The sequence below is a fragment of the Oncorhynchus gorbuscha genome, linkage group LG02 (genome assembly GCF_021184085.1).
Source record: "Oncorhynchus gorbuscha isolate QuinsamMale2020 ecotype Even-year linkage group LG02, OgorEven_v1.0, whole genome shotgun sequence".
Taxonomy (NCBI): domain Eukaryota; kingdom Metazoa; phylum Chordata; class Actinopteri; order Salmoniformes; family Salmonidae; genus Oncorhynchus; species Oncorhynchus gorbuscha.
Window position 1 is genome coordinate 88,996,679 of NC_060174.1, and position 72,089 is coordinate 89,068,767.

The 72,089-nt window shown below is 44.0% G+C and overlaps 2 protein-coding genes and 1 pseudogene across 4 annotated transcripts; 2 read left to right on the forward strand and 1 right to left on the reverse strand.

Annotated features, from left to right (window-relative positions):
• The first annotated feature begins 24,961 nt into the window (after positions 1-24,961).
• On the forward strand, positions 24,962-31,512 carry si:ch73-261i21.5 (zona pellucida-like domain-containing protein 1). 2 transcript variants are annotated; one of them, XM_046325883.1, is made up of 11 exons: positions 24,962-25,246; positions 25,602-25,766; positions 26,580-26,806; positions 26,961-27,145; positions 27,547-27,619; positions 27,922-28,019; positions 28,388-28,468; positions 28,727-28,898; positions 29,355-29,460; positions 29,685-29,711; positions 30,724-31,512. In XM_046325883.1, exons 2-11 carry the CDS (start codon positions 25,673-25,675, stop codon positions 30,891-30,893), a joined length of 1,233 nt encoding a protein of 410 aa, XP_046181839.1. In that variant the 5' UTR covers positions 24,962-25,246; positions 25,602-25,672; the 3' UTR covers positions 30,894-31,512. The 2 variants fall into 2 exon arrangements, with proteins under 2 accessions (XP_046181839.1, XP_046181848.1); XM_046325892.1 differs by having other exon boundaries at positions 25,194-25,246; positions 25,670-25,766.
• LOC124012348 (hypoxia up-regulated protein 1-like) lies at positions 31,504-52,050 on the reverse strand. Of its 2 annotated transcripts, none has more exons than XM_046325863.1 (24): positions 51,920-52,050; positions 48,899-48,968; positions 48,362-48,455; positions 47,829-47,907; positions 46,924-47,078; positions 46,538-46,614; positions 46,245-46,426; positions 45,909-46,024; positions 45,507-45,693; positions 45,277-45,411; positions 43,526-43,608; positions 38,176-38,308; positions 37,277-37,464; positions 36,676-36,814; positions 36,402-36,459; positions 36,231-36,307; positions 35,954-36,115; positions 35,402-35,700; positions 35,051-35,138; positions 34,687-34,943; positions 34,098-34,182; positions 33,619-33,874; positions 33,295-33,405; positions 31,504-33,080 (listed from the first exon to the last, which is right to left on the reverse strand). In XM_046325863.1, exons 1-24 carry the CDS (start codon positions 51,992-51,994, stop codon positions 33,031-33,033), a joined length of 3,156 nt encoding a protein of 1,051 aa, XP_046181819.1. In that variant the 5' UTR covers positions 51,995-52,050; the 3' UTR covers positions 31,504-33,030. The 2 variants fall into 2 exon arrangements, with proteins under 2 accessions (XP_046181819.1, XP_046181829.1); XM_046325873.1 differs by having other exon boundaries at positions 51,698-52,025.
• Positions 52,051-60,593: 8,543 nt separating this feature from the next.
• Positions 60,594-70,771, forward strand: LOC123990787 (annotated as a pseudogene).
• The last annotated feature ends 1,318 nt before the right edge of the window (positions 70,772-72,089 follow it).

Below are 72,089 nucleotides of genomic sequence, written 5' to 3' on the forward strand. Positions count from 1 at the left end.
GCAAAGACTGGGTTCGTGCAGATAACTAACAATTTAGGTTGGAATGAGACTAAGGTGAGGTAAAGAATAATTCATTAATTAGACTAATTGATCAGATATTAAAATATCTGAAGAGTTATAATAGGAAAATTACAACTTGGTAATCTGAAGATTTTTCTTGGTGCCCCGACTTCCTAGTTAATTATTTACATGGTTAGTTTAATCATGTAATAATAATTAGAGAATTGATTTGATAAAATACGTCTTCGATTTAATGATGCCAAAGACACGACATGGTTTACCCCGCTGCCTAGGCAGCAGATAGCCTGAGAGAAAATTATGCACACACCTGCAGCCAATAGGAGTGCAGGTATCCCTATAAGGAGATGCTTCCCCTCAATCAGCCTCCCTAGAAATGATCTTCAGCGAGACTGGGGGTCGGCATGTCCTAATGGGGCTCCGCTCCACTCATAGAACTGGAGTTACAACTCCGGTAACTATTGTTCCATATCGTGGAGCTCTGCTCCTAGTGGTTTAAGGCGGAGCACAACGCTCCAAAGTGTGCTCCCTGCCGAGCCTAACACTTCCCACTTAATGAACAGGTCGGGCCCAGCAATGGCTACGACCAAAACCCGCAGTACTGTAACACACTGTGAAAACAGACTGTGTCACAATGTACTGCGTCCTTGGTCTAATCCACCCTACTCAGTCTAAAGGCATAGTCAATGACTAGTGGGCAGATAAACATATTGAGTCATACTAATCTGTACCAGTGGATAGATGAGCTCAAAACTGTCAATACTAAAGATTAGTCTAATAGTACATTAACACTAGTTATAGAAACTATATCCTTCCACCCAAACACAGTCATAGATCTGTGAGCAGGATACAACACATGACTACTGTACCACACCCCCAGCCAGGAGTCATGTAGTTATTCTAATAGGAGAGAGTGACCCTGATGACCCTGTCCATTTGGTCCAGTGTTTTCCGCCTTAATTCTAGCCTTCACATCAGCAAAGCTGAGTACAGGCTGAACCAACTTAGAAGACTCTCTTCTCAGGGCAACCCGCCACACTTAATCGATAGGCAAAGCCAATGATTTGTGGGAAGATAACAGAATATGGGCTAGATATTCCCTACTGTACTGACAAAGTCAGAGGTGATATCGCACGTGATCGGACCTGAAGGGAAGCCAGCCCAATAGTCCCACATCTTATCTTAAGTTCTCCCTTCAGCCATGCTGCGTACAGAACAAGCTAGAGAGTTTGACGACATCCAACAGGTAGAATTGGAATAAAGGAGACGGTGACGACCACGATGCTGCTGCCTGAATATCCTCTACCCCAGTTCCTCTGAAAAGGACCGTAGACGCCGCTACTCCACGAGTGGAGAGGGCTTTTACGCCTTGAGGTATTGGTTGCCCTGCTACCTCATAAGCTGTCTCAATGCCTTCGCAAAGCCAATGAGACAGCCGCTGTTTCAAAGGTGATCTACCCAGTGTACTAGCACTGTGACACAAACAGCTGAGGTGATGACCTAATCATCGCTGCACGTAACACGCCAAGGCACACCACGGGCACAAGCGATGAAGTCTCTCCTCTCTTTGCTCCGCATGGGGAGGGGGGAAGAAAGCCCATAACGCAGCGGTCTGAGACCTGTATGAGTTCTTAATAACCGTTGGTATAAATGCCGAGTTAGGAAGTACTACCGCTCTGCTCACTGATGGCAAGGCAGTCGGGTCTCGCCGAAAGGGCACACAAATCACTGACGTGCTTGGCTGTAGTCAAGGCGAGCAACAGTGCCGTCTTCAGAGACAACACCTTGAGGGGGATTTGATTCAATGCCTCGAACGGCGTCTTCCAGAGCGTCTCGAGTACCAAAGTTAAAACCCACTGACTCCCCCGTGGCAATTTATGTAGGCTACTGAAGTTCGATTGTCCAACCAGACCAGCACGTTGTGGCCCCGTAGGGTAGACGTGAAGTGGGTCAGAAACAGTTCTACTGTCTCCAGTTCCAGAAGGTTGATGTGGTGTCCCGAGGGAGGCCACACACTGACTGCCCGAGCCTGACGTCCTTCCCCTTCCAGTCAGACAAGCGCCTGTATACACTGGAATGTAGGATAACACTCTGCCTAATGGGACCTCTTGCATCAAAACGCACGGGTCTCTCCAATAGTTCAGGTCCGCTCTGTGCGAGAGGGGAACTACCGACAACCAACGAAGGTGCCTCACTGGGTACAGTCTTAGTTGGGCAAACCATCGCTGTGTTCTGCGCATGTGCAGACAGTCATGACAGAATGCGCTGTTACCATGTGATTTGGATAAAACCTTTCGACGGGCTAACAGGTCAGCCCGTCGAGGATCTGTAATTCAAGCCTTCATAGTCAGTTTCTAGCTGTAACCCCAGGTAGACAATCCGATGACTGGGCCAGGGATCACTGTTTTCCCAATTCACAGCGAACCCCAGACGTGTGAGATTAATCATTGTGGCCAGAACCAATAGGTCGTCTAGGTAGGCTTGTAGCCTTATCCCTTGACGCAACGGTTCCAATGCCGCCTCGACGCATTTGGAAAAGGTGTGGGATGTCAGGGCGTACCTGAATGGCATACTCGTAAACCACCGCTTGAAAGGCGAAATGCAGAAACTTCCTGTGACGCGGATGTATCGGAACATGAAAGTATGCGTCCTTTAGGTCTATGCTTATACAAAAGTCCTTGTTGTGGATACATTCCAGCAGACGTTTTGTGAGCGTTCGGAAGGGCCGTTTGGCTACTCTCTCGATCCAATATTGGCCTCGTTCCCCCCGTCTTTTTTGGCACTAGGAAGTAGGGTGAATATAGCACGCTGTTCCTTTACTTCTGGGGAATTACTATGACCGCCTCCTTCGCTAAAAGTTCCGTAATCTCTTTCACGAGTGGCGACTTTCTCTGGCATCTTCATCACCGTCTCCACCACATCCCTCCACCGTTTTCGGGTTCGGTGGAATTGGATGGCATAACCCTTCTATAGTGCCCGACTTAGCCAGGAGGAGAGGGTGCAGCTTTGCTGCCTCTCTAAATAATGCTCTGAGAGCGGGAGAACACAAAGCTGTGGTACAGACAGTAGGAAGGACCTCTATTCCTCTATGGCCCAAGCCGCCGCTGTCCCCCAACACTGAAGTGGTGGGACAGCCCAGGGTGGGCCCAATTCGAAAGGGGGAGGGAATATTGATGCTTTCTGTGAGAAGCAGGGGCGCTGACACTTCAGTTATATGTGTAACCTTGTGGTTCCAGCTCTCTATGAACGCACCACGGGTCTGAGCTACACAGAGGCGTCTGCCAAAGACAGTGTGCCATCTCCCAACGGCGATTGCATCATCGGCCCAACATGGTGCTGTGTATGCAGGCTGCTCTTTAAACCCTGAGCTACTTCACTCCTAAGAGTGTGTAGGGTTTTTATGAGGTATAGAATGACTGCTCATTAAGAGCGTCCATCTTGCTTTCCTCATGTCATTCCCACTCACAACGTCCTTCTGTGTGTGCTCAGCTACGCACTCATAGTGGGCTGTGCTACATGCAGAGTGGTGAGAGGAAGAGAGAGGTAGAAAAGGAACCTGATCGGACTCAGTTTTGTTATGGAAAATAGGTTCTCTTGTGACAGTCAGATGGAACACATTCTTTATTAACAAAGGACACATTTGCTCCTCCATCCCTTTGCAAGGGCTGGGGATGAACATTGGGTGCTGTCACAAGAAGTGCTGCGCTCTTTTCCGTTCTCTCCCGCTCGTCCCGTCATGGTCGTCATCTCTTCTGACTGCCTCTCGGCAGCCAGGGCAATGAAATGAAAACCTCTCTCGTCAGTTGAGCCACTTCTCTGGTGTTGCAGGAGGGGCGGGGCCCGCTCTTGGTACACCAGGTGCTGCTGCTCGACGGGCTCTCCGTCTGGCTGTAGACCTGGGTCTACTGGAGACGGTGAAGCGAGGGGGTTCCTTTTGAAGCTGCTCTAGACTCTTGCCAATGGCAGGTGTTTAGACAGCTGGTTCTTCTCCTCAAGCTTCCCGAAACTCACCGTCGCATTTTGACGGCGGTTCCGAAGAGACTGCGTTCAATAGGGCGGCTTTGTCGGTTTCCTTCATAGCTGTCAGACAGCCAGAGGTGTTGCTCCACGACCACCGAAGTGGCTGTGGACCTCCCCGCACATATAGCCGACGCCTGTATGAGATGGAGGATGGCGCCGGAAATCTTTGACCCTTCCTCTATCTCCTCTCCCGACAGCTCAGTTCTACCCTTGGTGAGACGGGATAGAGAGGCTGCCAGTAGGGCAATATTGTTAGCTGCCGTTACAGCTTGTACACCTAGTGGGAAGGACTTCTCCAACAGCTGTGCTGTGAGCCAGTCCTTGGTCATAGGTAGTGTGGGTTTCTTGGACAATGGCCAGGAGCTCAAACCTGGGGTGAGGTACTCAGCTAGTGTGTCCTCGAGCCTAGAGATCTCCTGAGGCTGTTTCCGTCCACTCTGGTGAATGGGGTGTACGCCTTTGCCTGCGTTCTGATGCACCCTCCACATATTTAGCGAGCGAGGGCATAGTCGGTGCCAAAGGCAAAGCCACCCATCTTGCTCTGGATTAGGGGCCGCCCACCATCATTTCCACTTCTGGTTCAGAGGGAATGGGGGACAGTGTAATCTCCAGGGACCTGTAAAGTCAGTGCAGAGAGGCCGTTGCATAGGAGGGGGCTGCTGAGAATTCAGAGCCTGTCTCTTCCTTGCACAAGGATGTGAAATTCCCCTCACTCTCACTAGGGAGGGGGGTCATTTCAGCCTTGGTTTTTCCAGAGAAAAACCCTGACACTTCCCAAAATCCTCGTCATCTCCAGAGGTGCAGTCGTCGTCTGACGCCTCAGAACCTGAGGCTAACATAGACAATGACATCCTCTGGATGGGTATCCTCCCTGAAAATGCTCACCGATGCTTCCTCTCCTTTATAGAAAGGTGGGTGCAGCTAGGGCATTCCTGATGACCCAAGCTTACGGAACATAAGTTGTGTGGGTCTGAAGCCGCCATAGAGGAGCAGCGACACTGAGCTTTAAAAAGAGCCTTTGGGGGTGGGAAAGGTGTGCTCGTGAAGGACGACGTCGAGAACAGGATATCGATGGCGGGTTCGTCCTGAGATTTCTTCTCTGCTTCTTCATTCCAGTCCTGTCGCTGAAGATAATGGGAGGCTGATTGAGGGAAAACGTCCCTTTGTATATGGACACCTGTACTCCTATTGGCTGCAGGTGTGTGCATAATTTTCTCTCAGGCTATTCACTGCCTAGGCAGCAGGGTAAACCACTAGGAGCAGTTCTCCCCTATGGGGTGGAGCTCCACGATATAGAACAGTGGAATGGTATCAAATAAATCCTACACATGGTTTGATGCCATTCCATTTGCTCCATTCCAGCCATTATTATTATCTGTCCTCCCCTGAACAGCCTCCACTGATACCAACATATGGCAATAGATGCCAAGACTCAAATGTCTATTTTATGTACAGGTGATCTGTTCAAAGTAAAGATGACACTATTTGAATCTTGTTGCAACACTGTCTCCTATATGTGGTGTCTCTTCGTCGAATGCTTTTTTGACTGTGGTCCATGACTGGGCCCCAATTCTCCACCCATCTCCCAAAGTGTGCACTTGCACACTCCCATTAACAATGGTGAAAACTCCAGACAATGATTTCACCTATCCAAGGCTTTTAAATCCATAAGAGGGAGTGTGCACAATGCACATGCACACTTTGGGAGAAGTGTGGAGAATTGGGATGCAGGCTAATAGTCCCAAAAATCTTCCTCTCATCTCTTTTCCTTCAGTTCATGAACACTAATCTGGAGGAAGTATAACACTGAAAGCAGTTTGGTGAAAAATCTATTCTGTACTTTCATTTATCAGTGGTAATGAGGAAAAAGAGTAGAGGAAAGGAATATTAGGATACAACCATATTATACGCCACCCAAAGAAGGCAGTTACTCATGTCCATACGAATACAAGCAGATCATCTGAATGTACGACATTTTATGAGCTCAAATACCCATGAAATCTAAAACGATACAGGATACTACAGTAAACAATGCAAGACCACATTTAATCATGTATTATGTGCTTATTGAGGGTGTTGCCCGCTGCTGGTTAAAATGAAACCAAAGGTAAATTCATAGAGGTTGTGGACATGGAATATTATACAATGTTGTTTTGTGGACTGTTTTTACAGTATATTTGACCCCAAAGTGTAATCTGTTTTTGCTAAATAAGTTAACAAAACTCTTGGTTCCAACTGTAGAATACAAAAAACATCTTACCCCAGGACACTATCCTAGGATAAGAAAAAGGAGCACTGATGTCCGACATACGGAGGTTCATTAGGGACAAACACAGGTTTATATTTCGGAGTGTCATACACCTTTTTAAGTAGAATATCATATCTTGGCAAGTAGGCTACATATATATTTCGAGTCTAATAACCTGGAAGGTGATACTGTATGGTTACTCTGATGAACCTTGAGCCAGTAACCGAAAGGTTGCTAGATTGAATCCCAGAGTTGACAAGGTAAAAGTTTGTCGTTCTGCCCCTGAACGAGGCAGTTAACTCACTGTTCCTAGGCCGTCATTGTAAATAAGAATTTGTTCTTAACTGACTTGCCTAGTTAAAAAAGCTAAATGTAAATAAAATATAAAGCTCTATAATGTAAATTATATAAAGTTTGAGGTGAGGGAGAAAGTGTGGTGGAACAAGTGTTGTTAGCATTGTTAAGTATCTTGCTAGCTGGACCGGATTTTCCATTAGCTAGCCAGAGAAATGCTGAGCAACATTAGCCAACTTAACTGATCAAATAATTGAGTTTATGATGTGAAAATTAGCTGGCTAATAAATTCAGACTGCTTATGTTAACTCCTCTGATGTTGTGATGTTAGCTAGCTAACGTTAGTAACCTAACCAATTCGCTATAGTATTAACTGGTAACGTTATACAACTCCTTGCCATTCCTCAAGATATAACGCGTTACTGTTAGTTGCTTACTGGACTCTGGCAATCTGTGTGAAATGTTAACTAGCTAACCAACTATCTGTGAACTGTTTTCCCTCTATAGTATGTGGTTTATTTTCAGAATGAGAGAATTAGGTGAAAATAAGGCGTTGCTTGTTAAACAAGTGGATTCAGGGATCAAGTGTAGCTGGAGCTGGACCTGGCTTACACTGGATGCCATTATAGAGGTGAAAGGAACACCACGCACTTTCCCTCTAATACAAAGTGGTATGCCAAGTGTACTCTCTGCCTGAAAGAGAGAAATTATGCCAACAAAGGGTATCTTGCTCTGCTGGCACATTGTAGAAGAGATGTCCACAGGCAGAAAGTGTACAATGTAGTAATGTGCAGTGTAGCCCAAATATATTGCTTTTGTTGTGTTGAATTTGACAGTAACACGTGTGTGAGTGAGGGGGAATTATTAAAGTTTTTACTGGGTGAACATTATTTTTGCACACGTAGCCTTGTGCACTTGATCGGTGGCCACTATAATAGAATTCCCCCATGTGCAATATTTAGATGTGTGTGTGTGGTCACAAGTGTTCTATTATAAAGGCTGTCATGGCTAACTGCAATATTAGTGGTGTTTTTCTCAAGATGAGTGTCATTTGCAGTAAAGTCTAGACAACAAATAACATTGTATTGCTTTCTTAATTTTTTTTTAGCTATGAGTTTATCAGGGATTTTTTTGCATGTTTCAGTGTCACCTTTTTGGACCCTTACCAGTTTCCATCCCTGAAACAATCAGATAACGGCACAGTATAACAGTGGTGTGCAGAACGGCATCTCGGAATGCACAGCTCGTCTGTCCTTGTCACGGAAGGGCTATTGAAGCAGACGAGTATATCAGGTTCCACTCTTATCTAAAAAAAGAAGAAGCGGCTCCACTGGGCAAGCAATCACCAACACTGGACAAGTGAGGAGTGGAAAAACATTGCCTGGTCTAACGAATCCCGGTTCCTGTTGCGTCATGCTGATGACAGAGTCAGGGTTTGGTGTAAGCCCCATCCTGCCAGGTGTCAACGGTACAGGCTGGTTGTAATGGTGTGAAGAATGTTTTCCTGGCAAATGCTAGGTCTCCTAACAATTTGAGCAACGTGTCCATGCCCCGAATAATTCAAGGTGTTCTGGAGGCAAAGGTGAGTCTGGTCGAGTACTAGATGGGTGTACCTAATAAACTGGCCACATAGTATATCAATGAATTGCACACACAGATGTAGCCTAAAGACAAGATTCAATTGACAGTAGTCTGATGGGTGACCACATTGTCAATAGTAAATTAAGAAATATGATGAACAGCGCAGCGTGTGTAATAGACATACTTTTTCAAATCATCCTACAGAGGTTCATGCAGGTCATACGTCTAGATTTACAATTAAGAAAAATATCAACTCAACATGTGAAGTGTTGGTCCCATGTTTCATTTGCTAAAATAGAAGATCCCAGAAATGTTCCGGACGCACCAAAAGCTTATTTATCTCAAATTTTGTGCACAAATTTGTTTACATCCCTGCCAAGATAATCCATCCACCTGACAGGTGTGGCATATCAATATGCGGATTAAGCAGCATGAACCATACACAGGTGCACCTTGTGATGGGAACAATAAAAGGCCACTCTAAAATGTGCAGTTTTGTCACACAACACAATGCCATAGATGTCTCAAGTTTTGAGAGTGTGTGCAATTGGCATGCTGACTGCAGGAATGTCTACCATGGCAGCTTAGACTGTTAGAATGTTGAAGTCAAAATGACAAACGGGATGGCGCGAGACCAGGCTTTTCTAGTGGGATAGTCCACCACAATTTAAAAAATGACTGAAATGCTTCCTTACTTTGAGAGTAGTAATCCATAGTTTGTTAATTTAGCTACTGCCACCAATTTATAACATCCTTATTCACTAAAAGGATGGGAGGAAATAGGCATTCGTTGTTACATTGTATGGCCAAGTTCTGTTAAGAATGACCGTAATGTTTGATTTTTACAGCCCGTTGTTTACCAGGTAGTTCCTTAGAAATTACCTATAAATGGCACCATAAAAAGGTAATTACCTAATAACTGCATAGTAGTTACACTTTTCTGAGTATCCATTGAATATAATTTCTTAGTTGTAAATAGCAGCAAAGTAGCTAAAAATGGACTACATAGAAACCATTTTATATGAATGGAGAACCTTGTCTATGTGGACTTTTTCACGTTAATTGACACCGGCACTTGATAGAGGGATCCAATAATAATGCGATAGCCTCAATTCCAGGCTTATACAGCTCTTATGTAGCTCTCAGAGACACATGTTTAGAAAAACTCTCTGTAAGATCATCTGCAGGACATTGTTAGCTCCATTCAGTCTCCTGTATTTAACAAGGAACCGGTCCAGCTCAATTGTTCAGGCGACGCTGACATTACCACTTTTGTTTTGTCTCGTTGGGTGTGTCCCTCATTCTAAAAGGCAGTGATTGTGTCAGAGACCTCATTTCAAGCAAACAGTTACAGCCTAAAGCTAAAAGAGAGAAGAAGAAAGAGAGGTGATTTGGTCTATATATCAAACAACAGACACATAGGTTTTCACATACATTGCCTTCAGAAAGTATACACACCCTCTAACTTTTTCCACATTTTATTGTGTTACAAGGTGGGATGGGATAGGATTAAAAACTTTTTGTTATTTTTATCAACGATCTACACAAAATACATTTGTAAAAAATTACATAATTATTCGACCCCCTGAATTAATACATATTAGAATCACCTTTGGCAGCGATTATATCTTTTGGGGTAAGTCTCTAAGAGCTTTGCACACCTGGAATGTACAATATTTGTACATTCTTCTTTTTAAAATTCTTCACGGTCTGTCAAGGGGATTGTTGATCATTACTAGACAGCTATTTTCATGTCTTGCCATAGATTTTCAAGCCAATTTTAAGTCAAAACTGTAACTAGGCCACTCAGGAACATTCAATGTCGTCTTGGTAAGCAACTCTAGTGTAGATTTGGCCTTGTGTTTTAGGTTATTGTCTGCTGAAAAGTGAATTTGTCTCCCATTGTCTGTTGAAAAGCATACTGAACCAGGTTTTCCTCCTATATTTTGTCTGTGCTTAGCTCTCTTCCGTTTCTTTTTATCAACAAAAGAACCTCCCTAGTTCTTGCCGATGAAAGGCATACCCATAACTTGATGCAGTCACCACCATGCTTGAAAATATGAAGAGTAGTACTCAGGGATGTGTTGGATTTGCCCCAAACATAATGCTTTGTATTCAGGACATAAAGTAAATTTCCAGGAACTCCTTATTGGTTCCAGGTAGAACTATTTTGGAATACATGTAGAACCCTCTGTGGAACCAAAAAAGGTTCTACCTGGAACCAAAAGGAGTTCTTCAAAGGGTTCTCCTATGTGGACAGCCGAAGAACCCTTTTTGGTTCTAGATTGCACATTTAAAAAAAAAAAAGAGTGTACCAATAGGTGCTTTTCTTTGCGAAGCATTTGAAAATCAACCTGGTCTTTGTGGTGGAATCTGTTTGAAATTCACTGCTCAACTGAGGGACCTTAAAGGTAATTGTATGTGTGGGGTACAGAGATGAGGTGGTCATTCTAAAATCATGTCAAACATTATTATTGCACTCAGTGAGTCCATGCAACTTATTATGTCCCTTCTTAAGCGTATTTTTACTCCTGAACTTATTTAGGCTTGTCATAACAAATTTTAATCTCTTTTAAATTCAGACTGTAACACAACAAAACTGAGAAAAAGTCAGTGTGAATAGTTTCTGAAGGCACTGCAGGCTCCCATAAAAAGTGCCATCCATACTGTGAACCAAATCAAATCACATATTTAGCAGATGGTATTGAGTAGTGAAATGCTGGTCTTCCTAGCTCCAACAGTGGAGTAATATTTAACAATACACACATCTAAAAGTAAAAATGTCATTTAGAAATATTAGTATGAGCAATGTTAGAGTCCAGAGCATAAATATATCTATATATGTGATGGGATGCATAGACAGTATGTATATAGAATATATATTCTATCTGAAGAATACATAGGATTCCTTTTTCCACATTTTGTTACATAACAGCCTTATTCTAAAATGGATCAAATTATTTTATTTCCTCATCAATCTACACATACTACCCCATAATGACAAAATGAAAACAGGTTTAGACATTTTTGCAAATGTAAACTCAGCAACAACAAAAAACGTCCCTTTTTCAGCACCCTGTCTTTCAAAGATAATTCGTAAAAATCCAAATAACTTCACAGATCTTCATTGTAAATGGTTTTAACACTGTTTCCCATGCTTGTTCAATGAACCATAAACAATTAATGAACATGCACCTGTGGAACGGTCGTTAAGACACTAACACCTTACAGACTGAAGGCAATTAAGTTCACAGTTATGAAAACTCAGGACACTAAAGAGGCCTTTCTACTGACTCTGAAAAACACCAAAAGAAAGGTGCACAGGGTCCCTGCTCCTCTGCGTGAACATGCCCTAGGGCATGCTGCAAGGAGGTATGAGCACTGCAGATGTGGCCAGGGCAATAAATTGCAATGTCCGTACTGTGGGATGCCTAAGACAGAGCTACAGAGAAACAGATGGACAGCTGATCGTCCTCGCAGTGGCAGACCACGTAACAGCATTTGCACAGGATTGGTACATCCGAATATCACACCTGCTGGACAGGTACAGGATGGCAACAACAACTGCCAGAGTTACAGGAACGCACAATCCCTCCATCAGTGCTCAGATTGTCCGCAATAGGCAGAGAGAGGCTGGACTGAAGGCTTGTAGGCCTGTTGTGAGGCAGGTCCTCACCAGACATCGCCGGCAGCACAAACCCACCGTCGCTGGAACAGACAGGACTGGCAAAAAGTGCTCTTCACCGACGAGTCGCGGTTTTGTCTCACCAGTGCTGATGGTCGGATTCTCTGGTCTGATGAAACCAAAATTGTACTTGTTGGCCTGAATGCCAAGCGTCATGTCTGGAGGAAACCTGGCACCATCCCTAATGTGAAGCATGGTGGTGTCTGCATCATGCTGTGGGGATATTTTTCAGCGACAGGAAGACTAGCCAGGATTGAGGGAAAGATGAACGGATCAAAGTACAGCAAGATCCTTGACGAAAACCTGCTCCAGAGCGCTCAAGACCTCAGACTGGGGTGAAGGTTCACCTTCCAACAGTACTACGACCTTAAGCACACAGTCAAGACAACGCAGGAGTGGCTTCGGGAAAAGTCTCTGAATGTCTTTGAGTGGCTCAGCCAGAGTCCGGACTTACCCGATCTAACATCTCTAGAGAGACCTGAAAATGGCTGTGTAGCCACGCTCCCCATCCAATCTGACAGAGCTTGAGAGGATCTGCAGAGAATAATGGGAGAAACTTCCCAAATACGTGTGTGCCAAGCTTGTTGCTGTAATCGCTGCCAAAGGTGCTTCAACAAAGTACTAAGTAAAGGATCTGAATAGTTATGTAAATGTGATATTTCATTTAAAAAAAAACATTTTTTGATACATTTGCAATAATTTCTTTAAACTTGTTTATGCTTTGTCATTATGGGGTATTATTTAATCAATTTTAGAATAAGGCTGTAAAGTAACAATGTGGGAAAATTAAGGGGTCTGAATACTTTCCGAAGACACTATATATGTACAGCATAGGATGAGCCTAGACTAGAATACAGTATATACATATAAAATGGGTAAAACAGCATGTAAACATTATTAAAGTGACCAGAATTTTTTTTTTTAGTGACGAGTGTTCCATGTCTGTGTACATAGGGCAGCAGCCTCTAAGGTGCAAGGTTGAGTAACCGGGTGGTAGCCGGCTAGTGACTGACTAAGTTCAGAGCAGGGTGCTGGGTCGAGGCTGGCTGGTGATGGCCATTTTAATAGTCTCGGTCCCAGCTTTGATGCACCTGTACTGAACTCGCCTTCTGGATGATAGCGGTGTGAACAACTAGAGGTCGGGTGGCTGAGGTCCTTGATGATCTTCTTGGCCTTCCTGTGACATCGGATGCTGTAGATGTCCTGGAGGGCAGGCAGTTGGTCCCTGGTGATGCATTGGGCAGACCGCACCACCCTCTGGAGAGCCCTGCGGTTGCGGGCGATGCAGTTGCTGTACAAGGCAGTGATACAGCCCGACCAGATGCTCTCAATGGTGCACCTGTAAAAGTTTGTGAGGGTCTTAAAGGTCAAGCAGAATGTCTTCAGCCTTCTGAGGTTGAACCATTTCAGATTGTCAGTGATGTGTATACCAAGGAACTTTAAGCTTTTCAAATTCTCCACTGCGGCCCTGTCGATGTGGATGGGGGTGTGTTCCCTCTGTCGCCTGAAGTACATGATCAGGTCCATCGTTTTGTTGACGTTAAGGAAGAGGTTATTTTCCTGGCACCACTCCACCCCCATTCACCGCCTCCAACCAGGTGGCAGGTTTTCATCAACATATAGTGGAACTGTCAATAAGGTTAGGCAACTCATGTAGAGTAGGACTCCTGGACATTTCTACCACTGTGGATCTCCAGAGGGAGGAATTTGTTGTCTTATGGCCGCTGTCTTAATGATTTCATCACAAGTTGGCTCACAATAGGGACATTTAGCAAAACACAGGCCTCTTTAGATGAAGTGTTGCCACTTTCACTGCAGAATTGTTAACTTTTCTGTGGCGCTGGTCATATGCTTCGGGAGGGTGGTCACGTGTGCTAGCAGAGCAGAAGTGCTGGGTCCGAGCCTTGGACAAATCAGTAACAAGCAGCCGTCCGTTACACACAGACCAGAAGCATGCAACTCAAAGACTGAACAACTTGTGAATTCATGACAATTTTCACAAGGCAAAGATGATACTATGAATTCTTTATCAAATCAAATCAAATCAAATTTATTTATATAGCCCTTTGTACATCAGCTGATATCTCAAAGTGCTGTACAGAAACCCAGCCTAAAACCCCAAACAGCAAACAATGCAGGTGTAAAAGCACGGTGGCTAGGAAAAACTCCCTAGAAAGGCCAAAACCTAGGAAGAAACCTAGAGAGGAACCGGGCTATGTGGGGTGGCCAGTCCTCTTCTGGCTGTGCCGGGTAGAGATTATAACAGAACATGACCAAGATGTTCAAATGTTCATAAATGACCAGCATGGTCAAATAATAATAAGGCAGAACAGTTGAAACTGGAGCAGCAGCACAGTCAGGTGGACTGGGGACAGCAAGGAGCCATCATGTCAGGTAGTCCTGGGGCACGGTCCTAGGGCTCAGGTCAGTTGAAACTTTATGATGCATTTTTATTTTTTATTTTACCAGGCAAGTCAGTTAAGAACAAATTCTTATTTTCAATGACGGCCTAGGAACAGTGGGTTAACTGCCTGTCCAGGGGCAGAACGACATATTTGTACCTTGTCAGCTCGGGGGTTTGAACTTGCAACCTTCCGGTTACTAGTCCAACGCTCTAACCACTACCCTGCCGCCCCAATAATGCCTTATGGGCTTTACATAATCTACTATAATGCATTACATAGGTGTAACTATATTCATAAAACAAGCCACAGCCTTGTGTCATGCAGGTGAAAGAGGACCCAAAAGCGACTTGGCGAAAACAGAGTCTTTAATCCAGTAAAGTAAATACAATCAAAAAAAACACAACTTTCACTCGAAATGACGAGGACAAACTGGAGACTCGATCTTGAACAGCAGGTGAACAGCAGGTTGCCTCGGGAAGGCACTTGAACCAGACAGACTCAGACACCTGCTCACCACGCAGCATCTGAGGAAAACACGACACGACAGGGCGATACACAAACACAGCACGGTGAATACTAAACAAGGAACCGACAGGACAGGAACGGAACACAAAGGAAGAAATAGGGACTCTAATCAGGGAAAAGGATCGGGAACAGGTGTGGGAAGGCTAAATGATGATTAGGGGAATAGGAACAGCTGGGAGCAGGAACGGAACGATAGAGAGAAGAGAGAGCGAGAGAGTGAGAGAGGGAGGGGAGAGAGAGGGATAGAAAGAGGGAAAGAACCTAATAAGACCAGCAGAGGGAAACGAATAGAATGGGGAGCACAGGGACAAGACATGATAATAAATGACAAAACATGACAGTACCCCCCCACTCACCGAGCGCCTCCTGGCGCACTCGAGGAGGAATCCTGGCGGCAACGGAGGAAATCATCAATGAGTGAACGGTCCAGCACGTCCCGAGACGGAACCCAACTCCTCTCCTCAGGACCGTAACCCTCCCAATCCACTAAGTATTGGTGACCCCGTCCCCGAGAACGCATGTCCATGATCTTATGTACCTTGTAAATAGGTGCGCTCTCGACAAGGACGGGAGGGGGAGGGAAGACGAACGGGGTGCGAAGAAAGGGCTTAACACAGGAGACATGGAAGACAGGATGGACGCGACGAAGATGTCGCGGAAGAAGCAGTCGCACAGCGACAGGATTGACGACCTGGGAGACACGGAACGGACCAATGAACCGCGGAGTCAACTTACGAGAAGCTGTCGTAAGAGGAAGGTTGCGAGTGGAAAGCCACACTCTCTGGCCGCAACAATACCTTGGACTCTTAATCCTGCGTTTATTGGCGGCTCTCACAGTCTGTGCCCTGTAACGGCAAAGTGCAGACCTCACCCTCCTCCAGGTGCGCTCACAACGTTGGACAAACGCTTGAGCGGAGGGAACGCTGGACTCGGCAAGCTGGGATGAGAACAGAGGAGGCTGGTAACCCAGACTACTCTGAAACGGAGATAACCCGGTAGCAGACGAAGGAAGCGAATTGTGAGCGTATTCTGCCCAGGGGAGCTGTTCTGCCCAAGACGCAGGGTTTCTGAAAGAAAGGCTGCGTAGTATGCGACCAATCGTCTGATTGGCCCTCTCTGCTTGACCGTTAGACTGGGGATGAAACCCGGAAGAGAGACTGACGGACGCACCAATCAAACGACAGAACTCCCTCCAAAACTGTGACGTGAATTGCGGGCCTCTGTCTGAAACGGCATCTAACGGGAGGCCATGAATTCTGAATACATTCTCGATAATGATTTGTGCCGTCTCCTTAGCGGAAGGAAGTTTAGCGAGGGGAATGAAATGTGCCGCCTTAGAGAACCTATCGACAACCGTAAGAATCACAGTCTTCCCCGCAGACAAAGGCAGACCGGTAATGAAGTCTAAGGCGATGTGAGACCATGGTCGAGAAGGAATGGGGAGCGGTCTGAGACGACCGGCAGGAGGAGAGTTACCCGACTTAGTCTGCGCGCAGTCCGAACAAGCAGCCACGAAACGGCGCGTGTCACGCTCCTGAGTCGGCCACCAAAAGCGCTGGCGAATAGACGCAAGAGTGCCTCGAACACCGGGATGACCAGCTAACTTGGCAGAGTGAGCCCACTGAAGAACAGCCAGACGAGTGGAAACAGGAACGAAAAGGAGGTTACTAGGACAAGCGCGGCGACGCAGTGTGCGTGAGTGCTTGCTTAACCTGTCTTTCAATTCCCCAGACTGTTAACCCGACAACACGCCCATAAGGAAGAATCCCTCGGGATCAGTAGAAGCCACAGAAGAACTAAACAGACGGGATAAGGCATCAGGCTTGGTGTTCTTGCTACCCGGACGGTAAGAAATCACAAACTCGAAACGAGCGAAAAACAACGCCCAACGAGCTTGACGGGCATTAAGTCGTTTGGCAGAACGGATGTACTCAAGGTTCTTATGGTCTGTCCAAACGACAAAAGGAACGGTCGCCCCCTCCAACCACTGTCGCCATTCGCCTAGGGCTAAGCGGATGGCGAGCAGTTCACGGTTACCCACATCATAGTTGCGCTCAGATGGCGACAGGCGATGAGAAAAATAAGCGCAAGGATGAACCTTATCGTCAGACTGGAAGCGCTGGGATAGAATGGCTCCCACGCCTACCTCTGAAGCGTCAACCTCGACAATGAATTGTCTAGTGACGTCAGGAGTAACGAGGATAGGAGCGGACGTAAAACGTTCTTTTAGAAGATCAAAAGCTCCCTGGGCGGAACCGGACCACTTAAAACACGTCTTGACAGAAGTAAGAGCTGTGAGAGGGGCAGCAACTTGACCGAAATTACGAATGAAACGCCGATAGAAATTAGCGAAACCTAAAAAGCGCTGCAACTCGACACGTGACCTTGGAACGGGCCAATCACTGACAGCTTGGACCTTAGCGGAATCCATCTGAATGCCTTCAGCGGAAATAACGGAACCGAGAAAAGTAACGGAGGAGACATGAAAAGAGCACTTCTCAGACTTTACGTAGAGACAATTCTCTAAAAGGCGCTGTAGAACACGTCGAACGTGCTGAACATGAATCTCGAGTGACGGAGAAAAAATCAGGATATCGTCAAGATAGACAAAAACAAAGATGTTCAGCATGTCTCTCAGAACATCATTAACTAATGCCTGAAAAACAGCTGGCGCATTGGCGAGACCGAACGGCAGAACCCGGTACTCAAAATGCCCTAACGGAGTGTTAAACGCCGTTTTCCACTCGTCCCCCTCTCTGATGCGCACGAGATGGTAAGCGTTACGAAGGTCCAACTTAGTAAAGCACCTGGCTCCCTGCAGAATCTCGAAGGCTGATGACATAAGGGGAAGCGGATAACGATTCTTAACCGTTATGTCATTCAGCCCTCGATAATCCACGCAGGGCGCAGAGTACCGTCCTTCTTCTTAACAAAAAAGAACCCCGCCCCGGCCGGAGAGGAAGAAGGCACTATGGTACCGGCGTCAAGAGACACAGACAAATAATCCTCGAGAGCCTTACGTTCGGGAGCCGACAGAGAGTATAGTCTACCCCGAGGAGGAGTGGTCCCCGGAAGGAGATCAATACTACAATCATACGACCGGTGAGGAGGAAGGGAGTTGGCTCGGGACCGACTGAAGACCGTGCGCAGATCATGATATTCCTCCGGCACTCCTGTCAAATCGCCAGGTTCCTCCTGAGAAGTAGGGACAGAAGAAACGGGAGGGATGGCAGACATTAAACACTTCACATGACAAGAAACGTTCCAGGATAGGATAGAATTACTAGACCAATTAATAGAAGGATTATGACATACTAGCCAGGGATGACCCAAAACAACAGGTGTAAACGGTGAACGAAAAATCAAAAAAGAAATAGTCTCACTGTGGTTACCAGATACTGTGAGGGTTAAAGGTAGTGTCTCAAATCTGATACTGGGAAGATGACTACCATCTAAGGCGAACATGGGCGTAGGCTTCTCTAACTCTCTGAAAGGAATGTCATGTTTCCGAACCCATGCTTCGTCCATGAAACAACCCTCAGCCCCAGAGTCTATCAAGGCACTACATGTAGCACCCGAACCGGTCCAGCGTAGATGGACCGACAAAGTAGTACAGGACTTTGATGGAGAGACTTGAGTAGTTGCGCTCACCTGTAGCCCTCCGCTTACAGATGAGCTCTGGCTTTACTGGACATGAATTAACAAAATGTCCAGCAACTCCGCAATAGAGGCACAGGCGGTTGGTGATCCTCCGTTCCCTCTCCTTAGTCGAGATGCGAATCCCTCCCAGCTGCATGGGCTCAGTCTCTGAGCCAGAGGAGGGAGATGGTTGCGATGCGGAGCAGGGAAACACCGTTGATGCGAGCTCTCTTCCACGAGCCCGGTGACGAAGATCTACCCGTCGTTCTATGCGGATGGCGAGAGCAATCAAAGAGTCCACATCTGAAGGAACCTCCCGGGAGAGAATCTCATCCTTAACCACTGCGTGGAGTCCCTCCAGAAAACGAGCGAGCAGCGCCGGCTCGTTCCACTCACTAGAGGCAGCAAGAGTGCGAAACTCAATAGAATAATCCGTTATGGACCGTTCAGCTTGGCATAAGGAAGCCAGGGCCCTAGAAGCCTCCCTACCAAAAACTGAACGGTCAAAAACCCGAATCATCTCCTCTTTAAAGTTCTGGAACTTGTTAGAGCAATCAGCCCTTGCCTCCCAGATAGCTGTGCCCCATTCTCGAGCCCGGCCAGTAAGGAGTGAAATGACGTAAGCAACCCGAGCTCTCTCTCTAGAGTATGTGTTGGGTTGGAGAGAGAACACAATCTCACACTGCGTGAGAAAGGAGCGGCACTCAGTGGGCTGCCCGGAGTAGCAAGGTGGGTTATTAACCCTAGGTTCTGGAGGCTCGGCAGGCCAGGAAGTAACAGGTGGCACGAGACGTAGACTCTGGAACTGTCCAGAGAGATCGGAAACCTGAGCGGCCAGGTTCTCCACGGCATGGCGAGCAGCAGACAATTCCTGCTCGTGTCTGCCGAGCATGGCTCCTTGGATCTCGACGGCAGTGTAACGAGCGTCTGAAGTCGCTGGGTCCATTCCTTGGTCGGTTCCTTCTGTCATGCAGGTGAAAGAGGACCCAAAAGCGACTTGGCGAAAACAGAGTCTTTAATCCAGTAAAGTAAATACAATCAAAAAAAACACAACTTTCACTCGAAATGACGAGGACAAACTGGAGACTCGATCTTGAACAGCAGGTGAACAGCAGGTTGCCTCGGGAAGGCACTTGAACCAGACAGACTCAGACACCTGCTCACCACGCAGCATCTGAGGAAAACACGACACGACAGGGCGATACACAAACACAGCACGGTGAATACTAAACAAGGAACCGACAGGACAGGAACGGAACACAAAGGAAGAAATAGGGACTCTAATCAGGGAAAAGGATCGGGAACAGGTGTGGGAAGGCTAAATGATGATTAGGGGAATAGGAACAGCTGGGAGCAGGAACGGAACGATAGAGAGAAGAGAGAGCGAGAGAGTGAGAGAGGGAGGGGGAGAGAGAGGGATAGAAAGAGGGAAAGAACCTAATAAGACCAGCAGAGGGAAACGAATAGAATGGGGAGCACAGGGACAAGACATGATAATAAATGACAAAACATGACACCTTGTTCATAATGCACTATAAATGTTTAGATGTTTATTTTTTATTTCACCTTTATTTTTATTATTATTATTCTTTTTTAATTTCACCTTTATTTAACCAGGTAAGCTAGTTTTTTTTTTGTGTGTGTGAATTTTTACCCCTTTTTCTCCCCAATTTCTTGGTATCCAATTGCTGTAGTAGCTACTATCTTGTCTCATCGCTACAACTCCCGTACGGGCTCGGGAGAGACGAAGGTTGAAAGTCATGCGTCCTCCGATACACAACCCAACCAGCCGCACTGCTTTTTAACACAGCGCACATCCAACCCGGAAGCCAGCCGCACCAATGTGCCGGAGGAAACACCGTGTACCTGGCAACCTTGGTTAGCGTGCACTGCGCCCGTCCCGCCACAGGAGTCGCTGGTGTGCGATGAGACAAGGACATCCCTACTGACCAAGCCCTCCCTAACCCGGACGACGCTAGGCCAATTGTGCGTCGCCCCACGGACCTCCCGGTCGCGGCCGGTTACGACAGAGCCTGGGCGCAAACCCAGAGTCGCTGATGGCACAGCTGGCCAGGTAAGCTAGTTGAAAACAACTTCTCATTTACAACTGCGACTTGGCCAAGATAAAGCAAAGCAGTGCGACACAAACAACAGCACAGAGTTACACATAAACAAGCGTACAGTCAATAACACAATAAAAAAAAGAAAGTCTATATACAGTGTGTGCAAATGGCGTGAAGAGGTAAGGTAATAAATAGGCCATAGTAGCAAAGTAATTACAATTTAGCAGATTACCATTGGAGTGATGGATGAGCAGATGATGATGTGCAAGTAGTGAAACTGGTATGCAAAAGAGCAGAAAAGTAAATAAAAACAATATGGGGATGAGGTAGGTAGATTGGATGGGCTATTTACAGTTGGACTATGTACAGCTGCAGCGATTGGTTAGCTGCTCAGATAGGGGAAATGTAATGTGAGGGAAATGTAAGTCTTGAGTTTCAGTGATTTTTGCAATTCGTTCCAGTCACTGGCAGCAGAGAACTGGAAGGAAAGGCGGCCAAATGAGGTGTTGGCTTTGGAGATGACCTGTGAGATATACCTGCTGGAGAGTGTGCTACGGGTGGGTGTTGTTATTGTGACCAGTGAGCTGAGATAAGGCGGAGCTTTACCTAGCATACACTTATAGATGACCTGGAGCCAGTGGGTCTGGCGACGAATATGTAGCGAGGACCAGCCGACTAGAGCATACAGGTCACAGTGGTGGGTGGTATAAGGGGCTTTGGTGACAAAACGGATGGCACTGTGATAGACTGCATCCAGTTTGCTGAGTAGAGTAGTGGAAGCTATATTGTAGATGACATTGACGAAGTCGAGAATCGGTAGGATACTCAGTTTTACTAGGGTACGTGTGGCGGCGTGAGTGAACGAGGCTTTGTTGCGAAATAGTAAGTCGATTCTAGATTTGATTTTAGATTGGAGATGTTTGATATGAGTCTGCAAGGAGAGTTTAGTCTAGCCAGACACCTAGGTATTTGTAGTTGTCCTCGTATTCTAGGTCAGAACCGTCCAGAGTAGTGATGTTAGTCAGGCGGGCGGGTGCGGACAGCGAACGGTTGAAAAGCATGCATTTGGTTATACTAGCGTTTAAGAGCAGTTGGAGGCCACGGAAGGAGTGTTGTATGGTGTTGAAGCTCATTTGGAGGTTAGTTAACAGTGTCCAAAGAAGGGCCAGATGTATACAGAATAGTGTCGTCTGCGTAGAGGTGGATGAGGGAATCACCCGCAGCAAGAGCAACATTGTTGATATATACAGAGAAAAGAGTCAGCCCGAGAATTGAACCCTGTGGTACCCCCATAGAGACTGCCAGAGGACCGGACAACAGGCCCTCCGATTTGACACACTGAACTCTGTCAGCGAAGTAGTTGGTGAACCAGGCGAGGCAGTCATTTGAGAAACCAAGGCTGTTGAGTCTGCCGATAAGAATGTGGTGATTGACAGAGTCGAAAGCCTTGGCCAGGTCAATGAATACGGCTGCACAGTATTGTCTCTTATCGATGGCGGTTATGATATTGTTTAGGACCTTGAGCGTGGCTGAGGTGGACCCATGACCAGCTCAGAAACCAGATTGAATAGTGGAGAAGGTACGGTTGGATTCGAAATTGTCAGTGATCTGTTTGTTAACTTGGCTTTCAAAGATCTTAGAAAGGCTTGGCATATTGCGTTATAGCGCTGATGTTGTGAATAATGCATTATGCATAGCTCATATTGCGTTATAAATTCTTCTATAGGCTAAGTGTTTAGACTCATGCATAATACTGTACAGTATTTCACATTTGAATTTGGGGGATGACAAACCTTTTTAACCAGCCCATTTTTTCATCATCACAATAAATCACATCTCAATGTACACTACCGGTCAAAAGTTTAAGAACACCTACTTATTCAATGGGTTTTCTTTATTTTTTACTATTTTCTACATTGTAGAATAAAAGTAAAGACATCAAAACTATGAAATAACACATATGGAATCATGTAGTAATCAAAGAAAGTGTTAAACAAATCAAAATATATGTTATATTTGAGATTCTTCAAGTAGCAACCCTTTTGCCTTGATGACAGCTATGCACCCTCTTGGCATTCTCTCAACCAGCTTCACATGGAATGCTTTTCCAACAGTCTTGAAGGAGTTCCCACATATCCTGAGCACTTGTCAGCTGCTTTTTCTTCACCCTGTGGTCCAACTAATCCCAAACCATCTCAATTTGGTTGAGGTTGGGGGAATGTGAAGGCCAGGTCATCTGATGCAGCACTCCAACACTATCCTTGGTAAAAATATCCCTTACACAGCCTGGAGGTGTATTGGGTCATTGTCCTGTTAAAAAACAAATGATAGTCCCACTAATCCCAAACCATATGCGATGGCATATCACTGCAGAATGCTGTGGTAGCCATGCTGGTTAAGTGTGCCTTGATTTCTAAATAAATCACAGACAGTGTCACCAGCAAAGCCCCCCCCCCACACCATCACACTTCCTCCTCCATGCTTTACGGTGGGAAATACATATGCAGAGATCATCCGTTCACCCACACAGTGTCTCACAAAGACATGGCAGTTGGAACCAAAAATCTCCAACTTGGACTCCAGACCAAAGGACAGATTTCCACCGGTCCTTTGCTCATGTTTCTTAGCCCAAGCAAGTCTCTTCTTCTTATTGGTGTCCTTTAGTAGTGGTTTGTTTGCAGTAATTCAACCATGAATGCCCGATTCACACAGTCTTCACTGAACACTTGTGTCACGATCATCGTAGTGAGAAGACCAAAGCGCAGCGTGATCAGAATACATACTTTTTAATAAATGATGAAGAACACTTAACAAACTATATAAAACAACAAACCGACGTGAAGCTATATAATACTAGTGCAGACACATGCAACAAGACATAGGCAATAACCCACGAAATACCCAAAGATGCCTGCCTAAATATGGTTCCCAATCAGAGACAACGATATACACCTGCCTCTAATTGAGAACCAATCTAGGCAACCATAGACATATATAAACACCTAGATGATAAACAACCCCATAAACCTACAAAACCCATAAACAGTACAAAAACACATACATCACCCATGTCACACCCTGACCTAACCAAAACAATAAAGAAAACAAAGAATACTCAGGTCAGGGCATGACAAGTTGATGTTGAGATGTGTCTGTTACTTGAACTCTGTGATGTATTTATTTGGGCTGCAATTTTTGAGGCTGGTAACTCTAATGAACTTATTCTCTCCAGCAAAGGTAACTCTGGGTCTTCCATTCCTGTGGCGGTCCTCAGGAGAGCCAGTTTCATCATAGCGCTTGATGGTTTTTGCGACTGCACTTGAAGAAACTTTAAAAGTTCTTGAAATTTTCCATATTAACTGACCATGTCTTCAAATCAAATCAAACCAAATCAAATGTATTTATATAGCCCTTCGTACATCAGCTGATATCTCAAAGTGCTGTACAGAAACCCAGCCTAAAACCCTAAACAGCAAGCAATGCAGGTGTAGAAGCACGGTGGCTAGGAAAAACTCCCTAGAAAGGCCAAAACCTAGGAAGAAACCTAGAGAGGAACCAGGCTATGTGGGGTGGCCAGTCCTCTTCTGGCTGTGCCGGGTGGAGATTATAACAGAACATGGCCAAGATGTTCAAATGTTCATAAATGACCAGCATGGTCGAATAATAGTAAGGCAGAACAGTTGAAACTGGAGCAGCAGCATGGCCAGGTGGACTGGGGACAGAAAGGAGTCATCATGTCAGGTAGTCCTGGGGCATGGTCCTAGGGCTCAGGTCCTCCGAGAGAGAGAAAGAAAGAAGGAGAGAATTAGAGAATGCACACTTAGATTCACACAGGACACCGAATAGGACAGGAGAAGTACTCCAGATATAACAAACTGACCCTAGCCCCCCGACACAAACTACTGCAGCATAAATACTGGAGGCTGAGACAGGAGGGGACAGGAGACACTGTGGCCCCATCCGAGGACACCCCAGGACAGGGCCAAACAGGAAGGATATAACCCCACCCACTTTGCCAAAGCACAGCCCCCACACCACTAGAGGGATATCTTCAACCACCAACTTACCATCCTGAGACAAGGCTGAGTATAGCCCACAAAGATCTCCGCCACGGCACAGCCCACGGCACAGTCTTAACTTCTTAATGATGGACTGTTGGTTCTCATTGCTAATTTGAGCTGTTTTTGCCATAATATGGACTTGGTCTTTTACCAAATAGGGGTATCTTCTGTATACCACCCCTACCTTGTCACAACACAACTGATTGGCTCAAATGCATTAAGAAGGAAATAAATTCTTCAAATTAAGTTTTAAGAAGGCACACCTATTAATTGAAATGCATTCCAGGTGACTACCTCATGAAGCTGGTTGAGAGAATGCCATGTGTGTGCAAAGCTGTCATCAAGACAAAGGGTGGCTATTTGAAGAATCTCAATGTAGAAAATAATACAAATAAAGAAAAACCCTTAGACCGGTGGTGTAGAGCTGGAGAACATAGAGACTTCCACTAAATATAAAAGGTTATTGTGTTCCAGAGATGTGTCAGATGATCCTGAAGACAAAGCAGTCACCAGTGGTGTTTAAGCTTCTCGCATTGCTCTCTTGGCATTCCCTTTTCTTCCCCCAGCCACCTGTTTTTTGTCGGTTGCCCTCTTTCACACCCATTCACTGCAAAGGAGGCCAGTATAAATAGCTGTGATTCATGAAGGGAGAAAGAGAATAAGAAAGAGAGACTGAAAGAGAGGAGAAGGAAGATATATCACACAAGGTAATTTCACATCTTCTCAATTATGATTGTTAACAATGCAACAGGGAGGAATGGGAAGGAAAATTAGGACACCATTGAAAAATACATTAATAGATTAATTGGACTCACCTGGTTAATTTAAGGATGAATAATAACAGAAAACAGGGTGCTTACATGTACGTAGTTATCACATGACTCCATTCACTATAAATGTACCTTTGCTCTTCTTCATTTTGTGAAGAAATCTTTTACATTTATATTTCCCACCGGGATTAATTACATTTGTCAAATTATTTTCACAATGAGAAAAACATGTACAATTTGAATGCAAAACTATATATATGAACATTAAAGTATTTTGCATTTCACCTGTCAGATTGGCCTTGCAAAAGCAGTTCTGAGAGAGATCCTGATATCTGGGTTTCCCCCTCTTTTGGTTTGAAGACAATGTGGCGGGCCCTCATGTATCAGCTTGCTCTGATTCCTCTCGTCCAGGCTCAAAATGACTACTGCAGAACACACCGTACCTTCAGGGAGCCAGGTCAGTGGAGCTGCAGCCCAAATTCCACTTCCTCCCTACCTGTCTCACACCTTTCCTTTCCTGTCCCCCTTCCACATTCTCACCTTACCTTCTTTACCATGTTTGTCATTTGGGGCCACCCAACAGTTTGTGGAGTCTTTGTTTTTTTGAGTGAGGTCCATATGTGGGCAATGGGAAATAGATAAAGGCCAGATGTGATGTCATGCATCTTTGCAGTGTATGAACGGGTTAGATGTGTGTCATGGTCGCAGGTGTCAGGTAAACATGTTTGCGTGGTTTAAAGGCAATAAAAATGTGGTCATGCACACTCATGAGGTACTGGGCAGACAAATGTACTGTATAAATGTTAAATATTGCACTCAAATGCCCCTTTGGAAATGCTTGCCTTTCTTGTAGTAAACAGAGTGCCTATAGCTACTGTAGGAGTTAAGTGGACAGAACAGTAGTGGACAGTCTACTGTGGTAATGTGTGACCTGGTGTCCCCTCAGTCAACACTGACATTAATGTCTGCTGTGGTAATATGTGGCCTGGTGTCCCCACAGCCAACACTGAGATTAACGTCTACTGTGGTAATGTGTGATCTGTTGTCCCCACAGCCAACACTGAGATTAACGTCTACTGTGGTAATGTGTGATCTGTTGTCCCCACAGCCAACACTGACATTAACGTCTACTGTGGTAATGTGTGATCTGTTGTCCCCACAGCCAACACTGACATTAACGTCTACTGTGGTAATGTGTGATCTGTTGTCCCCACAGCCAACACTGACATTAACGTCTACTGTGGTAATGTGTGATCTGTTGTCCCCACAGCCAACACTGACATTAACGTCTACTGTGGCACAAATCGCATGGAGCTCCATATCTTGCTATGTCCCGTTTACTTTGGTGGATACAATGAAACACTGATGTCCCTCAACGCTCAGTACTTCAAGGGAGAGTGCCGGGGGACACCCGATTGGACGGTCGACCCGCCTATTCTGAAATACAACTTCTCCATCACAGAGGAGGCGGTGTCCGCCTGCAACAACAAAATAAAGGTAATTCTAGTTTGTTTGAGTAGTTATATTTCTATGGTATCACACTGACCGTGGAGGAGACATTTGGTGGTTGACACTAGAAGATGTTGCTTCAACTCTGGGTAGATGGATTTGACCCTGAACCTAGTAACATGTGACTCTCTCTCTTACACAGATCACTCAGGAGGTGGGTTCTGGGCTCTTTGCAGATTTCTCCAGCGTTCAGTTTGTCAACATCTCGGGCATGATCAACTCTCTGGACCCCAGTGCGGGAACGATCACCTACCGCCAGGAAATGATTTACAAATTCTCCTGCCGCTATCCACTCCAGTACTTGGTCAACAACACTGAGATGACCGTGTGAGTAACCCAGGCCACCTTTTCTCTTAGGTTCACTTCATCTGAAGTCAATTCAGGGAAGGACTTCCTCAATAGTAAAACCCTCACTGGGAAGTTATCAAATGGAGGCAGATTCATGCCAAAACAAATAAAAATAACAAGATTGCAATAACATTGATATTGGAGTATTGTTTTATGTGAACTGGGACTGAACCGAGTTTAAGTAAAAACAACCTCAAACCTGACCATACCAGTGACGTGGTGTTTGCAAGTAGCTGGTTATGGCGGGTGGACGAATGGTTTTGAGTTTTGTATTATAGGTTAAATCATACGGTGTATGATATGGTGACCTGGATGTTGATACGCTGCAGTTTTTCTCACAGCAATTGATAGTAGCTAACAGGCTACTTTTTTACAAACAGGTCTGGGGTGAGCCTAGCAGTCAAAGACAGCAATGGGAGTTTCATCAGTACCCTGAGTATGATGCTCTACTCGGTAAGAATGTGTTTCTATGATCCATTTTCCATGACAGAGGAGAAGAATGTGAGGTGTAATCACTAATTGTAGATAATATTTCGTGTACACATGGAAAAAACTGTGCTAGCAGTTTCCAAATTGATCTGGGTGCAATAACACACAAAATGTTTGTATTATTTTTTACATTCTGATTTCCTCCAGTATTTCTGGTATGAATGTTCATAATTTAATTAAACTATATTGAGAGGACCAATGTACTTGTGAATGCTTGAATGATCCCAAATGACAGTCTTCACCGACTTGTTCCGATTGGCTCCAAGGACAGGTTCTACACAACCCAGCTCAAGGTCCCTGAGGTAGGCTTGACGTTGAAGACACGCATCTTTGTGGAGGTCAAGGCCACCAATCTCACTGGAAGGTACGGGTATAGTAAATCTGGATTGAAGAAAACATGGAGTTTTAAGCAATAAGGCACAAGAGGCCATGCTATGTGGTGAATACAGTTAAAGGGTGTTGTTCGGGCCAATGCGGAGCGGCTAAGGCATCTCGTTCAATCAGTGGCCGGAACTATCTGTTTCATGAAAGTGAGAAAAAAAATACTGGTAGGTATTTACTGACCGTAGTAGACTATATTGTGATGGAGTATGTCATTTCCCATCAAACCTCATTATCAACATTTTAAAGAAACAACAAATGTCAATGGTCCCATTTAGAATATTGCCAAATATTTCACATGAAAGAAAATACATTTTCGCCAACAATTATTTTCTTCTCCATAATTTCTAGGTTCAACGTGTTGTTGGACCGATGCTATGCCACAACCAGTCCTTACCCCGTCAACAGCACTTATTATGACCTCTTTGTTGGGTAAGTGATACAACCCAGACGAAACTGTGCGAGCTTACTCCTTTGGGACACGTTGTCAGTCACACAAAGCTTTACTTTTAGGGAATAATTAGATAATTAGATATTCAGACATCCTATAGGACAAAACATGTGCATACAGTAGATGGGGAAAAGACTAGAAACTCAGTTGCAGCTACATTCTAGCTATTGATTAATTATCATGTTATCAAGATCACCTAGTTTTTTCCTTGACATAACTTATTGCCTTGCCTCGCTCAGCTGTAACCGGGATGGCCAGACGGTGATGGGGGTGAATGGGCAACAGCAGGAAGCTCGTTTCTCGTTTGAGGCCTTCCGCTTTGTCCAGCACAAGAACAGGACGTTGTCCACTTTCTACCTGCACTGCTCTACCAGACTCTGTGAGAGGTCCGTCTGCACCTCCCTGCAACAGGTCAGTCACTTCTCCTGTGCGGATGTTGTAGCCACATTCCAGCCTATCTGCAAAAGTAGTTGTGATGCACCAATTAACCAACAATTGAATGCCACGTCATTGCAGTCGGGCATTAGATTGCATGATCAAATGTGGTTACTGCCACTTTAAACACCTATCCTGGCATTGTGAGATTTGTGGCACTATGTTCAGGGCCGTGCACAGACCTTTTGGGGGGCAGGTGCTTAAACAAACAAGAGCACACCAAACATTACATTTTTTTCGCAACCACGGTCAGACTCATTGAGCAATTATGACTTTGATTATTTAGTTACATAAAAATCAATGGCCACATCTTCATGGCTAATTAAATGACATATACAGTGGGATAAAAAAGTAAACATAAAGTAAATGATGCTAGCAATGACCTATGACCTTGTGTAAGAAAGCTATTCCAACCACCCCTTTTCTCCTCAGAACTGCACGGACATCAGCTCAAGGAGGAAGCGGGAGGTCCAGGACACGTCTGTGACCGACGCAGCCACAGTCAGCTCCGGCCCCATCCGCACCCAAGTGGACAACGGTGAGCAACAACCACAGACCGTTCATGACCATCATTCACATCAGCATTCATCTGTGCTTCAGCATTCAATGATCCATCAGCAAGAATGACTCAAATATATTGAAGGCACAGTAACACTTTACTGATCACATGTACTTACTGCACGTTCATATACCAGTACTGCCATTTTGGTTGAGGGGGTTTTCATGTTATGAACGCATAATTTCCTTTTATTTCTTATGCAGGTGATACTGTCGGAATTGTATCTGAAGGTATGCATCTACTTTTCATCACAACTATTGATATAGCTACAGTACCAGTCAAAAGTTTGGACGCACCTACCTATTCCAGGGTTTTTCTTTATTTTGACTATTTCCTACATTTTAGAATAATCGTGAAGACATCAAAATTATGCAATAACACATATGGAATCATGTAGCAACCAAAAAACACCCACTCTTTCAAGGGTTTTTCTTTATTTGTACTATTTTCTACATTGAGATTCTTCAAAGTAGCCACCCTTTGCCTTGATGACAACTTTGCACTCTTGACATTCTCTCAAACAGCTTCATGAAATAGTCACCTGGAATGCATTTCAATTAAGAGGTGTGCCTTGTTAATTTGTGGAATTTCTTTCCTTCTTAATGCGTTTGAGCCAATCAGTTGTGTTGTGATAAGGTAGGGGTGGTATACAGAAGATAGGGCTAAGTCCATATTATGGCAAGAACAGCTCAAATAAGCAGAGAAGCGACAGTCCATGCGGAACATTTAAAGTTTCTTCAAGTGCAGTCGCAAAAACCAAGCGCTTTGATGAAACTGGCTCTCATGAGGACCGCCACAGGAAAGGAAGAAATTGCAGCCCAAAAATGCTTCAGAGTTCACGTAAGATACACATCTCAACATCAGCTGTTCAGAAGAGACTGCGTGAATCAGGCCTTCATGGTCAAATAGCTGCAAAGAAACCACTACTAAATGACACCAATAATAAGACTTGCTTAGGCCAAGAAACCTGAGCATTGGACATTAGATCGGCAGAAATTTGTCCTTTGGTCTGATGAGTCCAAATTTGAGATTTTTGGTTCCAACCGCTATGTCTTTGTGAGACGCAGAATAGGGGAAACAGATGATCTCCCCATTGGAGCTTCCCACTGTGAAGCATGGAGGTGGTGTGATGGTGACTCTCAGAGTACTCTATATTTGAATTTCAAAGGATATCATAATACAAAAGTTGTCTAGAAACAATCTTTGTGAAGTATTTTCTCTAAACCCATGTCCTCTTTGCAGTTTCCGAGCAGTTGGGTGGAAAACGCAGATCCTTGCAAGGCGTTGCCATAGCAGCAGGGATTGTTGGTGCGCTCTGTATCGCCATGGTAGCCTTCATTGCGTACTGGATCATTGTGCCAAGGACCATTGGGGCCACAGAGAAGAGAATGCTCTTCACTACAAAAGAGTGACAGTTTAGGGGAAGGTTTTGCCCTGTTACTCTTAAGGTGGTTTCCTCTGTCCTAGTTCTTATGATCACTGACTTAGGTGGGTCAGTGACAGTGCAATAACTTAATGAATATATCTGTAACCTGCACATATAGCACTGCATGTTTAAATAGTTTATTTCCATTTTAAAGACATGTAAAGTCTGCTATTAAGGGCTCTCTTCTTTGTCTGGGGGTAAGGTCAAGTATAAATGGATGCTATTCCATCTATGATCATAATCCAAATTGTCAAATCAAACATGACTACCTATTTTGGTGTATTAGTTTCAAGGGCTTCTTCGATGATGTCCATCAAATCATGTTTAAATGCAAATTGTCTTTCAATTTCCCAGTCTTTACAAATACTGGTGTATAAAACCACTCGATAAAGTTTTTAAAAGTAAAATATAATAAAGGGCCTGTTTTTCCATGATGTTTCATAATCTGTCCTACTGCTCTTGAAGTTCTCTAGCCTCAAGACTACCAGACAATTACACATTCAAACAGGCCGTTCTGGAATTTAAACTCAATGAATTGGAGCGAAACCATTACCTGATTACAGAATGGTCCCTAGCCCAAAGTTACAATGGTACCGTTGAATGTGTATTTGTAGACACTTTATTTTTTTAAAGACATGGATGAGGGAATAAATACACATGCCACTGTTCATCCATCCATCATTACAGTAGAAAAAAAAAGAAATAAGTCTTAAAAAAACATTAATTAAAAGTTTAGAAACAAAAACGTTGGCATCTCCCTTCCCGTTTATTCCCCCCCACAAACCATCCGAAGTGACGCAAAGAGCAGAAATCATCCCACTGGGTACAAACGTCAATTCCACATTGGTTCAACATCACTTAATTTCAATGAAATTAAGTGGAAACGTTGATTTACCCAGTGAAACTCCTCTGCTAGAGGTTCAAGCAGTTTGAAACATGGACAATATCTGCTTATTTTTCAGGCAGTGCAACACAGTCGAGCAGTCCTCAAATTCATACTGGCATCCATACAAACACCAGGGTAGTGTTCAGTAGGGCACATCGTAACAAAACGTTATGCAACAGAATACGATCATGTGCCATTTCACTCCATTGCAACAATGTTTTCCCACTATTGCCCATGACAGCCCCTTGGTGATTGAAGTTTACTGAACTATCTGTATTGAGTACAATTTATAGACTGCACATAAGTATTGCATATCAAAAGATAACTGTCATTCAATGTAACATGTTTTTTCCCCCTCATCCTAAGTCAGTTATGAATTTTCAGAAAGAACAATGCTAATTAGAACATAGAGAGGGTTCTGAAAAACAAAATATGGATTTTACACATGAACACAGTGGATGGTTGTCAATGTCAATCATATTTTGATGATAATTTCCATGGTGTATAGAATACACACCACGATTGTTTTGCATTTTCTCAGCGACAATACAAGGCATTATGCGAGGAATTCAATATTCAAAAGACAACTGAAACACCATTCCATTTGCCAAGAGGTGTATACATTAGCTAGTTCAATCCCAATGAGATCTTTCTCAAACAGACAGAAAACACATTAAAAGTGAATGAAAGCAAGATTTTCCTGAAGAAAACACAGATCTGAGGATAACCGTGCTTGAGAGGAGAAGTCAACCTTTTTTGATTACAGAATATGACAAAAGCTGAATTTTGCAGGGGAGGAAACATTGAGTCCTGTTATTAATGGTCCTTCCAAAACAAAACATTTTGTATCAGGTGTTTGTTCTGTTCTATGCAGGGAAATTATAGTGGTCAAAATAAGGTTGTTTGCATGCAGGAAAGTATGCCTAAACCTTAAGGGTAGAATAGAAACTTGAGGTCTTGGGTTCAGTTCATTCACTGGTTATTCCAGACTTCGTAAGTGCTCCTTGCTCACCATGTCAGTGAGAGGAGAGATGTATAAAGATCAACAAGGGGCATAAAGATCAACAGAAATTGAGAAGGGGGGGGGGATTAAGGTGTCTGAGCTGATCCAGTGTCTTTCTGGTTTTCAACATATGGGTGGAAAAACAACCCCCCCCCTAAAAAAAAAGAAAATGGAGGAAACTGGAACAATTAAACATAGTCAATAAATACAATTAAATCTTCTCAGTTCCAGCTGTTATAACTCATCCCCTACATGCTTTTCTGACTTGTCTTTCTCTGTTGATTCTGAAAATGGAGAGGAATACAATATTATACTCTAGTATATAACAGTACAACATATTATATTGAAAAGGTTTTATACTATCATAGTTGTGCCACCTTGAATGGAATGCCAAATTCTATTCCTTTCCATTAGATTCCCACTTGTGTAGCGATAAATTGTAAGACACCTGGGTGCCAATTTGCACATGCAAAAGGATAGTTGCTTCGGCAGACGTACCTGTACTTGCAGTTTCATCTTTAGGCTGCGATTGGCTGGACGAATCTGTGTTCTGTCCAGTGGGCTCTTTGGTGGGCGGTTCCTCTCCTGGCTGCACCACTGTAGTGGCTTCTGTCAAATGAAAACAAATCCCACCGATGAAAAGATGGGTCTGATCGGTGATTACATTTTTGTCGAAAAGGGATCTTTGACAAGTTATTGCACACGTGATTACATGATTTCCAGTTTCAAAGCATTTTGCTAAGGTGTGGCCTGTTGAACATGACCCTCCCTATATATAAAGCCATAACAGAAATGGGTTGGGTTTTCCCCACTCTCTCTGACCTTTGTCTTTAGTCTCCTCCTTGGGAGGTATGACTTTCTCCTCTGTTTTGCTGCTGTTGGCCTTGCTGCTGCTCTCTGAGGCGGTGCTGTTGGCCTTGGCCTTGGCCCTGGGCTTGGCAAACTTGGCCTTGTTCAGCAGGTAGTGGACCTCGCGGTCCAGCAGAGACAGCTTGGACTCTATGTCTTTGGACAGCAGCACGGGCCGCTCTGTGGGAGAACGCTTCTCCTGCTCGGCCACTGTGTCGTTCTTCCACGTCTGTAGAAGAGGGGGAGGTGTTGGGGGGTAAACATGAACAAATAATAATAAAACGTTTTTTTCTTTGTTCCACATTGATGACAAACGAGGGACAATAACCATGTGAACCACGTCATCTCATATTTGAGTAATTTTGAATTCTTGAGGTATTGGTCCATCAAAACAAAATCTTGGCAAAGGTATCAATGAGTAAAACAAATAGAAGTTTATGAATCACACATACAATGGTCTCGTTGATGATTCTGTCTAACGTCTTCAGCTCCACGTCGGTGAAGATTTGGTCGTCCTCTGGTGTTAGTTTGACGCTCCTTGAGGAAAAAAACATGTCAAATGGATGCATTGTAAATGTCACCTCTGAAGCTAAGCAGAGTTGGTTCTGGTCGCTCCCTGGATGGGAAACTCGATGCTGCTGGAAATGGCGTAAGAGGGCCAGTGGGGGGGTTCTAAGGAGATCCCAATGCCCCAGGGCCGTGAAAGGGACGGGTGCCATCTTTAGGATGGGATGTTAAAACGGTGTCCCGATTCTTTGGGGTCACTAAAGATCCAATGGCACTTATCGTAAGAGTAGGGGTGTTAACCCTAGTGTACTGGGTAAATTCCCAATCTGGCCCGCATACCATCATGGCCACATAATCTACAACTTCCAATTGGCTCATTCATCCCCTCCCCTTGTAACTCTTCCCCCCCAGGTCATTTCTGTAAAAGAGAATGTGTTCCCAGTCAACTTAACTGGTAAAATCCGTTTAGCATTTTCCCTACTAATGGTTAAGGTTAGGATTGGGGAAGCTGATCCTAGAGCTATCGGGACCCACCTGAGGAAGAAGCTGGAGTGGTTGAGCATGCTCTCCAGGGCGGCCAGGTGGTCGGGCCACTTCCTGCGCTCCTCCACACGGAAGAACATGGCCTTGCACAGTTTCCTGAGCTCCTGCAGCTTTTCCCACAGCTCCTTGGTGACTGCAGAGTAGCCATCCTCATCCATCCAGGCTGACGCCTCGCTCAGCTTGGTCATGATGGTCTCCTTCTCTTCCTCTGACACCACCGCCTGGTACTCTTCCTGGTACATCTTGTCCTTAGGAGGAAGGAGAGGAAAGGGGGGGGGGGGAATTAGACAGCTGCAAGAAGTGGGTTATATACACACCTATGGGGGGGGGCATACTGGTGTTGTGCTGTTCAAACCTGGGTCTCAAAAATGAATGCCTCAAGGCTGTTCAAGGTCTTCTCCCTCTCCTGCTTCTCCAGGTCTCTATCAGTCAGGTCTTGGAGCCTGTCAGGTCAAGAGGAAATCAAAAACATTATTGCAGTCAATTTGGAGGTTGCTGGGGCTCGAACCTGGATCTATCAGTCTGTCAAACAACTTAACCATTACACCAAGAGATCCAAAACCTCTGGCGAAGTTGCTGAGTTTTGAACCAAGTCAGGATGCTACATGAATATCATTATAGATTGAAAAAAAATCTACGTTCAACTTCCCCACCCTGCACATTTGAAGCCTCCAAAAATGTCAGAAGGAAAGATAACACAACATACTTCTTGTTTGAGGAGGCGATAGCTTCCAAGCTAGGGTTAAGAATGTCGTTCACTTGGAGCTCCACTGAGACATCTTCAGAGAACTTAGTTCTCTTCTGAGGCTTGGCTTTCTTCGCCGCCGCGTCCTTCCCCGCCGCCTTCTCCTCCGCCGCCTCCTTCTCCTCCTCCTTCGCCTCCTTCTCCTCCTCCTCCGCCGCCTCCTTCTCCTCCGCCGCCGCCTCCTTCTCCTCCGCCGCCGCCTCCTTCTCCTCCGCCGCCGCCTCCTCCGCCGCCTCCTCCACTCCATTTTTTCCTCCCTCCTTTTCAGAGAAGGATGATTCATTTACATAATGGTAATGACACTTAGTTATTTCATGTCCAATTAAAACAGAGAACGAGGTAAAACTCATTCATGTGAGGTGTATGCTTTACTGACAACATCCTGTAACTAAATACTTCATACAAAACGTTAAGTTTCAAAATGTTCATTAAACACGAAAGCACTGAATACACCCCAGGGCTGAACGTCCCGTCCCGGTGTTCATGTGGTCTCCAACTGAGCCGAGTGCTTACCTGAGGGTCAGCCTTGCTGTCCAATGCCTCTCCCTTAGTCTTCTCTTGGGTTGGGACCACCTCCTCCTGTTTCTCCCCAGGCTCCTGCTTCTCTTCCTGGGGAGCAGCCTCCTCCTTCTTGCTCTGCTCCTTCCCAGACTCTGAAGGAACCTCCTCGTCATCCTGGGAACAGAAACAATAGGGGAGAGGCAGGGAATGTTACACAGCAATGAACTAGTGTGAAGGAGAGGAACTCTGGAGCATGTTACATTAGGATGGGGACTGAGGAAAGGATTACCTGAACTGGTTCCGTCACATTTGCATTGGGCTCTGAGGATCCCCCTCCAAATAGGCTGGAAATGGTATTTCCTAGTTCTGACAAATCAAAAGAGCCAGAATTCAGACATGGAAGAGACTATGACTGACTAATGGGGGGAAATCAGATGTCAATTGATTACATAAAACCCACTTGTCAGAGTTGATTCCTCATCCTTCTCCTCTACAATGGTCTCAAAGACAGACTCCACCTAAAAAAATTAAAAAATAACTATTAAAGCAATAGATCACCAAAATAAAATTATTTACATGTATTTTGCAACCATCTTTAAAAAAGTTAAGTCTGATAAATTCTTTATCTGAGATTTTATTGTACTTCCAGAGAGGAGCTCCATACCCATCAGAGGGGTGCACTGACCATAGAGATCACATCATTCACATTCTATAAGTAATTCTATGGTACTGACCCGGTCCAGGAGGAGCATGCCACTCTCATCCATGTTGAAGTGGGCCTTGATGCCCTTGGACTCAGCATCCATGTGCTTCTGAAAGCTGCTGCTCACCCCAGACAGCTGCACTGTGGTCAGGTTGAGAGAGCCAAACACACTGGTGGAGGAAAGGAAGAGAAAAAGAAGTGAGGTGGACATTTCAAATCAGATGCAACATAAGGTTGTGTTATGGCTGTTTATTTGATTTGTTACAATTTGATTTGTGCTTTCTGTCTGACCCTCCATCACAGAAGGCACTGAGGGAGGCTTAAACAATAGATTTTTGGACCGATTCATGCTACATTTGGATTGGTTTGTGCTCCTGTGGACCAATGCACTCGTATCTTAATATTTAAACCCGATTCTGATACGCGTCGGTGAATCGTTACATCTCTGTTTTGCCGTGTTGTTTCACACAGAGTGGGCTAAGTCTATGTGCCAGTTTCCTGGACACAGATTAAACCAAGTCCTGGGAAAATAAAAACATACTCAATGGAGAACCTATTTAATTAACCTGTGTCCAGGAAAACAGCCCTAAGTTCCTACCAATTAAAACCATCTTTATTGGAGAGGTGCTCACCTGAGGTCATTTTGGCCCAAGAAGCTGAGGTCTCCATAGTTTATGTCAAAGGCAAAGTCATCAGTGTAGCGGTTGAAGGTGATGACCTTGCGCTGGGGGTAGGGGGCCATCCTCTGGAACAGGATACGTTTGTTGTGTTTCAGGCTCCTGGAGCCATCCTCATCCTCCGTCTCCCTGGTGAACTCCACCTGGAGAATGAGAGCGATGAATGAAAAGATGAGCACCGTATGATAGAGTTGTGGTGCTAAGCTTTTCCATTCATTTTGGGTGGAGGTGTATAGCTGATGGTGTGGGATGTGGACCCATCTTAACCATTTTTTAATATATTTTTTAACCCCTTTTACACCCCAATTTTGCAATATCCAAGTGGTAGTTACTGTCTTGTCCCATCGCTGCAACTCCAGTATGCACTCGGGATAGGCGAAGGTCGAGAACCGTGCGTCTTCCGAAACACGACCCCGCCAAGCCGCACTGCTTCTTGACACAATGCATGCTTAACCTGAAAGCCAGCAACACCAATGGGTTGGAGGAAACGGCGTACAGCTGGCGACCAAAGTCTGAATGCGCCCGGCCGCCACAAGGAGGAGTCGCCGCTAGAGCGCGATGGGACAAGGACATCCCAACTGGCCAAACCCTCCCCTATCTCGGACGGGGCCAAATTGTGTGTTGCTTCATGGTTCTCCCGGTCACATACAACACAGCCTGGTATCAAACCAGGATCTGTAGTGACACAGCTAGCACAGTGATGCAGTGCCTTAGACCGCTGTGCCACTCGGGAGGCTTGACAATAGACAACTTTTGGGGTTTCGTCTCTTCTAAAAGGAATGGATGGATGGATGGTAATGGAATTATTTTTTTAAAAGGGATGGGGTTCAATGTTAAAGAATGAGCTTTGTTACCTGGATGGGGAAAACAGCTGCCTCCCTGACCAGGAAGGGTTTAACTTTAAAGGCCTTGCTGAGGGCAGCGGCCTGGTACACAGCACCCATAGCTGCAGCCTCGTCTGCATTGATGTTCTTTCCCAGCTCCTCTCTACACACACACACACACACACACACACACACACACACACACACACACACAGTGGTCAATGTCTTGCAGATATCATGTTTATTCAAAGTGATAGTTCACTCCAAAAACAAGGTTGGCCAGAGACATTGTCATACCTCAAAAGCTATTTCCGGACTATAAGCCGCTACTTTATTCCCACACTTTGAACCTCGCGGTTTATACAATGACGCGGCTAATTCATGGATTTTTTCCACTTTCACAAGATTCATGCCGCCAAAAATCGAGCGCGCTCAAACTCCCCATCATTGTGATTACGGTAGTAATTGTGTCACCCTCATCATGGCAAAGACATGGAGAAATGCATATGATGCAGCTTTCAAGTTGAAGGCGATAAATCTGGCTGTTGGAAAAGGAAAGAGAGCTGCTGCACGGGAGCTTGGCCTTAATGAGTCGATGAGAAAACGTTGGAAAATGTAGTGTATTTCAGAAGAAAATAGAATACTCCGAGTTGTCCTTGTGGCCATGCCAAATGGCTGTGAGCTACATTAGTTAATTTAGCAGACAAGATTTGCTTATAATGCCGTGGCATTATTTTATAGTATGAAGAATACAATTGAACAAAGCTGAATAAAATTTGATTTGAGGGAGTGCTCATGTGGCTATTCTGTGTTGAGCGGTTATCAAAGAAATAGGTACTCCTACATGCTTAATTTAAAGTAACTTTAGTTGTTTTACAAACATTGGGCTGTATGTTTACATTTTTAATACATTGTGAGGCTGCATGATGACATTCTAATGATGATTACGGCCGATCGGAAGCCCTCTCACTCACATGGCTCTGTCACGTGATCAGGTTTTTCCCTCACAGGCTACAAATTAAAAGACACCTCGGGCACGCAACTGCGCGTGTCCTTATCCAATTCCGAGGTGCATATTGAAGATATTGGAAGAAATTGTCCACATTTATTTTGTCAGCTAACAAGAATAGGCCTAACGAACAGCAAAAGCACTAGCCTATGTCAATCTAGTCGTGGCCAAAAGTTGAGAGAGTGACAAATATTAACTTCGAAAGTTTGCCGTTTCAGTGTCTTTAGATATTTTTGTCTGATGTTGTTACTATGGAATACTGAAGTATAATTATAAGCATTTCATAAGGGTCAAAGGCTTTTGACAATTACATGAAGTTGATGCAAAGAAGTCAATATTTGCAGTGTTGACACCTCTTTTTCAGGACCTCTGCAATCCGCCATGGCATGCTGTCAATTAACTTCTGGGCCACATCCTGACTTATGTCAGCCCAATCTTGCATAATCAATGCTTGGAGTTTGTCAGAATTTGTGGGTTTTTGTTTTTACACCCACCTCTTGAGGATTGACCACAAGTTCTCAATGGGGTTAAGGTCTGGGGAGTTTCCTGGCCATGGACCCAAACTATTGATGTGTTGTTCCGAGGCACTTAGTTATCACTTTTGCCTTATGGCAAGGTGCTCCATCATGCTGAAAAAGGCATTGTTCATCACCAAACTGTTCCTGTATGGTTGGGAGAAGTTGCTCTCCGAGGATGTGTTGGTACCATGCTTTATTCATGGCTCTGTTCTTAGGCAAAATTGTGAGTGAGCACACTCCCTTGGCTGAGAAGCAACCCCACACATGAAAGGTCTCAGGATGCTTTACTGTTGGCATGACACAGGACTGATGGTAGAGCTCACCTTGTCTTCTCTGGACAAGCTTTTTTCCGGATCCCCCCAAACAATCGGACAGGGGATTCATTGGAGGAAATGACTTTACCCCAGTCCTCAGCAGTCCAATCCCTGTACCTTTTGCAGAATATCAGTCTGTCCCTGACGTTTTTCCTGGAGAGAAGTGGCTTCTTTGCTGCCCTTCTTGACAATTGGCCATCCTCAAAGTCTTTGCCTCACTGTGCGTGCAGATGCACTCACACCTGCCTGAGCAAGCTCTACTGGTGGTGCCCCGATCCCGCAGCTGAATCAACTTTAGGAGACGGTCCTGGCACTTGCTGGACTTTGGGCACCCTGAAGCCTTCTTCACAACAATTGAAACGCTCTCCTTGAAGTGCTTGATGATCTGATAAATGTTTGATTTAGGTGCAATCTTACTGGCAGCAATATCCTTGCCTGTGAAGCCCTTTTTGTGCAAAGCAATGACGGCACCTGTTTCCTTGCAAGTAACCATGGTTGGCAGAGGAAGAACAATGATTCCAAGCTCCACCCTCCTTTTGAGTTCAAATAACAGAGTGGAAGCGTCAATCAGCATAACAGAGTGATCTCCAGCCTTGTCCTCGTCAACTCATACCTGTGTTAACGAGAGAATCACTGACATGTCAGCTGGTCCTTTTGTGTCAGGGCTGAAATGCAGTAGAAATGTTTTTTGGGGATTCAGTTCATTTGCATGGCAAAGAGGGACTTTGCAATTCATCTGATCACTCTTCATAGCATTCTGGGGTATATGCAAATTGCCATCATACAAACTGAGGCAGCAGACTTTGTGAAAATTGATATTTGTGTCATTCAAAACTTTTGGCCATGACTATACTATCCTCCATAGTACAAAGGTCAACCTATTCTATTCTGCGTGAGAAATAAATATTCCAAACATAGTCTTGGACAGTTGTGGGGTGTGATAAGAGTAATACAACCACTAGCATCTAAAAAACGTTTTTATGCAATGTGGCTGACGCAACGGATCAGAACATTGAGCTTAAAATGTGGATAAACTATTAGGCCATTTCTTCACATAATAAGCGCAGCAATGCACACATGGTAGTAGGCTATAAGCAGGAATGTTCCATTACTGGAACACACCATTATCAAAAGTGACCGCAAATGCAATTATGCAAGTAATGCTTTTATTGTAAAGGTGCATTTTTATGGTGAAAATGATCTTCCCCAAACTTGAAACTTATGCGATGCTTATATATGCCAGTTACGCTCTACACCCCTTGCAAAGCAGATTGTGCTTAATTTTAAAAAGTTATTTGGCCACTTTAGTTGTGATACAAACCGTATTAAAACATATAGCCTTATGGGCTAGGCTCCATGAGGTGTATTGCCTTTGTAATTGTCTCCTCTATCCCTAATTCCATGCAAATGGTCATTTGTCTCTCCTGATCTATAGTGATGCTTCCTTGACCCAGAGTAAATTACATATGGATGGTCAGATATGGTTTTTGACACGCTCACTACAGTTGTCCTCCTTTCAGGCTTACAAGCTGCGAGTGACCCACCTGTACCCGCTCAAGCAGCACAGCATTTTGGTCTCGGTTGGGCAGGACGAGCAAGGAGTTAACCCCCTTGTAAGAACATTTGTAGGATGTATTTAATACAGACTATCAAAAATAGAGTGTGTTAGTTTTCTTGGTTATTTGGGAACTGTTATTAAAACCATTATTAAAAAGTCAGGTCACATTAAGGGAGGAACAGTTTATTTCCCGCGCCACTTAATTTCCTGCCTAGCAACAGAGATGTAGTGTTGAGAGGAGATTCTACCACAAATTGGGGTACATACAGTTGAAGTGTACATACACCTTAGCCAAATACAACTAAACTCAGTTTTCCACAATTCCTGAAATTTAATCCTAGTAAAAAGTCAGTTAGGATCACCACTTTATTTTAAGAATGTGAAATGTCAGATTAATAGTAGAGAGAAGCTTTTATTTCTTCCATCACATTCCCAGTCGGTCAGAAGTTTACATACACTCGATCAGTATTTGGTAGCTTTGCCTTTAAATTGTTTAACTTGGGCCAAACATTTTGGGTAGCCTTCCACAAGCTTCCCACAAAAAGCTGGGTGAATTTTGGCCCATTCCTCCTGACAGAGCTGGTGTAACTGAGTCTGGATTGTAGGCCTCCTTACTCGTACATGCCTTTTCAGTTCTGCCCACAAATTTTCTATGGAATTGAGGTCAGGGCTTTGTGATGGCCACTCCAATACCTTGACTTTGTTATCCTTAAGACATTTTGCCACAACTTTGGAAGTATGCTTGGGGTTATTGTCCATTTGGAAGACCCATTTGCGACCAAGCTTTAACTTCCTGAGTGATGTCTTCTGTTGCTTCAATACATCCACATAATTTCCCCTTTCACATGATGCCATCTATTTTGTGAAGTCCACCAGTCGCTCCTGCAGCAAAGCACCCCCACAACGATGCCATGATTCACCGTGCTTCACGGTTGGAATGGTGTTCTTCGGCTTGCAAGCCTCCCCCCTTTTCCTTCAAACATAACGATGGTCATTATGGCCAAACAGTTCTATTTTTGTTTCATCAGACCAGAGGACATTTCTCCAAAAAGTACGATCTTTGTCCCCATGTGCAGTTGCAAACCGTATTCTGGCTTTTTTATGGCGTTTTGGAGCAGTGGTTTCTCGTTTTAGTGTGGATATAGATACTTTTGTACCGGTTTCCTCCAGCATCTTTACAAGGTCCTTTTGCTGTTGTTCTGGGATTGATTTGCACTTTTTGCACCAAAGTACGTTCATATCGAGGAGACAGAACGAGTCTCCTTCCTGAGCGGGATGACGGCTGAGTGGTCCCATGGTGTTTATACTTGTGTACTATTGTTTGTATTTATGAACATGGTACCTTCAGGCATTTGGAAGTAGCTCCCAAGGATGAACCAGACTTGGAGGTCTACAATTTATTTTCTGAAGTCTTGACTGATTTTTAAATTATTTTCCCATGATGTCCTAAACGACTTGCCAAAACTATAGTTTGTTTACAAGAAATTTGTGGAGTGGTTGAAAAACTAGTTTTAATGACTAACCTAAGTGCATGTAAACTTCCGACTTCAACTGTATACCATCACTATTGTAACCCATCAGACTTTTCATCTACTAAATAATATATCACATTTGTTTTGATTTAGAATGGACCATTATGCACCTGCATCGAAATAGGGGCAGCGGGGGAAGAAAAAAAAACATGTCATATATGTACATACAGTTGAAGTAGGAAGTTTATATACACTTAGGTTAGTCATTAAAACTAGTTTTTCAATCACTCCACAAATTTCTTGTTAACAAACTATAGTTTTGGAAAGTTGGTTAGGACATCTACTTTGTGCATGAGTACCAGGTAGTTAGCAAGTTTGGTAGGCTACTAATAACCAGCAGCAGCATCAGAGCTTGGAGAAGCCTAATTACCATGACTAAACAGTCATGTGGAATTTAACTGCCCGTGTGGTGGTAATACGGTCACCGCAACAGCACGAGACATACTTACTTCCCAACGGATTTGAGCAGCACCTCCTGCACCTTAGGCACTCGGGTGGAGCCGCCCACCAGGATCACCTGCTCAATCTCGTCCTGTTAGAAGACAATGTTGGAAGATATACAAACAGTATTTGCAAATAACAAACATTAACATAACACGTGTTTGTTCAATCTATAAATCCCTGAAGGCTTGTCATGCTGAAACATGTCAGAGTTTAACATATTGTTCCATTGAACATTCCACCACATTAAATAGGAATTTCATATCAAACCGATATCAAAGTGCAACTTTTTAGTCACACAGACATCAACTAATCTACTTCAGTTTTTGATTCTAAGGGCTCCAGACTAACATTTCTCCCTGGCGGCACTTTTTTAGTTTGTGGCACCAGCCCATAATTGAGGAACAAAACAAAAAAATTCAGCAGTTTCACACAATAAAATACACTTGAGTCATCTTATAAAGTCAATATAAAATTCATTCACAATGCCTTAAGTGTACTAGACTACTGAGATATACAAATAAGTTGTTATAGCTAACATGTCCAAGCAGGCAAGCATGATTGTAAATACTTTAATATCCAACCTAATCCAGCCCCCCACACCTCTGAATCAGAGGGGTTGGGTTAAATGCAGAAGATACATTTCAGTTGTACAACTGACTAGGTATCCCCCTTTCCTGTGATTGTCATGAATTTTAGGTAGACTTGACTATTTTACTCTCAAAATAGGGTGCCAGAATTTCTCAGTTCAATAGAGATTAATTGTCCTTCCTTTTTATGTGCATCAATATTATAATTAGGCCTCATTCAACAAAACAAAAAAACACAGCTAGATCTCTAACTAAATATAACACCTACTGCTAGTGGAAGAACCAGGACACGGAGTCAATCACCATTCATATAACAGTAAATGTAATGTCCTATTGTTAAAAGGACTAGTGCACTCGCTCTGGATAAGAGCTGATGTGCAATTTCGCAGGCTCCATATTTCAAAGCCATATGAGATATCGTGATTGTAAAACCGTGTGCTTTGAGCTCAAAAGTGATTGTTAAGGAATAAATTATTCTACAGAAAGCAGAGACCCTCCTCTCTTTAATATTGACAACAAGTTGCTTCCAAAGTTGTGTTTCATGGAGGGGCACACGAGGGGGAAGAGAAAGTTTGAGATGCTTGCACCTTACAGCAGCCGGCCTCAGCGAAACAGGCAGGCACAGCGGCAGCACAGCCACCTCTATTACAGAAATCATGAGGATAAAGCCCTTTACTGTTGAACAAATTCATGGTTTTATCTGCCCCCAAAAATAAGATGTTTTGATTGAGGTGACCATGTGCAGATCACACCAGTGTAACCAATAATTATTTAACTGGCACAGCCAAGTCAAAGGGTTACAGTCTAGAGCCCTGGACCCTGGTATGCAATTGTGATTAGATAATGCATTCTCTTAAAATCCTAAGGAGCGTAGCCATTCCACAGACCCAGGGGATTGGGAAACGACAATGATCTTTTTGATACTGCCAATTTTCCTGTGGTTTTTTGTGGGTCAAATTATGCTTTTGTCTACGTCATTGTTTATGCATAAAAGACAGTTTCCCCCAAGAGGTAGATATAGTGATTGATCAATAAGATCAAATGTTCATTAGGGCACACGATGGGAATTTAAAAATAAATACAATTTTTGCAACAGGAGTCCCTTCCTGTTTCAGTCCATTTTTTCCCATTTAGTTAATAATGAATAAACACAAACTATGGTGACTCACCAGGGACATCTCTGCAGAGCTAAGGGCCTCCTGTACGGGTCCAGGCACTCTCTCAAACAGGTCAGCACACAGGGCCTCAAACTCCACACGGGTCACCTTGGCCTTGAAGTCCATTTCATCTAGAAGCCCCTCCACCTGAACATCATACAGCAAGAGTGAGAACATTTAGTTTAGATTACAGTATAGCGCTATGGTGACAATGAAACTGACAGAGCAGCATGTCCCTTCACCTGTGCCATGAATTCGGCATTGGCGCTCAGCACCGTCTTGAGTCTCTGGGCCTCCTTGAGGAGCTTAGCCATGGCGCGGTGGTTCTCCCTCACGTCCTTCTTGGTCTTCTTCTGCTCGTTGAACAGCTTGGCTAGGTGGTCCCGCAGCCGCAAATCCATCTCAAAGCCCCCCAGAGAGCGGTCAAACCTGGCCAGAGATGGAGAACATCTGCTCGGTTAGGACCATTTGGGAAATGTGCTTGTCATAGCTCCACCATAATTTAAAACACAACAACTATTACTTCATATTGATCAGAGTAGAGGTTAAGGTGTGTGCTTTCCCCAACATCCTGCGTGTGTGTGTGTGTGTGTGTGTGTGTGTGTGTGTGTGTGTGTGTGTGTGTACAGGCCCTTTCATCTCACCCTACTCCTCGGATCTGGAGCTGTGGCTGGGTGCCAGAATCTTTGGTCTTGACCGTCTGGTATGTGACGATGGTTGCCGTCGTGCTGCCTGAACCCATGTCATAGAACATCATGTTCTGTAGAGGGAGACAACAGGCAGGACTATAAGACTAGGGTTACACAAAGCAACTTTAATGCAATTACAGGTTACAGGTTGAAAGAGACATCTTAAGCAACTTTGCTTACACATGAAGCAACTTATGAAGCTCAAAAAGTTACCAGTTGGTTCTGAATATAACAACCTAGTTCAATATAATAAAAAAAAATCCAAATGTAAAAGCAGCCTAGATAGTGCACCTGAGCTGTGCTGTTGATGTCTTTCCTCCTGAAGACACCATAGTTGAGCGCCACCGCCGTGTTGTCGTTAATGAGCTGAAGAACCTTAACACCTGCCATCTGTGCGGCCTGCAGGACCGCCCTACGCTCTGCCTGATTGAAAAAGGCTGGGACGGTGATCACTGCATCTTTGATGGGCTGCTCTGTAAGCGAGAGTAAAATACATTGTCAGGCGGGGTTTCAAAATAATTATACAACACATAAAATGTTGAATGAGAAAACCTTTTCCCCATACTACTAGTGAACATACAAACCTGCAAAGTCCTGAGCCAGTCCACGTGAATAGTTCAAAACCATGCCCAGGAGCTCCTCTGGAGAGTACTGCATTACTCTGTAGGAAAACAGAGAGCAGGCATTAGAACTAAGCAATCTATTCCACAACTACAGCATAAGACATACTGGATCAATAACATTGTCACAGGCTGTGTAATGTGTTATTTAGGCAGTATGCAAAGGAACGTCATACACTAATAACTGATAAGTGTTCGGGTAAGCATTTTGCCCCTCATCACCAATGGCTCATAGACTTGAGTATTATTTGTACTCTTCAAAAGTACTTCAACAATGAATCACTTGGCTCAATCTGCTGCTAAAACGAAAGAAAAAGAAAACCAATGATAGGAAATCAGATAAGACTTACTCAGAGTTTCTAAAGACAACTGTGCCCCGACTCGCATCTTCCACCAGTTGGTGCTCGGAGAAACGTTTCTGGTAGAACGCCACCTGTGGGTTGTCGTGCTTCTTGCCTAGGAGGCTCTGAAGATACCTATAGACAAATTTGGGGTTCTTCACAGACTGCGGATGAAAGAGAAATCCAAATCAAAGTCAGTGTAGATATGAATTAATTAACTATTGATCCCCAGAGGGAAATACAGAGTACTAACTATGATATACATTTTAAAATGTGTGACCTGATAGGTTCCTATGACAAAGGGCCAGTGGTGAAATGTACTTAATAAAACATACTTTAAAGTATTACTTAAGTTGTTTTTTGGGTTATATGTACTTTATTATTAGATTTTTACTACTATATTTTTGCCAACTTTTACTTTACTACATTCTTTAAAAAATAAATGTACTTTTTATTCCAAACCCTTAACCCATAAGTACTTGTTACATTTTGAATGCTTAGCAGGACAAGAAAATGGTCCGATTCACACACTTATCAAGAGAAGATCTCTCGTCATCCCTACTGCCTCTGATCAGGTGGCCTCACTACACACACACTACCTTTGTAAATTATGTCTGAGTGTTGGAGTAGCCCTGGCTATCCAGAAATAAAAACAAACAAAAAAATACCCCCAAAATGGTGCAGTCTGGTTTGCTTAATATAAGGAATTTGAAATTATTTCTACTTTTACTTAAGTATATTTTTGCAATTACATTAACTTTGATACTTAAGTATATTTAAAACCAAATACTTTTACTCAAGAAGTATTTTACTGGTTGACTCACTTTTATTGGAGTCATTTTCTATTAAGGCATCTTTACTTTTACTCAAGTATGACAATTGGGTACTTTTTCCACCACGGCAAAGTGCCTTACCACTCCTAATGCACCGTCTCCAAAAAGTCGCTCATTTTCTTTCAAACACACGGCTATTGGAGTTTTCCTCCTGGACTCCCTGTGCCACACAAAGGAAAAGAGAGTCCATTGAAACATGAAGCTTTGAGAATGCATTTTATCATTAACTGACACTTCATTCCCTCTCCCAACTGTTCAGTTACCCAATTTAGTTTTCCACACTTTTAATATAATAATGACTTACAGTCATGTGTGCATACATTCTACGTATGGGTGGTCCCGGGGATCGAACCCACTACCCTGGCGTTACAAGCGCCATGCTCTACCAACTGAGCTACAGAGGCATGCATGTGTTAAGATGGCACAGACCCACTTAGTTATTTCCAAGTTAGCTATTGTTCCTTACAATGTATGTTATGTTATTAAACATCAGCAACAATGATGTTAATAGGTGTGAATACATAAAAAAACATGAAATGGAGTAGGGATTTCCATCTAAAAGCACAAAGTCAATAATCCATGGTGATATGGTTAGAAATAAACGCAATACTCACTTGTTTAAAGCAATCTCCATTGGCACGCCAGGTTTTACTATCGCTACTTTCATCCACTCACTGCCTAGGTCAACTGACATGACTGCTACAGAGGCTGTATGGACAAAATAATGGGTATGGTTATTGTATTACCTGTACTTTTGTAATAACAAAGTGATTACACATTTTAGGTGAGACAATACTAAAGAGGATTAGCTTCAATAGTTTCTCACTGGCTACAGTGGTGTGGTGGCAATGTGCGCAAATAATGTCAAAACATTCAACAAGTCCTTCGCGTCAGTTGAAATTAAATCATTGTTCACCCGTGCATCAGTAAATTAACTTGTGTAAATAGGTACAAATATGAACTGCGCATCATATTGTGAAGTGACACAGTAGAGTAGATTAACTAAAATCTCTGCATGTGTCCATTTTATTCTCGCACTCAAAATGGAGGCATTCAGATGTGTTGAAATTTGCATTTGGTGTTAGGCAAATATGCCAGTGCTTGATGCAGGCAGGTGTCTTGGATGGAATAAGCATGTGCAGCGTTAGTACCCATTTGTGAAGGCAGCAGAGCCAGAACAAGGCAGAAGAGAGCCCATAACATCTTCCTCCTCATGGTGACCTGTACACACAAAGCAGAACAAAGACATTGATTTTCAAACACTAATAGCAGCCTCCCTGGTGACATGGTAACTGTGCTGAATAAATAATTGGTTCACTATTGTGAGACCTCATAAGGAGCAAAATTCTTGGTGACTCAGGAATCTATCAAAGATACATTCTCTTCTATATGTACAAAGCCCTTTGCTACAAATGTCCTTGGTTTTAAAAGTCAACTTTGGGAATCAAATGTCTTTTTTTACTACAACCTTCCAGTCTGTGCAGTCACACATGCTCAAGAAGTTAGATTTTTTTATTGAATGCATATAAGCAAATAGGAAACAAGTGTGCTGTTTCAGGAAGGAAATAGTGAGGACAGCTGCATGCTCTAGAAGCAGCAAAGCAAATGCAGTGCTTTGTGAAAGTATTCAGAGCCCTTTACTTTTTCCACATTGTTACATTACAGCCTTATTCTAAAATATATTAAATACATTTCCCCCCTTATTCTACACAACACCCTATAATTAAAAAACAATACCTTATTTACATAACTATTCAAACCCTTTGCTATGAGACTTGAAATTGAGCTCAGCTGCATCCTTTTTCCATTGATCATCCTTGAGATGTTTAACAACTTGATGATTGGAGTCCACCTGTGGTAAATTCAAATGATTGGACATTATTTGGAAAGGCACACACCTGTCTAAATAAGGTCTCACAGTTGACAGGGCATGCCACAGCAAAAACAAAGCCATGATGAGGTCGAAGGAATTGTCCGTAGAGCTCTGAGACAGGATTGTGTCGAGGAACAGATCTGGAAGGGTACCAAAAACTTTAACATTGAAAGTCCACAAACAGTGGCCTCCATCATTCTTAAATGGAATAAGTTTGGAATCACCAAGACTCTTCCGAGAGCTGGCTGCCCAGCCAAACTGAGCAATCGGGGGAGAAGGGCCTTGTTCAGGGATGTGACCAAGAACTCAATGGTCACTGACAGCACTCTAGAGTTCCTCTGCGGTGATGGGAGAACCTTCCAGAAGGAAGGACAACACCAATCAGGGCTTTCTGGTAGAGTGGCCAGACAGAAGCCACTCAGTAAAAGGCACATTAGGCAAACTCCGAATGGGCTGTCAAAGGCACCTAAAGGACTCTCCGAACATGAGAAATAAGATTCTCTGGTTCGGATAAAACCAAGATTGAACTCTTTGGCCTGAATGCCAAGCGTCACGTCTGGAGGAAAACTGGCACCATCCCTACGGTGAAGCGTGGTGGTAGCAGCATCATGCTGTGTCAATGTTTATCAGCGGCAAGGACTGGGGGACTAGTCAGGATCAAGGGAAAGATGAACAAAGCAAAGTACAGAGATCATTGATAACCTGCTCCAGAGCTCAGGACCTCAGAGAGGGGCAAAGATACAACTTCCAACGACCCTAAGCGCACAGCCAAGACAAGGCAGGAGTGACTTCGGGACAAGTCTCAAAGTCCTTGAGTGGCCTAGCCAGAGCCCATACTTGAACCCGATAGAACATCTCTGGGGATACCTGAAAATAGCTGTGCAGCGACGCTCCCCAACAGGACTCGAGGCTGTAGTCGCTACCAAAAGTGCTTTGACAAAGTACATAGTAAAGGGTGTGAATACTTATGTAAAATGTGATATCAGTTTAATACATTTGCCAACATTTCTAAATCAGTTTTTGCCATGTCATTATAGGGTATTGTGTGTAGATTGAGAGGGGAAACAATATTCAATTTTAGAATAAGGCTGTAAAGTAAAATGTGGGGGGAAAAAAAGGGATCTGAATGCACAATCGATTGCATCTCAAGATCCCTCCGGTCCGAGTGTCCATTCCTTCACCTGCACTGTTGAACAGGAGGAGAGGTAAAAGCAAATGCCTGGTGGGCATACACCATATTGCTTTCCCCTATAATAGCCTCTTTCAACACCAGTGCAGATGTAGGAATAACAGTTTAGAATATTACAATTATCTGCCATTACTCTTCAGCACCTCATATGGTTCTTTAGACATCACAGTTCCAAACTCTAGGTGCCAGCTTGTCCAGGTGCAGTCAAGGTACAGTAGCATGCCCTTTGATCTTAACGAGCAATCTAATTGGCCTGATCCCACCGACGAATTTATTTGACACGTGGCATGAATTGTACAGTGCCTTTAAAGTATTCTACTTAGCAAATCAGAGTAGATTAGTTCTGTGACTGTCAATTGAAGTGCTGATGGAGTCAGGAAGCATGGTGACATATTGAAGTAATACTTTTCCTAGCTGCGGACAAGGGCACTTCACGGAATGAAGGATATAGCCTAGCAAAGGTCTCAAGTGGCAAATAGCCATTAGCTTGTTGATTGCCTATATAGCATGCAGTTATTCAAATACATGAGCGTAGAAACTTCTAGTCCCATCAGAGTACTGACGTACTACTATGGACGCCCAGAACAGGTGATGCCTTGAGCATTAAAAAAAACAAAGCAGTCTTTGGTTCTGGAAACGGGTTCAACGAGCTAACTTAGGTTAGGTAAAAAAAAAAGCCATATAGTTAACTAGAATACTATACACCTTAAATAAAAATCTCAACCAGCCTAGTAAATTTATTTGAAATGAGGCTGTTAGGAAATAACCGCTAGTTACTGCTTCAATTAACCTATGAACAACAGTATTTGCAGGTAGATAAAGAATGGAAAAACAATGACTTAGCTAGCTAGGCACATTTATGAGAGGAGTGACAGAGCAGACCCTTACCTTCTCGAGCCGGCAGCAGTTGAGTTTTTTTAAAGCAGGCTGATTTACACAAAAATATCAAAATGAGAGCACGACTTGCAACAAGCTAAAACTTCCAATCTCGTATTATTTGCGTTGTATGTTTCTTACTGTTGGCTATATGTATTGACTGAAAATCTCTTCGTAGCCACACTAATAACGGTTTATTGATTTTCCCTTGCTATATCACCGGCTTGTTCTCACCATAGGGCCCAGAACGCGGCGTGATCTCATTGGATCCACTCGAGTCGTTGTTCCGCTAGGAGAGCGCTGACACATAGAGCCTGCCTTCTACGTTCCAAGTACTGCAGAGTGATAGGTCCACGTGCAGTGATGGCTGGCGAGAAGAAATCTTTGTCGATGTGTGATTGGTCCACGTTCAATTGATGGGGGGGAAATTATATAACGACATTGTCTTAAGGTGACCTACTTTATCGGCGACTACTAGTAGTTGTAGTCAAAACACTGTTGTAGTCCATTTAATTGATTCCCGATTGATTGATTTATTGATCTGACTATCCATGACTTATTGGTACATATGTTTAATTTTAATGAGTTCTTATCTTTATTTTATGCAAGTAAAAAAAACGATTTAATGGGTGGTATGTGAAAACTAACATGACGAACACCGAACAACTTTATTTTCTGACCTTCACACTTACAGCCTGCCGCCTACATTGATATTCATATTATATCGTGTGTTGATTGAATTTTCATTTTATTTGTATAATTTACATTTATCGCTCTCATTCCTCTCTCTCACGTGACTTGTGGGTATCACATGATTTAGTCACTGTGAGGATACAGTGCGAAGAGAATAGCTGCATTCTTACAGTGGTGACGATTTTTCATTTTTGATAAAGAGACAGTGAAGGATGTTGGAGATAATGGGAAAAACGTAGTTCTCCCCATCGACATATCGGCTTGTGACTCGGGCCGGAGCCACATCATTCTTGGAGATATTCTTTCAGTGTTTTCCCATGATGTGAACAGCCTAGCTAGCTATTGCTCGCTAACTTGATGCACAGACACCCCTCCCTGCAAGCAGTCTGTCTAAGCAAGTGAGCTAATAATGCTTCCTAGCTAGTTCCAAGTAAGGAAATTATGAATAATGATTTAGCGAGTTAATTAGCAACATTTGAGTTGGCTAGTATGCTAGCTGACGTTAGCAAACAGCCAGGACATGAGCCTTTTTTAGTTAATTCGGTAAGAAGTTAGCCTAGGTGCCAGTCTGAGAAATTAGCTTGAAGGGAGTGAATAAAAAATATTAGACTGGCTTTCAAAGGCACAATCATCTGAATCAATGGCCCTGTTCAAATAGCCCCTTGAAAAGTACAGATGCACCAAGTCTGGAACCAACAGGATCCTGAATCTTCTACTCCCAAGCCATAAGACTGCTAAATAGTTTATTAAATAGTTTACCATAGCTACATGGACTGTCTGCTTTGACCCTTTTTGCACAAATTATTTTGACTCCTCACATATACTAGGGCTGTTCAACTATATTCTTAAGGGTCCAGATTTGAAAAGGGTTATTTGGGGGGGGGGGCAGACATTATTTAAATATTATATATACTGTATATATATATATATATAACTTTTCTTTGGTGTGTGCTTTGTTATAATTTAAAAATATATTTTTTTTACCCCTTTATCCCCAATTTTGTGGGATCCAATTGGTAGTTACAGTCTTGTCCCATTGCTGCAACTCCCGTACAGACTCGGGAGAGGCGAAGGTCGAGAGCTGTGCGTCCTCTGAAACACAACCCAGCCAAGCCGCACTGCTTCTTGACCCAATGCCCACTTAACCCGGAAGCCAGCCACACCAATGTGTCGGAGGAAACACCGTACCATGTCAGCGTGCATTGCGCCCGGCCCACCACAGGAGTCGCTAGTGCACGATGGGACAAGGGCTGCTGTTCAAACTCATAAAAGACACCCTCACTTACCCTCGCCATATGCCCTTGTGGGAATCCCCATCGCCATCTTGGAGGGTGGTCCAAATGATTAGCCAAGCAAGGGAAGTTTGCAACATAAGCCCCTCAGCCCTCGTTTTTAGTTGAGTTTATGAGTGTACAATTATGTTCACACCGGCTCCTGAAACTCTCCAAAATTACATTTTTTATGATTGTACATCGGCTAAGAAAAGTCTGCAAAAACTTAAAAACAACATCAATGGAGAAGTCAACATACAAGTGCAAATAAATTAGAAAGTTATTTTATTATTATTTAAATTGTGCTCCTAATGCAAACACGTCTCGTAAAAAGTAAATATGTTTTTGTTTGCTTATCTTTTGGAAATTGTAGATTTGAAAACATTTTCCTTCATCAGAAGTTCCAGCTAAGCAGGCTAACATAACATTAGTTAGTTAGCTAATTCATTTGCTAGTTAATCATACAGTAAGCTTATATTAATAATTATATATTTAATATAAGTAGACATGCACTCATAATTGACTGTAGCGCATATAATGCATATATGCCATTACAAAATTGAAAGCTTCTAACCAAATGTTAAGCTCTTCTAACTGATATAGTCACCTTATAGGCCAGTTGTCATTTAATAATAAAGCAAAATAAATGGTTGACTACTTCTGGGCACAGAGAACACCAGTACCGGCGTGCAACTGAAAAGCAAAGCTATGAGCACCCTAAACAGCTGACTGACTAAAGCAAAATGTCTGTTCTTGTCTGTCCTATTAATATTCTGTATTATTTCATGTTTTGTGTGGACCCCATGAAGAGTAGCTGCTGCTTTTGCAACAGTTAATGGGATCCTTAATCAAATATCCAATGGATAAGTGTAATGCGTTAGAATAAAGGCATATGCTATTTTTATCAAGGATGCATGGCAAACAAATAACATCTATATGTAAAGGAGCTTAGCTGAGGCCTAAATTCAGCACTACTGAGTGGACAGTGCAGTCACAGAAATAAATGGGTTAACAAGGGATGTCAAACTCATTCCATGGAGGGCCTAGTGTCTGCAAGTTTTAGATTTTTCCTTTCAATCAAGCCCTAGACAACCAGGTGTGTGGAGTTCCTTACTTATTAGTGACCTTAATTCATCAATCAAGTACAAAGGTGTAGCAAAAGCACACAGCCACTCGGCCCTCTGTGGAATAAATTTGACACCTGTAGTTTAAACCATGACATAGATGTGGGTGTTTCATTGGGATGCTTTTATTTCCATATTTATCAAGGTAAAACATATTTGCCACTACATTTTAGACAAATGGGATAATTACTAAATTAGCATTATTTAAAGCTCCCCCCTCAAGTTGGAATGTTTTGGATTCAGGGGATCTGAGTCCCCCCTGGCTCCCCCATAATTCGCACTTTGCCTCCCATGTAGTCCCAAATTATTTAAAATCCATTCAATTGATTGAAGATGTTACTAAATAACAAACATCTGAACTCCACAGCAAGCTTCTTCGCTAGATATGTTTTGTCTTTCTTGTCGCGGCAATTGCTCCCTAACCTCACATGGCCTGCTCTCTTAAGAGGTGTAATTACCTTTGCTTAGCCATTGAACGTCCTAATGTAAAAGTAGTCTAGATCATGATGCTCAGCAGACTACGAAACAAGCGATGTTGCAGGCTAGATGATGATTGGATAACGTTTATGGAATCCACAACTCCATGGTGTCAACTCACCGCTGAGTTAAGCGCAAAGCACACGGGTGTATCAGGCAGTGTAGTGATCTCATCTTCTTTAAAAGAGCTGGGTAGACATACCCTGTACCCCTTTAAACAACTCGGATTGGCTGTAACTGGGTGATATAGAGGGGATTCGATTAATCTTGCCCGAGCACCCGTTTAGGCGTGTGTTCCACCGGCTTAAAGTTGATTACATTCGTCGGCTCAAATCAAAAGTGACATAGGTTAGCACGTGGACTATGAGTAGGATTCCGTGTTTTCACATGAGAAAAGTGATTGCTTTTGATAATATGCCTTCCCAATGGAAACTAGTTTGAAAATGTGAACATATATTTTATGAATGCTGGATCATGCTGGCTTGTTGACAACATAACCAAGCGGCGCAGATTGCTGTTCAATTTGAGCAGGGCGCTCCTCCCTCACCATCTTCGCCCAGTTACGTGACAGGACAGTTCAACCCGGGCCAGTTTAATAGAAATCTACCATTGATTGACAGCACTTAATGGGTGTGACTACAGGAAAACCGATTATCCCATTGGAGAATATTGAATGAGGGCTCCTTTTGGCACTAAACGTCAGATAAAAAAAAACAAGTGGAAATTATACATAATGTGTTTTTACTGGCTGATACACAATACCCCATAATGTCAAAGTGGAATTATGTTTTTAGAAATTGTTACAAATTGATTAAAAATGAAAATCTGGAATGTCTTGAGTCAATAAGTACTCAACCCTTTGTTATGGCAAGCCAAAATAAATTCAGGACTAAACATTTGCTTTGCAAGTCACATAATAAGTTGCATGGACTCACTCTTTGTGCAATAATAGATACAATTATCTGTAAGGTCCCCCAGTTGAGCAGTGCATTTCAAACACAGATTAAACAACAGAGACCAGGGAGGTTTTCCAATGCCTCGCAAAGAAGGGCACCTATTGGTAGATGGGTAAAACAAAAAAATATCTGTTTGAGCATGGTGAAGTTATTAACTATACTTTGGATGGTGTATCAATACAACCAGTCACTACAAAGATCCACGTTTCCTTCCTAACTCAGTTGCCGGAGAGGAAGAAAACCACTCCGGGATTTCACCATGAAGCCAATGGTGACTTTAAAACAGTTGCAGTTTAATAGCTGTAATGAATTCACCTTTCAGCAAGACAATAACTTAGAACACAAGGGCAAATCTACACTGGAATTGCTTTCCAAAAAGACAGTGAATGTTCCCAAGGGGCCGAGTTACAGTTTTGACTAAATCTGCTTGAAAATGTTTATTTTTTTGATTTGATTTATTTCATCTTTATTTAACCAGGTAGGCAAGTTGAGAACAAGTTCTCATTTACAATTGCGACCTGGCCAAGATAAAGCAAAGCAGTTCGACACATACAACGACACAGTGTTACACATGGAGTAAAACAAACATACAGTCAATAATACAACAAAATCTATGGCAAGACTTTAAAATGGTTGTCTAGTAATGACTAACAACCAATTTGACAAAGCTTGAAAAGAATAATGGACAAATATTGTACAATCCAGGTGTGCAAAGCTCTTAGAGACTTACCCAGAAAGACGCACAGCTGTAATTGCTGCCAAAGGTGATTCTAATATGTATTGACTCAGGAGTGTGAATACTTATGTAAATGGGATATTTCTGTATTTCATTATCAATACATTTGCAAACATTTCTCAAAACATATTGTCACTTTGTCATTATGGGTTATTGTGTGTAGGTAGATCGTTGAGAAAAAAACATATATTTAGTCAATTTTGAATTCAGCCTGTAACAACAAAATGTGGAATAATACTTTCTGAAGGCACTGTATACAGTTGAAGTCAGAAGTTTACATACACCTCAGCCAAATACATTTAAACACAGTCTTCACAACTCCTAACAATAATCCTAGTAAAAATTCCCTGTCTTAGGTCAGTTAGGATCACCACTTTATTTTAAAAATGTGAAATGTCAGAATAGTAGTAGGGAGAATGATTTATTTCAGCTTTTATTTCTTCCATCACATTCCCAGTGGGTCAGAAGTTTACATACACTCAATTAGTATTTGGTAGCATTGCCTTTAAATTGGTTCACTTGGGTCAAATGTTTCGGATAGCCTTCCACAAGCTTCCCACAATAAGTTGGGTGAATGTTGTCCCATTCCTCCTGACAGAGCTGGTGTAACGGAGTCAGGTTTGTATGCCTCCTTGCTAGCACACATTTTTTTCAGTTCTGTCCACACATTTCTATAGGATTGAGGTCAGGGCTTTGTGATGGCCACTCCAATACTTGACTTTGTTGTCCATTAAGCCATTTTGCCACAACTTTGGAAGTATGCTCGGGGTCATTGTCCATTTGAAGACCCATTTGCGACCATGCTTTAACAAGACTGATGTTTTGAGTTGTTGCTTCAATATATCCACATCATTTTCCTACTTCATGATGCCATCTATTATGTGAATTGCACCAGTCCCTTCAGCAAAGCACCCCCACAACATGATGCTGCCACCCCCGTTCTTCACGGTTGGGATGCGGTTCTTCAGCTTGCAAGCCTCCCCCTTTTTCCTCCAAGCATAACTATGGTCATTATGGCCAAACAGTTCTATTTTTGTTTCATCAGAACAGAGGACATTTCTCCAAAAAATATGATTTTTTTTGGAGCAGTGGCTATTTATCCCCATTTTGGAGCAGTGGCTTCTTCCTTGCTGAGCGGCCTTTCAAGTTATAGGACTCGTTTTACGGTGGATATAGATACTTTTGTGGTCCTTCTGTAGCTCAGTTGGTAGAGCATGGTGCTTGTAACGCCAGGGTAGTGGGTTCGATCCCCGGGACCACCCATACGTAGAATGTATGCACACATGACTGTAAGTCGCTTTGGATAAAAGCGTCTGCTAAATGGCATATATTATTATTATTATTATTATACTTTTGTACCTGTTTCCTCCAGCATCTTCAGAAGGATCTTTGCTGTTGTTCTGGGATTGAATTGCACTTTTCGCACTAAAGTACGTTCATCTCTAGGAGACAGAACGCATCTCCTTTCTGAGTGGTATGACTTCTGCGTTGTCCCATGGTGTTTATGCTTGCGTACTATTGTTTGTACAGATGAACGTGGTACCTTCACGCGTTTGGAAATTGCTCCCAAGGATGAACCAGACTTGTGGAGGTCTACAATTTTTTTCTGAGGTCTTGGCTGATTTCTTTAGATTTTGCCATGATGTCAATCAAAGAGGCACTGAGTTTGAAGTTAGGCCTTGAAATACATCCACACGTATACCTCCAATTGACTCAAATGATGTCAATTAACATATCAGAAGCTTCTAAAGCCATGACATAATTTTCTGGAATTTTCCAAGCTGTTTAAAGGCACAGTCAACGTAATGTATGTAAACTTCTGACCCACTGGAATTGTGATAGTGAATTATAAGTGAAATAATCTGTCTGTAAACAATTGTTGGAAAAATTACTTGTGTCATGCACAAAGTAGATGTCCTAACCTCTTGCCAAAACTATAGTTTGTTAACAAGAAATTTGTGGAGTGGTTGAAAAACAAGTTTTAATGACTCCAACCTAAGTGTATGTAAACATCCGACTTCAACTGTATGTACATAGCTACCTCAATTAACTCGGGCCCCCGCTTATATAGCCAATTTATCGTTACTCATTGTGTATTTATTCCTTGTGTTATTATTTTTAAATTATTTATATATATATTTTTCCTCTGCATTGTTGGGAAGGGCCTGTTAGTAAGCATTTCACTATTGGTCTACACCTGTTGTTTACAAAGTATGTGACAAATAACATTTTATTTGATGTACAGTAATGCCGTGGAAGGCTTGCTTACACCAGTCCAGTCATGTCACAATATATTATGTGCTAGCCATGAGACTAAGAAGAGTACATATTTACATTGCTTGAACATTACTCTTCTTAGTCCTATGGCTAATGATATACATTTTGAGAGTATTCGAACAGCCTTTGTAATTGTCTCCTCTATCCCTAATTCCATGCAAATGGCCATTTGTCTCTCCTGATCTATAGTGATGCTTCCTTGACCCAGAGTAAATTACATATGGATGGTCAGATATGGTTTTTGACACGCTCACTACAGTTGTCCTCCTTTCAGGCTTACAAGCTGCGAGTGACCCACCTGTACCCGCTCAAGCAGCACAGCATTTTGGTCTCGGTTGGGCAGGACGAGCAAGGAGTTAACCCCCTTGTAAGAACATTTGTAGGATGTATTTAATACAGACTATCAAAAATAGAGTGTGTTAGTTTTCTTGGTTATTTGTGAACTGTTATTAAAACCTAGCTGTTTCCCAGAATCTGGACAAGCGAGACAGCAGGAATCCTCTGTGTACCAGAATATTCCCAGCTATTCCTGGGAACAAGCCACCAGAGGTGTCCTGCCTCACTGTACACGAGAACCTCAACTTTATGGCCATTGGTAAGCAGCATTTCTGCGCTACCTGGGGCAGCAGGGTAGCCTAGTGATTAGAGCATTGGATTAGTAACCGGAAGGTTAGCTCGGAACCCCCGAGCTGACAAGGTACAAATCTGTCGTTCTGCCCCTGAACAAATCAAATTCAAATCAAATTTTATTTGTCACATACACATGGTTAGCAGATGTTAGTGCAAGTGTAGCGAAATGCTTGGTCCTAGGGCTCAGGTCCTCCGAGAGAGAGAAAGAAAGAGAGAAAGAGAGAATTAGAGAGCATACTTAAATTCACACAGGACACCAGATAGGACAGGAGAAGTACTCCAGATATAACAAACTGACCCTAGCCCCCCGACACATAAACTACTGCAGCATAAATACTGGAGGCTGAGACAGGAGGGGTCAGGAGACACCCGATAACACCCCCCGGACAGGGCCAAACAGGCATATATTATTATTATTATATATTATATAACCCCACCCACTTTGCCAAAGCACAGCCCCCACACCACTAGAGGGATATCTTCAACTACCAACTTACCATCCTGAGACAAGGCCGAGTATAGCCCACAAAGATCTCCGCCACGGCACAACCCAAGGGGGGGGGGGGGGGCGCCAACCCAGACAGGAAGATCACATCAGTGACTCAACCCACTCAGCGACTCACCCCTCCTAGGGACGGTATGAAAGAGCCCTAGTAAGCCAGTGACTCAGTTCAAGGCCAGGGTCAGTCTTTATTTATTGCAACAATGAAACACAATAATTCATTTTATTCTAAATCAATTTATATGGATGTGGACAAACGCAGAAGGTTGTATTTTCAACCAAACCATATATGCATATTTGCAGGTGATATAACTATATTAACTCCTATGACAATGTATTGAATGTAACTTCTGTACTCAGGTCTGAATTTGGGAGCAGAGATATGTCTCCGTCAGAGAAGCAAACCTTGACTATCTACGACCTGAACAACAAGTTCATCGCCTACAGCACTTCCTTTGACGACATCATCGAAGTTTTGGCCGAGTATGGGGCTCCTTCTACATCCTGACTCGGGACAGAAAGATGTTTGTGCTGCAGGAGAAAGACTCTCAGACCAAGCTAGAGGTGAGGCCAAAGTGCACTGACTGACGTCATGCCTTCTTTTCGCCTCAAACGTATTATGTTAAACTCTGTATCGGATTGAACTGGAAACTGGAGGGCAACAGGTTTTAGATCCCAGGTATCGTTTACTGCCGTTGTGCCATTGAGTAAGGCACTTAACTCTTCAATCTGTCTTTAGATGCTATTCAAGAAGAATCTGTTTGTGATGGCCATAAACTTAGCTAAGAGTCAGCACTTAGACACGGACGGGCTGTGTGAGATCTTCATGTAGTACGGTGACCACCTCTACATGAAGGGGGACCTTGATGGTGCCATCCAACAGTGCATCCGGTAATGCTCACCCAGGGGTCGATGTATCTAACTTCAACTTCATAATATATAGTTAATAATGATAAATAACATTTATATGCAGGATTTAAGTCGCTTCAAGCTCATGTCATAGATGCTGATATAGTTCATATTAAACATGGGATTTTACAGAAAAGTAATCACATAGATTTGGGATTGTATAGCATCAATAAGGAAATGTATATTGTACATAAACACAGCAAAAAAGAAACTGTCTTTCAAAGATAATTACTAAAAATTCAAATAATTTCATCTTCATTGTAAAGGGTTTAAACACCGTGTGTGAAGGTTTACTTTCCGGGCTTTCAGATAATCATGGTCCAGACTAAAGTCTGGGATTAGTTGAGTAGTTGAAGCAGGTGTGTTAGGGATGGCTTGGAACAAAAGCATACACACCCAGTTGCTTTTAAGGACTAGAATCATTACCCATAGAAGGATTTTGGGTTAGAAACTGATGATAGTAATAATAATATATGCCATGTACGACATTATGCCTGTATGGTCTCCCAGCGCACGGACATAATTTAATTTCCCCTTAGACCCCTTCAAAGCAGCGAGAGTGAGGTCCAGTTCGACGTAGAAATTGCCATCAAGGTGCTGCGCCAGGCAGGTTTCCATGGCAAGACCCTGATCCACCACGCTGCACCTCAAGGGCCTGTGTACCGACTACAGCTGGGACACCACGGACAGAGACAGCCTGGACAGAGGCTCGGTGGCAGCCAACAACCGATTAGCCGGTTAGCCGTTAGCTGTTAACAGCTACATCCCCCGGCAGCCGATTAGTCTAGCAGCATTAGCACTTTGGATTTGAGATCCTTTCCCTAATTAAAATGGCTTTACCAATTTAGTCTAAGACAAGTAATACAGCTTATATTGATAAGGATGGTACTATTTATAATGTTAATTACCTTTATTTAACCAGGCAAGTCAGTTAAGAACAAATTCTTATTTTCAATGACAGCCTAGGAACAGTGGGTTAACCACCTGTTCAGGGGCAGAACAACAGATTTTGTCAGCTCGGGGATTTGAACTTGCAACCTTCCAGTTACTAGTTCAACGCTCTAACCACTAGGCTACCCTGCCATTCTATCAAGTTATGGTAAAATGCATATTTCATGGTAATAGTAATAACACTACTCATTGTAGTGGTCAGAACCAGGTGATACCAGGATGCAGGATGGGACATAAACCTAACAACTTAAATGATTAATTTCTCTGAACAGGGGAAATATACCATCACCAAATTCACTGAGAATACATTACAGAGGATGAAGACACAATACTCCGAGCAGCAGCTCTATACTGCTTGTCTGACACAAAGAACTGATATTGTATACTCGTTGCTGGTGTGGGGGGGGTCCGTGGGTGGCTTATGACAATTTATTTAGATTCCTTACTCATTGTTAGGAAAAAGTTTGGTCCAAATCAAATGTTAGATACTATATTTATTGAATATGATATGAACCACACGCATTTCGTTACACTCGCAATAACATCTGCTAACCATGTGTATGTGACCAATAACATTGGATTTGAATCCTTTAAATTAAAATGGCCAATTTGGGTGCAATCAATTAGCTGAATTCTTTTGATCTAATTATATTTCAACAAAATAATGTTGCAGAAATGCTAATCTGATCAATTTCTAACTACAGAAATGATTTCAAAACAATCTGAGATGGTGGGTGTCATGGCTTGCTGAAATTACATGGAACTTGTACCTTTATCTCCCAGGCCAATTCAGAGGAGTTCATCCCTGTGTTTGCTAATAACCCGCAGGAGCTAAGGGCCTTCCTGGAGCACATCATCAAGGTGGAGCCCTTCTTCTCTCAGGGGGTGTACGACATGCTGCTAGTACTACGGCTGCAGGACTGGGCACATGAACAAGACCCTGAGGTGATGGAAACACACACACACGTGTACTGTAAACCGCCATGTGTTCACGCAAACAACCTAAACTTGTATAGATATACAAATGTGCAAAATGTTACAAATGAAATATTAGATGATGTATCTGCAGCCTAAATGACTTTGAATTAAGATTTCAGGATAAACACATTTCCTCAACTTGTAGTGTCACCAGTTCATGTTAAACTATTTATGTGTTTTGTCTTGAGTATCAAACGTTTTATTTTTGTCCGGTCTGTCTGACTGTCTTTCTATTTTCGCTGGCAGAGGAAGAAGGTCCTGCAGGGGGCAGCACTGTCCTTGCTGAGGAGCGACAACACCGTATTTGACAAGGCCCTCGTCCTGTGCCAGATGCACAACTTCAAAGAAGGGGTCCTGTACCTCTATGAGAAGGGCAAGCTGTGAGTCTTCCTGTCTCTAAACCTTTGCAGTCAGAAACACTTCAAATTCCAATATTTCTGCTTCTCTCTGAAGTGTGCATGCGTTGACTCCACCTCGTGGATTTAAAACCATGGAATTGGTGTAGCCGGATTGTCTACCATTTAACACCCAGATCCAATGCTTTAAAATCTGTGATGGAGAGTGAACAAGTGCAGACTATGGGGACTTCATTGGTATGTACTGATATAATTATCAATGATGTCATTTGAATGATGTTATTGTCATGCAGGTGAAAGAGGACCCAAACGCGACTTAACAGAAACAGAGTTTATTAAAGTCCAAAACGGAATAACAGAAATCCTCTAGACTTGTAGAGGGGAAACAACTGGAGAAGCGGCCACAGACTGCAGGTCGCTTCGGGTAGGCGCAGGCCGTAGTCGACTGAGACACCTGCTCACACGCAGCATCTGATGAAGGCACAAAACACGACAGGACAGGGTGATACACAATCACGGCAAAAACACGACAGGACAGGGCGAAACGCAATCACAGCATGGTGAATACAATACAAGGAACCGACGGGACAGGAACGGATCACAAAGGAATAAATAGGGAATCTAATCAGGGAAAGGATCGGGAACAGGTGTGGGAAGACTAAATGATGATTAGGGGAATAGGAACAGCTGGGAGCAGGAACGGAACGACAGAGAGAAGAGAGAGCGAGAGAGTGAGAGAGGGAGGGGAGAGAGAGGGATAGAAGGAGGGAAAGAACCAAACAAGACCAGCAGAGGGAAACGAATAGCATGGGGAGCACAGGGACAAGACATGACAATAAATGACAAACATGACAGTACCCCCCACTCACCGAGCGCCTCCTGGCGCACTCGAGGAGGAATCCTGGCGGCAACGGAGGAAATCATCGATGAGCGAACGGTCCAGCACGCCCCGAGACGGAACCCAACTCCTCTCCTCAGGACCGTAACCCTCCCAATCCACTAGGTATTGGTGACCCCGTCCCGAGAACGCATGTCCATAATCTTATGTACCTTGTAAATAGGTGCGCTCTCGACAAGGACGGGAGGGGGAGGGAAGACGAACGGGGTGCGAAGAAAAGGCTTAACACAGGAGACATGGAAGACAGGATGGACGCGACGAAGGTGTCGCGGAAGAAGCAGTCGCACAGCGACAGGATTGACGACCTGGGAGACACGGAACGGACCAATGAACCGCGGAGTCAACTTACGAGAAGCTGTCGTAAGAGGAAGGTTGCGAGTGGAAAGCCACACTCTCTGGCCGCAACAATACCTTGGACTCTTAATCCTGCGTTTATTGGCGGCTCTCACCGTCTGTGCCCTGTAACGGCAAAGTGCAGACCTCACCCTCCTCCAGGTGCGCTCACAACGTTGGACAAACGCTTGAGCGGAGGGAACGCTGGACTCGGCAAGCTGGGATGAGAACAGAGGAGGCTGGTAACCCAGACTACTCTGAAACGGAGATAACCCGGTAGCAGACGAAGGAAGCGAATTGTGAGCGTATTCTGCCCAGGGGAGCTGTTCTGCCCAAGACGCAGGGTTTCTGAAAGAAAGGCTGCGTAGTATGCGACCAATCGTCTGATTGGCCCTCTCTGCTTGACCGTTAGACTGGGGATGAAACCCGGAAGAGAGACTGACGGACGCACCAATCAAACGACAGAACTCCCTCCAAAACTGTGACGTGAATTGCGGACCTCTGTCTGAAACGGCGTCTAACGGGAGGCCATGAATTCTGAATACATTCTCAATAATGATTTGTGCCGTCTCCTTAGCGGAAGGAAGTTTAGCGAGGGGAATGAAATGTGCCGCCTTAGAGAACCTATCGACAACCGTCAGAATCACAGTCTTCCCCGCAGACAAAGGCAGACCGGTAATGAAGTCTAAGGCAATGTGAGACCATGGTCGAGAAGGAATGGGGAGCGGTCTGAGACGACCGGCAGGAGGAGAGTTACCCGACTTAGTCTGCGCGCAGTCCGAACAAGCAGCCACGAAACGGCGCGTGTCACGCTCCTGAGTCGGCCACCAAAAGCGCTGGCGAATAGACGCAAGAGTGCCTCGAACACCGGGATGACCAGCTAACTTGGCAGAGTGAGCCCACTGAAGAACAGCCAGACGAGTGGAAACAGGAACGAAAAGGAGGTTACTAGGACAAGCGCGCGGCGACGCAGTGTGCGTGAGTGCTTGCTTAACCTGTCTTTCAATTCCCCAGACTGTTAACCCGACAACACGCCCATAAGGAAGAATCCCCTCGGGATCAGTAGAAGCCACAGAAGAACTAAACAGACGGGATAAGGCATCAGGCTTGGTGTTCTTGCTACCCGGACGGTAAGAAATCACAAACTCGAAACGAGCGAAAAACAACGCCCAACGAGCTTGACGGGCATTAAGTCGTTTGGCAGAACGGATGTACTCAAGGTTCTTATGGTCTGTCCAAACGACAAAAGGAACGGTCGCCCCTCCAACCACTGTCGCCATTCGCCTAGGGCTAAGCGGATGGCGAGCAGTTCACGGTTACCCACATCATAGTTGCGCTCAGATGGCGACAGGCGATGAGAAAAATAAGCGCAAGGATGAACCTTATCGTCAGACTGGAAGCGCTGGGATAGGATGGCTCCCACGCCTACCTCTGAAGCGTCAACCTCGACAATGAATTGTCTAGTGACGTCAGGAGTAACGAGGATAGGAGCGGACGTAAAACGTTCTTTTAGAAGATCAAAAGCTCCCTGGGCGGAACCGGACCACTTAAAACACGTCTTGACAGAAGTAAGAGCTGTGAGAGGGGCAGCAACTTGACCGAAATTACGAATGAAACGCCGATAGAAATTAGCGAAACCTAAAAAGCGCTGCAACTCGACACGTGACCTTGGAACGGGCCAATCACTGACAGCTTGGACCTTAGCGGAATCCATCTGAATGCCTTCAGCGGAAATAACGGAACCGAGAAAAGTAACGGAGGAGACATGAAAAGAGCACTTCTCAGCCTTTACGTAGAGACAATTCTCTAAAAGGCGCTGTAGAACACGTCGAACGTGCTGAACATGAATCTCGAGTGACGGAGAAAAAATCAGGATATCGTCAAGATAGACAAACACAAAAATGTTCAGCATGTCTCTCAGAACATCATTAACTAATGCCTGAAAAACAGCTGGCGCATTGGCGAGACCGAACGGCAGAACCCGGTACTCAAAATGCCCTAACGGAGTGTTAAACGCCGTTTTCCACTCGTCCCCCTCTCTGATGCGCACGAGATGGTAAGCGTTACGAAGGTCCAACTTAGTAAAGCACCTGGCTCCCTGCAGAATCTCGAAGGCTGATGACATAAGGGGAAGCGGATAACGATTCTTAACCGTTATGTCATTCAGCCCTCGATAATCCACGCAGGGGCGCAGAGTACCGTCCTTCTTTTTAACAAAAAGAACCCCGCCCCGGCCGGAGAAGAAGAAGGCACTATGGTACCGGCGTCAAGAGACACAGACAAATAATCCTCGAGAGCCTTACGTTCGGGAGCCGACAGAGAGTATAGTCTACCTCGAGGAGGAGTGGTCCCCGGAAGGAGATCAATACTACAATCATACGACCGGTGAGGAGGAAGGGAGTTGGCTCGGGACCGACTGAAGACCGTGCGCAGATCATGATATTCCTCCGGCACTCCTGTCAAATCGCCAGGTTCCTCCTGAGAAGTAGGGACAGAAGAAATGGGAGGGATGGCAGACATTAAACACTTCACATGACAAGAAACGTTCCAGGATAGGATAGAATTACTAGACCAATTAATAGAAGGATTATGACATACAAGCCAGGGATGACCCAAAACAACAGGTGTAAACGGTGAACGGAAAATCAAAAAAGAAATAGTCTCACTGTGGTTACCAGATACTGTGAGAGTTAAAGGTAGTGTCTCAAATTTGATACTGGGAAGATGACTACCATCTAAGGCAAACATGGGCGTAGGCCTGTCTAACGGTCTGAAAGGAATGTTATGTTTCCGAGCCCATGCTTCGTCCATGAAACAACCCTCAGCCCCAGAGTCAATCAAAGCACTGCATGTAGCACCCGAACCGGTCCAGCGTAGATGGACCGACATAGTAGTACAAGATCTAGATGAAGGGACCTGAGTAGTAGCGCTCACCAGTAGCCCTCCGCTTACTGATGGGCTCTGGCCTCTTACTGGACATGAATTAACAAAATGTCCAGCAACTCCGCAATAGAGGCACAGGCGGTTGGTGATCCTCCGTTCCCTCTCCTTATTCGAGATGCGAATCCCTCCCAGCTGCATGGGCTCAGTCTCAAAGCCAGAGGAGGGAGATGGTTGCGATGCGGAGCAGGGAAACACCGTTGATGCGAGCTCTCCTCCACGAGCCCGGTGACGAAGATCTACCCGTCGTTCTATGCGGATGGCGAGAGCAATCAAAGAGTCCACATCTGAAGGAACCTCCCGGGAGAGAATCTCATCCTTAACCACTGCGTGGAGTCCCTCCAGAAAACGAGCGAGCAGCGCCGGCTCGTTCCACTCACTAGAGGCAGCAAGAGTGCGAAACTCAATGGAATAATCCGTTATGGACCGTTCACCTTGGCATAAGGAAGCCAGGGCCCTAGAAGCCTCCCCACCAAAAACTGAACGGTCAAAAACCCGAATCATCTCCTCTTTAAAGTTCTGGAATTTGTTAGAGCAATCAGCCCTTGCCTCCCAGATAGCTGTGCCCCATTCTCGAGCCCGGCCAGTAAGGAGTGAAATGACGTAAGCAACCCGAGCTCTCTCTCTAGAGTATGTGTGGGGTTGGAGAGAGAACACAATCTCACACTGCGTGAGAAAGGAGCGGCACTCAGTGGGCTGCCCGGAGTAGCAAGGTGGGTTATTAACCCTAGGTTCTGGAGGCTCGGCAGGCCAGGGAGTAACAGGTGGCACGAGACGTAGACTCTGGAACTGTCCAGAGAGGTCGGAAACCTGAGCGGCCAGGTTCTCCACGGCATGGCGAGCAGCAGACAATTCCTGCTCGTGTCTGCCGAGCATGGCTCCTTGGATCTCGACGGCAGTGTAACGAGCGTCTGAAGTCGCTGGGTCCATTCCTTGGTCGGTTCCTTCTGTCATGCAGGTGAAAGAGGACCCAAACGCGACTTAACAGAAACAGAGTTTATTAAAGTCCAAAACGGAATAACAGAAATCCTCTAGACTTGTAGAGGGGAAACAACTGGAGAAGCGGCCACAGACTGCAGGTCGCTTCGGGTAGGCGCAGGCCGTAGTCGACTGAGACACCTGCTCACACGCAGCATCTGATGAAGGCACAAAACACGACAGGACAGGGTGATACACAATCACGGCAAAAACACGACAGGACAGGGCGAAACGCAATCACAGCATGGTGAATACAATACAAGGAACCGACGGGACAGGAACGGATCACAAAGGAATAAATAGGGAATCTAATCAGGGGAAAGGATCGGGAACAGGTGTGGGAAGACTAAATGATGATTAGGGGAATAGGAACAGCTGGGAGCAGGAACGGAACGACAGAGAGAAGAGAGAGCGAGAGAGTGAGAGAGGGAGGGGGAGAGAGAGGGATAGAAGGAGGGAAAGAACCAAACAAGACCAGCAGAGGGAAACGAATAGCATGGGGAGCACAGGGACAAGACATGACAATAAATGACAAACATGACAGTTATTCTCTCTCTACGTACCAGCAGATCATGCACTACCACATGCAGAATGAGGAGTACGGCAAAGTGTTGGAGGCCTGCTCCCAGCGCTACGTGACCAGGAAGTGTGCCTGTGGGAGCAGGCGCTGGGCTACTTTGCCCGCAAAGAGGAGAACTGCAAGGCCTACATCAGCCAAGTCGTGCAGCACATCGACCAGAACAATCTGATGCCTCCCTTATTGGGTAAGCTGGTGGCCATTTTTCTCAGTTTTTTCTCCTTCTCTGTAGATGAAGACTCTGGGGCTTTCTGAAGGGACTTCCCCTAGTAGTCACTGTCTGAATTCTTTCAGACCTCACCAACTTAAAATAAACTCAAGTGTTCTTTGCAGTTTTCTGCCTCCACTTCCTTCCTGTTATTGAATGTCTCACTAGCTAGAGTTTTTCTGTTCTGTTACCCTCAAATCAATATATGAAAAACAAGTGCAGATTTATTTCTGTCATATGCGTACATTCATGATAAACGTGCCAGTTGCTCTGTTAAGTAATCTATAGGGCTTTATAAGTTAATAGGAAAAGTAATCGAAGCATTATAACAGAGTTTGAGAATTTTATTGGGCACTGTTGCTAAGTTTTGTGTGTATGTATGTGCTTGTGTGCTTGTCTATGCGCGTGTTGGTCCACAGTGGTGCAGATGCTGGCACACAACTCCACAGCCGCTGTCCTCATCAACAAGCTGCAGAGGGAGACACAGCAGATCGAGGATGACTAGCGCAAAATCCGCCAGTACCGTGAGGAGACGGCCCACCTCCGCACTGAGATCCAGGAACTCAGAAGCAGGTGAGGGAGAGGAAAATCATAGTCAAAGTCCAGTCCAAAAACAAACCCTATCCCCTAGAGCTGGGTCATGTTCACATCCATCCAGTTCTTTGACATCTATGTGGAGTGAAGGCTAAGGGCAGTTTTAGTCCTCCGCACTAAGATACACAAGTACATTCTAAATTTGTTTGATGGCTGAACTTCGAAGGAAATTTAACTACATTCTGAATGTGTTTTTAGTACTGTATTTTTAATGCTACAATGCATTCATTGAAACTATACTGATTTCAAAGTATTTTTTTGTTTCTCTCACCACCTCTTTTCTCACAAGGGCAAAGATTTTCCAGAAGACCAAATGCAGCATGTGTAACAGCCCCCTCGAGCTGCCCTCTCTTCACTTCCTGTGCAGTCATTCTTTCAGTCATTCTTTCCACCACTGCTTTGAAAGCTATGCAGAGAGCGAGGTAGAGTGTTCCACTTGCATACAGGAAAACCGCAAGGTCATGGAAATGCTGCATGCCCAGGACCAGAAGCGAGACCTACACGACCACTTCACCAGACAGGTGGAACACACACACATTTAATTACTTAAATGTTTAACTATTTAAATCACCAATAAAATTTACATTAAAAAATGATCCAAACATTTCAAAGGTCTCTGTATGCAGGGCACACAAGGGTACAGAAAGCACCTCCTTCTCCAAACAGCTAGGCTGTCCACGACAGCTGAAACAGTACAGTACCTAGCCAACTGCTTTGCCGTAATCTGGAGGCCACGCACTGCAAGCCTGTACTTGGCCGAGACTGTCAAATATCAGCAGCACCAGCTTGCACCTACACCTGAGGTTGTCCATGCATGCCATGAGGGGCTGGTATCTAAGAAGCTTGTCGGCAAAGGCCTGCTCCATGTTTTTGTATTTGGCACATAGGAAAAAACAACATCTAACCAGCGTCCTCTTACACAAGAATGTTTATGGATTTGTGCTGTTGGTGAGACTACCTGTCTCACCTCGCTGGCTATTAGGTTGACAAGGCGGTCATGTCTAGCAATGTACAGATCATTGTATGGACAGCAATCATTCACAACATGGGCAGTGGACTCCATTACATTTGACTTCTGTAGAAAACATGGTTTGCAGGGTCCCAGAGTGCTAGATTATACACTATGGTGGAAAATTGCAAGGTTATGTTATAATACCTTTATTGCATCAAATGGTTGTTTTTATGCAACAGATAGAGTATTCTTATAACTATTGTGTGTGTGTTCTACTGAGGATGGGCCTCTGGGAGATAACACTGACAGGAGATTTACGATGTCTTTTGGGTGATAAAACCTAGAGACCACATTCCAGAGTATGAGTTAATGTTTCTGTTCTATATGGCACCAGGGAGAGATGACCCCAGGGCCAGACCCTGGTCTGTACACAAAGATGACTGTTTTTACAGCAGATACTATCTGCTGTGAATTATATCAAATCAAAATGTATTTGTCACATGCGCCGAACAAAACAGGTGTAGTAGACCTTACAGTGAAATGCTTACTTACAGGGTCTAACCAATGGTGCGGGGAAGAAAGGTATACGTGTGTGTGTGTGTGTGTGTGTGTGTGTGTGTGTGTGTGTGTGTGTGTGTGTGTGTGTGTGTGTGTGTGTGTGTGTGTGTGTGTGTGTGTGTGTGTGTGTGTGTGTGTGTGTGTGTGTGTGTGTGTGTGTGTGTGTGTGTGTGTGTGTGTGTGTGTGTGTGTGTGTGTGTGTGTGTGTGTGTGTGTGTGTGTGTGTAAATCAAAAGATTTAGATGCACTATTGTAAAGTGGCTGTTCCACTGGATGTCATAAGGTGAATGCACCAATTTGTAAGTCGCTCTGGATAAGAGCGTCTGCTAAATGACTTAAATGTAATGTAAATGTAAATATCCAGACACCTGTTAGTCAGGCTTATTGAGGTAGTATGTACATGTAGGTATCGTTAAAGTGACTATGCATATATGATGAACAGAGAGTAGCAGACGCGTAAAAAGAGGGGTTGGCGGGTCGTGGGACACAATGCACCATAGCCAATG

Coding starts and splice junctions, on each gene's coding strand:
- LOC124012348 (XM_046325863.1), bottom strand. CDS start 51,994: ATGTGTCAGCGCTCTCCTAGCGGAACAACGACTCGAGTGGATCCAATG. Junction 45,412..45,506: donor ATGCCGAATTCATGGCACAG/GTGAAGGGACAT, acceptor TATGATGTTCAG/GTGGAGGGGCTTCTAGATGA. Junction 34,183..34,686: donor CACTCCAGCTTCTTCCTCAG/GTGGGTCCCGAT, acceptor TTTTTCCTCAAG/GAGCGTCAAACTAACACCAG.
- si:ch73-261i21.5 (XM_046325883.1), top strand. CDS start 25,673: ATGTGGCGGGCCCTCATGTATCAGCTTGCTCTGATTCCTCTCGTCCAG. Junction 25,767..26,579: donor CCGTACCTTCAGGGAGCCAG/GTCAGTGGAGCT, acceptor TTGTCCCCACAG/CCAACACTGACATTAACGTC. Junction 28,020..28,387: donor GCCACCAATCTCACTGGAAG/GTACGGGTATAG, acceptor CATAATTTCTAG/GTTCAACGTGTTGTTGGACC.